Source organism: Archocentrus centrarchus, chromosome 11 (assembly GCF_007364275.1).
Source record: "Archocentrus centrarchus isolate MPI-CPG fArcCen1 chromosome 11, fArcCen1, whole genome shotgun sequence".
NCBI classification, from domain to species: Eukaryota; Metazoa; Chordata; class Actinopteri; order Cichliformes; family Cichlidae; genus Archocentrus; species Archocentrus centrarchus.
In genome coordinates this window covers 3310763-3382851 of record NC_044356.1, presented here as the reverse complement: position 1 = coordinate 3382851, position 72089 = coordinate 3310763, and the positions used below count along the sequence as shown (strand labels likewise).

At 42.8% G+C, this 72089-nt stretch overlaps 3 protein-coding genes across 6 annotated transcripts in view; 1 reads left to right on the top strand and 2 right to left on the bottom strand.

Moving 5' to 3' along the window:
• The window catches only part of LOC115788039 (phosphatidylinositol 4-kinase beta-like), a 23018-nt gene extending 12692 nt beyond the window's left edge, over positions 1-10326 (top strand). The window contains exons 8-14 of the mRNA XM_030740905.1: positions 227-331; positions 410-533; positions 621-734; positions 808-959; positions 2811-2943; positions 3766-3886; positions 4967-10326. Coding sequence (XP_030596765.1) covers positions 227-331; positions 410-533; positions 621-734; positions 808-959; positions 2811-2943; positions 3766-3886; positions 4967-5148 — 931 coding nt within the window. The 3' untranslated portion in view covers positions 5149-10326. The remainder of the gene's footprint in view (positions 1-226; positions 332-409; positions 534-620; positions 735-807; positions 960-2810; positions 2944-3765; positions 3887-4966) is intronic.
• A 3057-nt stretch (positions 10327-13383) lies between these two features.
• Positions 13384-28975, bottom strand: mindy1 (MINDY lysine 48 deubiquitinase 1). Of its 4 annotated transcripts, none has more exons than XM_030740784.1 (12): positions 28904-28975; positions 23716-24329; positions 22677-22928; positions 22262-22464; positions 21036-21093; positions 20636-20700; positions 20107-20265; positions 19093-19195; positions 18837-18979; positions 18573-18764; positions 18334-18492; positions 13384-17420 (listed from the first exon to the last, which is right to left on the bottom strand). In XM_030740784.1, the coding sequence occupies exons 2-12, from the start codon at positions 24056-24058 to the stop codon at positions 17355-17357; spliced, it is 1743 nt and encodes a 580-aa protein (XP_030596644.1). In that variant the 5' UTR covers positions 24059-24329; positions 28904-28975; the 3' UTR covers positions 13384-17354. The 4 variants fall into 4 exon arrangements, with proteins under 4 accessions (XP_030596644.1, XP_030596641.1, XP_030596643.1 ...); XM_030740781.1 differs by having other exon boundaries at positions 28781-28918; XM_030740783.1 differs by lacking the exon at positions 28904-28975 and adding an exon at positions 28281-28485.
• Positions 28976-32426: 3451 nt separating this feature from the next.
• LOC115788023 (uncharacterized) lies at positions 32427-47312 on the bottom strand. The gene is made up of 6 exons (XM_030740874.1): positions 47142-47312; positions 38477-38622; positions 37118-37182; positions 32806-32967; positions 32619-32723; positions 32427-32528 (listed from the first exon to the last, which is right to left on the bottom strand). Exons 1-6 carry the CDS (start codon positions 47259-47261, stop codon positions 32488-32490), a joined length of 639 nt encoding a protein of 212 aa, XP_030596734.1. The 5' UTR covers positions 47262-47312; the 3' UTR covers positions 32427-32487.
• Between the last annotated feature and the right edge of the window lie 24777 nt (positions 47313-72089).

Sequence of the window (72089 nt, the reverse complement as noted above, 5' to 3'; positions counted from 1 at the left end):
TGGTGGTGAGTTGTTTTTTTTCCAGGAAGTGCAGCATCGATCTGTGTGCCGCAGAATACCGAGGAGCAGCACGTTCAGCAGGCAGAGGATTATCTGTTGAAAGAACAGTTTTTGCTTCTTCTCCCTGAGAATGAAACTGTTACAGCAGACCAGTGTTCGGTTTGAAGCCTTCATCTTTATTGCTCTGTCACTGCCATGAAGCTCTGACCTCGCGTTTGTTTTTCAGACGGCGCCTGTCCGAGAACCTCGCTCACACTCCCACCTCCTTCAGGAGGGACCCTGAGGACCCATCAGCCGTCGCCCTCAAAGAGCCCTGGGAGGAGAAAGTCAGGTGGGTCCATGAAGCCGAGCAGGTGAAAGCTCCTCAGCGTCTCACTTGGGCTGCTGTGTTAACAATGTTTCTGTTCAGGCGGATCCGGGAGGCCTCTCCATACGGTCACCTGCCCAACTGGAGGTTGCTGTCGGTCATAGTGAAGTGTGGAGACGACCTGAGGCAGGAGCTGCTAGCCTATCAGGTCCTCAGACAGCTGCAGGTACAGGCACAGGAGAGGCGCAGTAACACTGCTGCCATCACAGTTAAACTGCTTTAATGCTGAACCTGAGTCTGTTTCTGTCGACAGTCCATCTGGCAGCAGGAGAGAGTTCCTCTGTGGATCAAACCCTACAAGATCCTCGTCATGTCTTCAGACAGCGGGATGATCGAGCCTGTCCTCAATGCCGTCTCTTTGCACCAGGTATGCAGGGGATTCTGGGAAAATCTGTGTGTTCTGTGCTTCAAGACTGAAACACACTTTTCATTTCCACCAGGTGAGAAAACAGAGTCAGCTGTCGTTGCTTGACTACTTCCTGCAGGAACACGGCAGCTTCACCACCGAGGCCTTCCTCACCGCTCAGAGGAACTTTGTCCAGAGCTGTGCTGGATACAGCCTCATCTGTTACCTGCTGCAGGTCAAAGACAGGTGAGATCCTTTTGTTATATTTCCTGCTCTTTGTGAGGGTTTGGCTTCTGCTCTGGTCCTGGTTTTAACCCTAGAACTGTTGGGGAGGGGGGTCATTTTAACCATGTCCTACAACAACATTGGTAAAGACGTCATTTCTTGAAGAGGTTAAGTTGTTAATTTCTATCTAATTTTTCTAATTATAAGTCTATTAGACCCTATTCTCTATGTATCCCTGTGTGCTCTGGATGGCATTACCTTGGCCTCCAGTAACACTGTGAGGAATCAAAGCGTACAAAGGGATGCGATACGCGCGCTGTGTACACAAAACATGGTGGAGGCTGAGGATTTTGGCTTACAGGGCTGTCTCCAAAAGTTGCCCAAGTGACCGGAAAAAGTTGCTAAATTTGTCACTTTTTAGAAGAAAAAAAAAATTGCTAGGGGGTGTTTGAAAAGGCTACAAAGTCACTAAATTGGCAACACTGAGCTGTGAATTTAAGTTTAATAGGAAGCTTGAATTTGTCATTTGTGCTTCCCTTTTCCATTTCTTGCCAAAGACATGCATACGTCTATGCTTCTTTCTGTAGCCGTGCAAAATCATGAAGAGGACTCTCACGAGATCATGTGTGCACATTGTGAAGCAAACCTGGCCATCTGGGTCTACTTCTAGGCTGGACTATTGTTTTTCATTATTATCAGGCTGTCCTAAAAGCTCCCTGAAAAGCCTTCAGCTGATCCAAAATGCTGCAGCTAGAGTACTGACAGGGACTAGAAAGAGAGAGCAGATTTCTCCCATATTGGCTTCTCTTCATTGGCTCCCTGTTAAATCTAGAATTTAATTTAAAATCCTTCTCCTCACATACAAGGTCTTGAATAATCAGGCCCCGTCTTATCTCAAAGACCTCATAGTACCATATCACCCCAACAGAGCACTTCTCTCTCAGACTGCTGGCTTACTTGTGGTTCCTAGGATACTTAAGAGTAGAATGGGAGGCAGAGCCTTCAGCTTTCAGGCCCCTCTTCTGTGGAACCAGCTCCCAGCTTGGATTCAGGAGACCGTTTTGAACTGAAGTAAGATTTGACAAAGTATTTAAAATGACATTTTAGGGGTGTTTTACAAATGATCCCAATTATTTCATTATAAATCCTGAAGTTAACATGTTTATTGGAATTCGCTAATAAACAGCAGAAAAGCTAATACATCCAGAAGTATAATTATTGTAGACGACGCTCATGGACATGTTAAAGATAAATTGACTAGTTCTTATATAGCGAATTTCTACTCGAGCATTCAAAGTGCTTATATAACACGTTTGCCTTCACCCATTCACACACATTCATACTCCAGCGGTTGCATCGGTAGATGACCTGCTCTACCTCCTGAGCCACAGCCACCCCAAAGATGAGTTTTGGATAATGGTGTTACTGACATTAAAATAAAGAGTATATAAACAGATTGGAAATCAATTTGACCCCCACAGCTTCAACAAAATGAACATTTTAATACATTAATCATTGTAAAAGTACAACAGTGAAAGTTTATCACACCATCCACATCTGGTTCTAGTTTTTAATGGTTGTAATTTAATTTCTTTTTTTTTTTTTTTACTGTATGAAGAAAAACCTAGTTTGGGAAAAGCCATGAAATGAGGTTGTTCTGGTTTTAATGAGGAATGTAGTCCAGCTAAGGTTTCCAGTTTGGAATGAGAGTTGTTGGAGCTACAGAAGACTGAGGAAGAGGAGGTAAACCTGCTCTTCAGAGGATTTAGTTTCCTGTAGTAAGGACTCCTGTCATTTTTATCTTGGTGTGAGTCTCAAGTGCTTTCATGAGCTTCAGGTTCAGTAACGCTGAATCTGCTTTGATCTGTGCAGACACAACGGGAACATCCTGCTGGACTCTGAAGGCCACATCATCCACATTGACTTCGGCTTCATCCTCTCCAGCTCTCCTCGCAACCTCGGCTTCGAAACGTCTGCCTTCAAACTGACCTCGGAGTTTGTGGATGTGAGTAAAAAGCAGTTTGTGCAGCATTAGGAGCTGATGGAGGGCAGAAAACTGTTCATGGAGATGATCCCGAACCTGAGCTGAGCTCAGAGCTCCGGACGTTTGTTTAGCCTGTTTCAGGAGGGGGAGAGAGGTTTCTGTAATTTAACCTTTAACTGGGCAGATTAGACGTTGTTCATATAAGACACCAACACAAAGCAGATCAGTGGCAGGAAACAAAGAGCTGAAGAGTCTTTTTATTTATTTTAGAAAAACAGGTGGATGTTCAGTAGGTAACTCCTCGTTTGGATGGGATTTTAAGCCACTGGACGTTCTGGATTCCTCTGCTGGCAAATTTTTATGTCAGACTTTTCCTGCTTTGCTCTCATACAGGATTCAGGACAGTGTGGGGAGCTACTGTCTCCACTCCAAAGACTTCTTTCTGTCTCTCCCTAAAACCTGTCCTGGAAATAAAAATCAAGCTGCTGCAGAATCTGCTAAATCTCACTGAATATACTGTAAACTTCATTTCACTTATCAAATATCACTGTATTCATCTGTTTTGGTATATTTAACTAGCTGATCTGAACAACCAATGATTTATAAAGGAAAAAGTGATGGCTTTTTAAGTAGTGGTTTAATTACTGCCACCTTAAAAGCCTGTGGTACATGGCCAGCTAATAAAGACAGATTGATCATATTTATATTAGATTGAAGCATTAATCAATGGTAGTACTTTGAGTAGTCTTTCATTTTGCTGCATCCTTTTAGAAGAAAATGTTCCTGTGGGTTCACAGGGTTAAATGGTGGTTGTCCTGATGCCTGGTGTTTGGTGTATTTCAGGTGATGGGTGGGCTGAACGGAGATATGTTCAACTACTATAAGATGCTGATGCTTCAGGGTCTGATCGCAGCCCGGAAACACATGGAGAAGGTGCTGCAGATCGTCGAGATCATGCAGCAAGGTAACACGAGTCTGTATGTGATTAAAGCTGAAAACCCCACAGAACATCAGACACATGGTTTAAGGCTTCAGCATGAAGTATTTCATGAACATGCACAACACTGAGCACACATCCATGGATTTCTTTATTAAAACTCTTCACAATTAATGTTTTCTGTTTCCCAAAGTTGTTTGTGAACCAGGTTTCAGGTTTACATATAAAATTAGCAAAACAACAGCAGCGCTGATCAATTTGAATTCTCACATATTTATAGCTCTTAATAAGGGCTGAATTTGTAGGGTTTGGATATTTTCTATTTAAAAATTTCAGTTCAGTTTTATTTATATAGCACCAAATCACAACAATCCGTCGCCTCCAGGCGCTTTATATTGTAAGGTAAAGACTACAATAATTACAGAGAAAACCCAACAGTCAGAACGACCTGGCTAAGTAGCGGCTAAGCTACCTTGGTCCCCACCGACTACAGGGGCCTGGCTAGCTACTGGATTTTCCAGGGTGTGGAGCAAAGTCTGCAGTTCACTGAGTTTGGCCTCCAGAGCTACAAACAGGCTGTATTTGCTACAAGTATCGTTACTGCTAAAGGAGGCCGAGGAGTAACTAAACATCCGACACACAGAGCAGGAAAGGGCAGGAGAAGAAGCCATGCTGCTAGTGTGTTGGCTAAGAGCTAAGCTAATAGTTAGGCTAAGCTAGCGAATCCTTAAAGACACACTAAGGGGGTCATTCACAATTATCAGCATTTTCCAAAGTGTACAAAGAGTACTCTTTTTCCCTAACCCTAACCCTAACCCCTCCCCCTGGCATACGGTTTGCATGCTTTGGAAAATGTTGATAATTGTGAATAATGTGAATGTAATTTAGAGGTGACTCAGCAGAGAGTGTGCTTTGGATAAAGCACGAGAAGATTACACTATGAAAGAGATTTATAATGAATCACCTACACACATGCACCACTGTGTGCTGTAACAGGACGTGACACAATACTGCAGTGAGCCAACAGCAAGTACATATTTGCTGTACAGCTGTTTTTAAAAAAAAAAAGTTATCCAGTTCTTATTCTTTATTTATTTAACCCTTCAGGTTCCCACCTGCCCTGTTTTCACGGCTCGAGCACCATCCGCGGCCTGAAGGAGCGTTTCCACATGTCTCTGACGGAGGAGCAGCTGCAGCTGCTGGTGGAGCAGCTGGTGGACGGGTCCATGCGCTCCATCACCACCAAACTCTACGACTCCTTTCAGTATGTCACCAATGGCATCATGTGACCCAAAATGCTGTGAGGTCACCTTCAGACATGGGGTTGGAACTGAGTGAAGATGGCAGCTGGAATCAGAAACGCTAACAGATGTTTTTTTTGTTTTTCTGCGCTGCTACGTGATTTCATTCAGACCTGACGGACCTCTACTGGACTCGACTAAGCCGGCAGTCTGAGGGATTACCACTTCTGTTTAGAAGTTGCTGCTGGAAGACGGGATGGAGACAGAAATCATTTCATCACATCATTTCTGAAAATGTGCAGATTAGATTTCCAGCTGCTCGTCACACGGAAACGACTGAAATCATCACTGCTGTTTTTAACCAGCTGATTAATCAGATCACTACTAAACCGACCAGCAGCAGAGCTCATACCAACCGTTTACAGAAACAACCACCAATATTCGTTAATTAGGAAAAGAAAATAGCTCACACAGTGGAGGATACAAAAACATTTTTCTCAACAAAAAGAGTGAATCTGAATCTTTCAGATTCCTCGTAAGCTTAAATTTAAAAAAATCTGTTTTTTTCTGAAAATTTGTCAGCAAACATCCTGTAATTACAGACTCTCCTTTTTCAGAGATGAAACTCTTGTAATCATGAAACCCGAGATTTGCTTTCTAAGGACAGGAGTGCAGAAGTCGCACACTTTCTCCAGATAATTTCTCTTCTTTTAAAATGAAGTGAGACATGAAACCATCAGAGGCTCAAATGCGAGTTTGGTTCAGGCTGACGTGGCAGCAGCTTGTTCCTCATAATGTTTAAATGAGGTCCCGAGTGGACGCGAACACCAGCAGTGACTGAAGGAGTTTGTCTGCTCTCAGAAACAGAAACACTGAGGAAAAAGCACAACATTAACTTTGTGTTCTCTGCACGCTCAGAGAAAAGGTTTTAGAAAGAAACGGGGGCGGCTGAAATATCCGTGTTCCTGTTTGAAATGCAGTCTGAGAATATTGGTTCATCTTCCAGCAGCATTCCTCCATGAGTTGAATTCCTGTTGTTTTCACCAGACATTTATCACAACCACAGCTCGTCATTAGTGCTGTTTCTCTGCAGTTTCACTAACGTTTTATCACCGAGCGCGTCAAACGTGTCTGCGTTTGTGGGCTTCCGTGAGTGAAAGTGCCGTAATTGTTGGCTGTGAAGCACAACTTTCCAGCTTTCAGAAACCATTTAAACTAATCTCAGTAATGGAAAATGTGCTTGCACAGATCTGCCGGCAGCGATAGTTCGGTGTTAAAGGCTACATTTCCCCTAGCTTCTATCCCTGCTCTTTGTTTTTAATTCTCAGACTGCACGATTCCTTCGTTGTTACTAAAACTTCCTGATTATTTTTTTCACTCAGTAAATTTCCCAGCCAGACAAATATGTGTCTTTTTAGCCAAGGCACTGTCATGTTAGCCATGCTAATGGATGCTACTTACAGCTTATAGAGTTTGGAGCAAACTCTGGAGACTGTAAATTAAAGGTTTAAGTTATAAAATATGTTTTATATCATTAGTGGAGATCTCTGTATTTTTGTTAGTTTCTGTTTTCACCAAAAGCCTAGCTATCGAGCTGAAGCTCATCAGAACAACATAATTTGGTGGAAATATGAGTTAAACTTCTTCTCACACGAATAGTTTTGTGTGATTTTTCTCAATATAAAATTAAAATATTTATTAGTGTCATTGCTGTAGTATGTGCCCTTTTACTAGCTAATAATTACCAAACTAAAGGCTAACCACCTAGCTGTTGTTGTTACAGAAGATCAGCAATAGTCTTATGAAAACAATAGAATGTAACTTTATTAAAAATATATTGCAGTTGTTTGTTAGATATTAACATGACAGTGTCCTGGTTAAAATTCTTGCTAGCTTTTTTTTTTTTTCTAAATATAAGTTTGAGTTTTTATTCTTGCATAACTGTGATTGGATGTTAGAAATCTAAATGCAACACAATAAAGAAAAAAAGCCTACTTTTTTCTGATTGGCTGACTTCCAGTAGCCTGTAGAGGGGCAGCACTTAATGCTCATGAGCTGTACTGCCTGTATGAACATTTGACCAGCTAGCATCAGCACAAAAAAAACCCCACAATAAGTTGCCTTGAGAGCTTTCATAGAAATTTTGTGACTTGTTAATTTAGGAGAAGTATAATAAACTATTAAACATTTATCAAATGTGACAAGTGTCTGGTGAAAAAAAAAAAATTGGTGATTTTAGTGTTTGTTATGCTGTCATTTTAGGTCTGATTTCAATTTCTGAAAAAAAATTATTGTAATCGTTTTTTTTATTATTGTATTTTCTTCAACTCGATGACTCTGCAGTGTTGGATTTCAAAAAAGGAACAGGAAGATTAATTGTGGCTATTTTGAGCCAAAATGGCTGCCCAGCTGCAGCAAAATGGTTCTTATGAGGAGAATTGAACCACTTATCACTTTGTTACATGAATCAATATTTACATGCTAAAAACTCAATAGTGTTCTTCTCTGATTGGCCCCAATATACATTCCTGTGGCTAATGCTGGCCAATCAGAAGAGGTGGCTCTGTGGACACCGACCTGTTTATTTTCTTTGAGACTGATGATCAGTTTCCTGAACATGTGAATGTTTTTAAATTAACAGCCACTGAAACTAACATCGTTTTTCTCAGACATGCTTTCAGTGTTGAGCTAAAACAGTTTCAGCTTTAATGATGAAGATGACGGGACTGATGCTGTAACGCTGGCTTTATTCCAGTGTCCTACACAGAGAAACATTTTTGTGTGTATTTGGAATACACTTATCTACTTAAAATACTAAATTAGGAGTTTTTACGATGTGTTCGTAGCCTAGCTAACAACACAGTTGTCATGTCTTTAAATATTAGCTTGTCCCTCTTGCACTTTGCCGTTTTATTCATTGGAGGCTGTCTGGTTGCACATTTAGCTGCAGTTCCATTTGTGATCACAATTTAAAAAAAAAAAAAAGCTTGTTACTGCTAAACACTAAGCTAATGGAGCTAGCAGAGTGCAGTTACTGATTCGTTAACGTACTGCTGGAGTTAGCTGGAGAGCAATGTTGCAGACCCCTCTATGACTTTTCAAAAAAGGTACTAGCAACAAATCTAGCAACTTTTCCCGGCGTTATGACATCATATAACAGCTTCTAGCAACTTTTAGGACAGCCAATTGCTACTTTCCCTACCGAGGAATTGGCAACATTGCTAGTTGACCATTAGCATGACAATGACTTTGTAGCCAAGTACATTTTTTTTGTGTGTGTGTGTACAGAGAAATTTGTATTTGAAATTAATATTAAAACTATTAGCGGTAAAGCCAAACTAAAGGTAAATGAATTACCTTATTATAAAACCAAACTTGGCTACTGAGTCATTGTCATGGTAATGATAACTACTTAAACTTCTTTTTGCAAATATAAAAAATATATTTTAATAAGTGGATATGATTATTTTGACTATTGCATATCCTTTAGCTAAAGCTCCTAACTATATGCTGGAGTCACTTTTAGCAAACTAATTAAAAGTTTCCTATTTTATTGTGTTACACAACAGACAGACTCTTCTAAAATTATTAAAAAGTTGTTTTATTCTCCTGCTGCAGTTGATTATAAGCCATCAGCAAGACTGCCTGAAACTCACAAAATCAATACGTTAATCCAACTTATGTTTACAGCAACCACTAATACCAGGACTACTGTAAAATAAAACTGGAACGACTGGCTAGCTGAGCCCTTATTGCAGTTTTACTCCCTGTTGTTTGCGAATTATCTTCGTGTTGTTTCTGCTGATGTTAATGCATAATTAACTGCGATAAGAGGAAAGGTCGGCCAGTGGAAAGTAGCTGCTTCTTGCTGGAACAAAGCCGGCGTTTGATGGCACGGTCACACGGCTGATTTCTGGATGTTCTGACCACTATTGAAGGAGAAAGAGGTCTGTTGTTGTGAATGCAGCATCACATTACCGTTAGTCTGAGGTTTACCAGATTAGCATTACTCTTGCATTCATTCTTGTTAATTATTTGTGAATATGTACATGAACGGAGTTTGTTTTCCCGTGAGAAAAATTGATGCCTTGAGACGTACAGAAGGTACAAATTTATCAATGCAACAGGAGGGACGAACTGTTCGGCCCTCAGAAGTGCTTTTATACCTGATGTTTGACGGCATCAGGGACAAGTTTCAGTATTGGTGTCCTCCTCGCTTACGCGCATTTATTTACAATTCATAGTCATACAATTCTTCAACTCTTTACAAATTTTGTCTAATGTAAAGTCACTGGTGACCTTTGGTATCGCTGTTAAAGGCAGAGATGCCTGTAAAGTAAAGCAGAATGAAGGCGTTAAATTGGATTTTGGAGGAAACCTGTTGGTTGAAACTCGTCCCTGCTCCTGAAAACCTTTCATTGCCTTCTTTCTTTCATCAGCTCTGAACACAGTTTCAATGTGAAAAACGTTTAAGTGCATTTATGAAATGTTTGTCATTTGTAAATGATTCTTTGTTTTCAATTTTTACTAAAACATTTAAACACTAAGTCATCACCGCAGCCATTTTAGTGTTTGTTTTTCAAAACGCATTTCTATGGCAAATGCTAACGATGCTAACGTCATGGTCAACGTTACTTTTCACTGTGTGAAGAAAAATTGTATGAAAACAGTCTTCAGTGGTTTCTGAGGTATTTCACAAACAGCTTCATCTCAGGAGACAGGAGGAAGCTTCAGAGTGAGGATGAGGAGTCTGGCCAACAATGAAGTTACCATTACCATGCCATTGGTGCATTTCTGCTAACAGAAAATACACAAAATATTAACTCAAATTTTATTTTATTTAAGTGCAAAATGATGTGGAAAAATATTTTTGTGGAAATTAGAGTAAATGAGTGACACAAACCTGAGTCATTCTGTTTAAAGATGTTATCATTTGGCAGTTATTTCTAAACTGATGGTCTGTGAAATGCTTTAATTTTCTCTACATTTAAATCTGAACCTCGACCCTCTCCTGCAGCTCCTCCTCGCCTCCGATCAAATTCAGAATGTAAATCTGCGTCTCTACAGCGAGATGTTGGAATATTTGTGTTCATTTGTTAAAATCCAGCTGACGAGTGGAGGTGTGTTCCTGTTTGTCTGCCTCAGTTTTTCATCATGTACAGAAAACCTCGTCCGTCCTTCACGTCCTGACTAACTGCATGGCGACTTATTCAATAAACCTGGAACCTGCTCCTGACGGGACCTGTGTGGTTTTTCACTCTTTCAGACATGAGCTATAAATTCCTGCGTCGATGTTAGCTTTAAATAAACTGCATAAATAATGAAGTTTAACATATGAGACGTGAGGTCCCAATATCACTGGTTACTACCAGCATCAATTCAATTCAATTCAATTTTATTTATATAGCGCCAAATCACAACAAACTGTCGCCTCAAGGCGCTTTGTATTGTGGGTAAAGACCCTACAATAATACAGAGAAAACCCAACAGTCAAAACGACCCCTATGAGCAGCACTTGGTGACAGTGGAAAGGAAAAACTCCCTTTAACAGGAAGAAACCTCCAGCTGAACCAGGCTCAGGGAGGGGGGGTCATCTGCCGCGACCGGTTGGGCTGAGGGGAGAGAAAGACATGCTGTGGAAGAGAGCCAGAGATTAATATCAATTAATGATTAAATGCAGAGTGGAGTATAAACAAAGTAAATAAGGTGAATGAGAAACAGTGCATTATGGGAACCCCCCAGCAGACTAGGCCTATAGCAGCATAACTAAGGGAGGGTTCAGGGTCACCTGATCCAGCCCTAACTATAAGCTTTATCATAAAGGAAAGTTTTAAGCCTAATCTTAAAAATAGAGAGGGTGTCTGTCTCCTGAATCCAAGCTGGAAGCTGGTTCCACAGAAGAGGGGCCTGAAAGCTGAAGGCTCTGCCTCCCATTCTGCTCTTAAGTATCCTAGGAACCACAAGTAAGCCAGCAGTCTGAGAGCGAAGTGCTCTGTTGGGGTGATATGGGACTATGAGCTCTTTGAGATAAGATGGTGCCTGATTATTCAAGACCTTGTATGTGAGGAGAAGGATTTTAAATTCTATTCTAGATTTAACAGGGAGCCAATGAAGAGAAGCCAATATGGGAGAAATCTGCTCTCTCTTTCTAGTCCCTGTCAGTACTCTAGCTGCAGCATTTTGGATCAGCTGAAGGCTTTTCAGGGAGCTTTTAGGACAGCCTGATAATAATGAATTACAATAGTCCACCCTAGAAGTAATAAATGCATGAATGAGCTTTTCAGCATCACCCTGAGAAAGGATGTTTCTAATTTTAGAAATATTGCGCAAATGCAAAAAAGCGGTCCTACATATTTGTTTAATATGTGCATTGAAGGACATATCCTGGTCAAAAATGGTAAATGGTAAATGGACTAGTTCTTATATAGCGCTTTTCTACTCAGTCAGAGCACTCAAAGCGCTTATACATGTTTTACATTCACCCATGCACTGCCATTCATACAAGCACTTCCATGTTTACTAAGCTAAGTGCTTTTAATTAGCTAACATTCACACACATTCATACTCCGACGGGACGGTCGGAGAGCAACTTGGGGTTAAGTATCTTGCCCAAGGATACATTGGCATGCAGCCCGGAGTAGCCAGGAATTGAACCACTGACCTTCCGATCAGTAGGTGACCTGCTCTACCTACTGAGCTACAGCCACCCCAAATGACTCCAAGATTTCTCAGTGTTACTGGAGGCCAAATAATGCCATCCAGAGTAAGTATCTGGTTAGACACCATGTTTCTAAGATTATCAATGCATCAGCACATGCATTGATAACATTGTCCCACCAAATGCTGCAAAATCTCTCCAAATCAGAAACCATGGATGCACGTACAGATATATATCTATATCTACATATCTATATATATCTATATATATATCTATATATATCTATATATATCTATATATATACATTCACCGAGGTCAGCCTTCATCAGTCGCCCCGCAGAAAGCAAAGTTTCATTTCAGCATACACCTGCTGACATCCATCACCAAAGTCTGTAAGCAGTGATCCAGCTCTATTAGTGCAAAGTAAGAATTTCATTGCTGAGCGTAACCATGACAAACTTCTTGAACCTTAAAAAAAAAAAAAAAAAAAAAATTCACTTCAAACTAAACAACTAATAAATAAAATTTTTTAATTTGTATTTTGTGCCATCAAGAATTTTGACATTGCAGTGGAGACAGGTGAGTGTCCACTGAGCGAATGGCGGGTTGTTGGATGCGCAGAGTAGCAGGGAACCACAGCTGAACCGAGCAGAGCGTGCAGAACCATCCGAGCAACTGCAGACATCTGGAGCAGAGCAGCCGGACGGGTTCGAGGCCTGAGGAGCAGAGCTGGATGCTGCAGGTTGGTGAGGCAGCAGACGTGGACGGTCTGATAAATTTTGACCGTTTTAATTTTACAGTAATGTATTTACTGTATTAGGCACCTTGAGGTGACTGTATGCTGTGATTTGGTGCTTTATAAATAAAATTGAATTGAATTATTTAAAAAGTGTTTTTTTAAGCCAGCTGATGATTGTTCAATCTGTTCCACACTGTTTTTATATCTATCTTCTTTATTTTAGTACAAAATTCTTTTATAAACTAATAAAAGCCCAAAAAATCTTAATATAGTAGTTTCATCAAATCTTAGTTAAAACTATAAAAATTACATAAAATGTTACAACTTACCTTCTTCAAAAAAGAAAAAAAAAAATTTGCAGTTTTTACAAGATGTGGGCCAAATGACCCCTCCTGGGCTTTGAGTTATTAGCCTTAGCACTGACAATGCTAAAATGCTAATGGTAACCAAATTCATTGTTATAATAGTTTTTTTGTTTTTTTAAACCAGCCATCAGTTTAATTTAACTTCCTAATATTATTATTTCAAATATGATCAGAGCAGTAAACTAACATGATACATTAATCAGTTACTGCAGTTATAAGTTAAAAAAAAAAGCTAGCGGTAATGTGCGCTCTTCTAATCAAGTGTGATCAGAACACTGATGTAGCATCACAAATATATGTCTATGTGTAGCATGATACCAGCTAGCGTGCCAACTAGCATCTGCACTTTCACGAATAATTTATAAATACAGCTTTCAAAATGTTTTTTCTTTGTGGTGGACAAATGTTTGTCAAGTTTTACTGCAGAGACAGAAAAACAATCCAGAAATAATAATAATGCATGTTAATGTTTGTTAACAAATACATAAAACTGAACTAAAATTCTAAGTTTTTATTGACAGGATGACAGATAAACCAAAGCCTGAACAGTGTGGCAGCAACCAACAGTCACACCAAAGAAAGAAACATAATAAATAAAATACCAAACAGCTGAAACCACAGGCGGTAAAAAACGTGGACGTAACTTCCCGTCAGAAAAAACGAAGCCACTGTGGAAGCACCTTAAACCTGCATTCTATCTGAAGGCCACCAGATGGCGACAGCTGCGGCTACAGTCTTACAGAAGTCTGCTGTATGAAAGTATAAATCTGTGTGGTGAATCTTGGTCATACATGTTGCAAAAAGGAGGATTATGTGTGGTCATTGTTTTTTGCAACAGTGATGGGAACTACGGCAACGCTCATCTCGAGCCTTCAAACAGGAGTTCACAAAGCAACAGGTGATGTCACAGTAGCTACGTCCATCTTTCTTACCGTCTACGCCTGAAACCCTCAGTCAGGCATGATGGGAACGTTTTTAGGACATTTTTGTCACACTTGAACTTAGTGTAGCTTTAAAAATGTTAATTGATATTAGAACACGTTTTTAATTCTTCGTTTCACCCCCAAAACCTCATATCCGAACAAGAAAGCCCACTGAGTTTCAACACAGAGAAACTGTTTTTCATTTAAAAATCCCTCCTGAGGTTATTTTTGTTTCCACAGCAGATTTTAAACATCCAGAGGCCTCATCACCAGGAAATTACACAAAACACCAGCTGCAAGTCACAATTACGATAATCTGTCAGCATTTTGAGTTTGCAGTTATTCATTTGAGGCACCAAAGCCACAACTCTTCAAATCTATCTGTCAGAATTATGAGACAGAAAAATCTAACTCCTGCTGTTTGAAAAAGAAAATAAAGCTCAAGTTCAACAGGTCAACATGACTTACGTTTAACATGTTTTGCATAAAGTACCAAAACTTTTGACTCAAGTCCAAATTCTGAGATTTGAAGTCATACCTGAAAACTAATTTACTGCAGATAATGACACAATTATCATAACCAAGTGCAAAAACAGCTGAAGCTTCAAGTCACAGAAATTAGATAAAAAGTGAAACATTTAACTTATTAGGCTAATCTGTGAGAAATTAAACAATTACATTACAAATTTCTCCCTTAAGACAAAATTATTAGTGACCAAGTCTAAATCTTAATGTTCAAACCACATTTTTGAAAGACTGAATTAAAAAAAAAAGTTTTAAAGTTTAAAAAGTGTCAGCATTTTGACTTATTAAATCAGAACTCCGACATCACAGGTAACATATAATTTGGTCAAATTTAATATTTCTATTCAAAAAGATTAGATCACTAATAATTCAGAATATTCAGACAAAAGTATAAAATTACAAAATAATTTAGGCGTATCAATTAGATTAAAACTTCTTTGGACAGAACTATATTTAATAAAAATATGAAATTCTGGTTTCTCAAGTCAAATTTGTGTTTGTTTTTGTATTCTTTTGTTGGCATTTGTGTTATCCTGGCACCTTCAGGGTGCCATATATTCTGCTCTTGTGGGGGATCAATAAAGACGATCAGCTCTGGAGCAGTGATGGGGCCAGTTTTACCCTTTATTTGAAGTTTGTGAAGAAACATTTTTGATATTTTGGCAGGTTTTTATGGCTGAAATGTTTCTAAGAATGGCACAGATAAACTCAGCTGCAGCTGTCTGTAAGTCCAGGCTGACCTTCATGGGATTTTATACTAATCAAATGAAGCTCTGACTTCAGGGTGTTTCCTCTAAAATGTTTGAGATAAAGACTCTGCTCCCATTACTTTCTGCACCATTTTTATTTGTTCTGCAGAAAGCGATGAGCAAATTTTAATCTGCTGGGAAACAAAAATCTGAAATCCAAAGGGTGTCATGAACAGATCGAGGAGCTTCCATAACTCTGAGACAGTCGGTCTCCTGGTTTTAGCTTCCAGCTGTGTTAAAAAGCAGTGGTTTCAAATGGCTCCATTTCACCAGGGGGCGCTGTGACAAAATTACAGGATCTGACCTTTCATTTTCCTCCACAGGTTCAAGTCAGACTGAACATTTAGGAAGTTCTGCTGAAACTGGTCACAGAAAAAGTTCAGAAAGAAGCAGATTAAAGACTTTCCAAAGAACCTTCAACCTTCAGGCTTCAAGGTGCCAACTTCTGCTCAATCACGGTTTATGAAGCCTTCACAGGACAGCTTATTAAAAGGTTAATAAATCATTTAAGAGCGTCTGACCAGCCAGACCACCGTCTGTTCAGTCAACAGATAAAATGTAAACCGTCATTTTCTGCATTTCTGATGGCAAAAACCAAACTTCAGCCTCAGCAGCGGGTTTATGTTTTACAGCTCAACAGTGTTCAGATATATTTTAAACAGTTATGAAGATAATTTGGAAAAAAAAAATTTTTTTCACGATGCATTTACATGTTCTTATAAATGCATCCACCAGGCAACTGACAGTTTTTTCCTGCTTTTAGAGGATATGGCATCACAGAGAGAGGAAATCCTTATATGGTCACTTCAGACACAGACCTCAAATACCAGCTGAGGGTTTGGGAGGCTGATGAAGATGCCTTCCTGTCTCTGTCCCCTCACTGTCTGCTGCGATTTGGTGCTATATAAATAAAACTGAACTAAATTCATTTTCAAAGTTAAATGTGTTTTTGATGCTTTATAGAGGAACTCTGACAAAAAGCGCTCAACATGAAGCTGGACTTTCAGCTTCATCCACTCTCGTGTTCGGAATCAGATTTATTTCCAAAAGAAAAGCAGAAATGATGTTTAATGGGATATTTTTACTGTTTTGGAACCTGGGCACCAGCCACAGGAGGAGGCGGCACCAACAAGCACTGGGTTTCTGCCGTATTTCAGAGTAGATGAACTGAGGGGCTGCACTGAGGCCCACGATCAGATACCTGAGCAGAACATCACCTTCACAAACCTTCATACAACATAGGGAACAAATCAAATTGGTATCTTCTTCACCAGAGCTGGTTGAAGCTTTGCGGCGTTAAAGAGTCGCTCTGTGGATCACTGTTTTCACTCCTCTCACTTCTTCTGGTCCGAGAGCAGCCATTAAGAGCATCCCCGCACAGAAAACGCCACTAAATCCTCCGATCCTCAATCTTCACTACGAATAACTTCACCTTAACACTCGTTGGTTTCATTAGCTCAGCTGTTTCCAAGAAAGAGCCGAGCTACAGCAAAAGCCTTGGCTGTTCCACAAAAACTTTAACGCTGGCCAGAACTCGAGAACGATGTGACCTCGGATGCAAACTTCACACCCCTGTTCACCATCACGAGGCCTACATGCTGACCAGGGGTCATAAATCTGTCGTGCACTTTGACAAAATTGTCCCACCCCGTTCCCGTTATGCATCCACAGCCGAACGTTGGCACTCGCTCAGCGGTGCGCCTGTTTTGAATCTTGTACTCTATCAGAGGAGCTTTGCATGACACACAGTTCATAATAATTTTTCTTTATCTGACGTTGGGCCTCGGTGCAGCCCCTCAGTTCATCCTCTGTCTGAAACAAGCTGTTTCAGCCCCTCCCCCTTTAAGACAACTTTCTTCTGATTGGACAATTTCAGGAAGCCTACAGAGGAGCAGTACCTAAGAGCAACCCTCTCTGAATATGAGCTTTAAACCTGCTAAAGAACATAACTGCTGAATCACTGGCAGATTATTTCAGTCACAGCTCTATACAAAGACTCTTGACTCCTATCTGCTAAAATCAGGGGGGAGAAACATCTGACTGCAGCGGTAAACTGGCTTCTGGTCAGTTCTTATTAATGATAAATAACCGGTTTAATAAAGACATTGGTGACAGCTGAAGCGCACATCTTAAAGGCAGATTTATTGGCCTGCAGTACCTTTGACCTGTGAAACAAAGGAAAAGCTCTGAGGTTTGGCATTGAGCGTGACCCCTCCCTCACTCGCCGCAGACACACCAGGAAGTCTGATGGCATTACAGACAACAATGATGATGATGGCGGTGATGAAGAAGAGTCTATAGGAGGGCACAGTCTGAGTCCTTGTCTCTTCTCCTGGTTTGCTGTGAGCCCTGACCTCTGACCTGGAACAACATAACAAGGTGTAATTACCCCACATGACCAACACAGCGAGCTGATCTGCTTTCTGGTTTTCCTACTCAAGGCTGATGTTTACAGAATTAAAGTGTGCTTATGATTAATAAGCTCAGTAAAAGAATTGAGATGGTAACAGTTTATAAAACTGGACGTTTTTTAAACACTGATTTGGACACATGTCTAAATGTGTGTATGTGGCACTGGGACACCCTAGGCTGCAGGTCAATAATCGATTTTGTAGTTGTATCATCAGATCTGGTCGTATGTTCTGGACACTTGGGTGAAGAGAGGAGCTGTCACCTGATCACCACCTGGTGGTGAGTTGGATCAGGTGACGGGGAGGATGCTGGACAGACCTGATGCACCTAAACATATAGTGAGGGTGCAGTGGGAGCACCTGGAAGAGGCCCCAGTCTTTAAGATCTTCAACCTCCACAGCTGGTAGCATCCTTAACGAGGCTGAGGACACTGAGTCCAAATGGACCATGTTCCACACCTCCACTGTTGGGGCTGCTGCAGAGAGCTGCAGCTGCAAGGTGGATGGTCAGACCAGATGGTGGCCTCCTTCACCTCCGGTGTCCATCAAATGTGGGAGGATTTCGGTGAAGCCACGGAAAAAAGACTTCTGGACAGCCTTAAAGCGATTTTGGCAAACCATCAGGTGACTCAGGAGAGGAAAGGAGGCACTAACGCTCCCGCTGATTCAAGTGTTTCGAAGGTTCAGGTTTCACATTGATGATGACAGACGAACTTAAGAGTTTAGAACTTTTTGAGACCTCATTCTGGATTCAGGTGTGATAACAGTGGTCTTTAACCACTGCCTACAGCTTGACATCCAGTCTCCAGGTGACTTTACCTGTTGTGGTCTCTGGAGCTTGAGAAACTACGCAGACAGCTTACCTGCTGTGCTGATCCCTGTTGCTGGAGTTGCTGCTGTTGCTGCAGTTGTTGCTGTTGCTGGTATTCCTCCTGCTGGAGCTGCCGGGCCAACTCCAGGTCACTGAGGGGCCCTGGGGCTCCGCCCTGCTGCTGCTGCAGGGACACCGCCACCAGGTAGTCCTGATACCGACAACACCAATCAGAGACGCACTAACGGCTCAATGTGCTCAGTGGCAAAAGGTATCATCCGGTGACCTCACCTGGTCGATCTGCCGCTGCTGCTCCTGAGCACTGGGTGGGTTGGAGGTGGATGGAGCTCTTTGAGGAGGATGACACAGCCGGAAATCGGAGTCACAGAAGTTTCCGTCACCCTCGAGATTATGAAGAGACTCCCAGACCACAGATTCCTCCTGCAGGAAGCCTTGATCCGTCACCAGCAGATACAGGTGCCCCTGAGAGGACAAAACTTTATTAACAGCCCCACCTTGTGTTTGATCATGGTACTGCACTGTGTATAGCCCCACCTTGTGTTTGATCATGGTACTGAAGTGGTTGTTCCTGAAGAACACAGAGATCTCGCCCTCTCTGGCTGTCGTGTTGAGCTCACAGAGGCCATGATACGACAGCTGAGTGGCTGTGGACTCCAAAAACTGCTCCGCTACCAGACCTGGTCACCACACACACACACACACACACACACACACATACATTGTGTACAGGTTCAGTATTGTGTACAAACACGTTTCTCCAGCCCATGTCCAGTGGTTGAACGTGTGTTACCTTCACTGACTCGGCTGCTGTCTGCAGAGTGTTTGTAGTCGATGATTTTCTCCACCAGTTGGTTGTAGCTCAGTTTTCCCACAGCAGCAACCATCTCTGGACTCTAAACACACAACCAGGAATTTAGTGCCATTCTGCCACTTGTCCTGTGGGTAGCACCAGAACCCCACAGAGGGTCAGACTGACCACTGCCCCATGAAAACAAACAAGCGTGGGTGTCACAGACACTGAAAAACTTTTTAAACCGTGGTACTGCAGTGTGTGTATAGCCCCACCTTGTGTTTGATCATGGTACTGCAGTGTGTGTATAGCCCCACCTTGTGTTTGATCATGGTACTGCAGTGTGTGTATAGCCCCACCTTGTGTTTGATCGTGGTACTGCAGTGTGTGTATAGCCCCACCTTGTGTTTGATCGTGGTACTGCAGTGTGTGTATAGCCCCACCTTGTGTTTGATCGTGGTACTGATCTAAGTAACATTCATCCCTTTTGATCATGATCATTAAAGACATTTTGTATACTTACTATTTTGACAACTGTTTTCTTAGCATTTGTTCATCATCTCTGGACATTTTTTAAATGATCTATTTGTATTTGTCAGTTTATTCATACTTTGTTTCATTCTATAAATATTAGGTCCTTTGACAGATTTTTGATATCTTACTCCTTTTTACATTTAGCATTTTTAATGTTATTTTGCTGCTCAGCATGTTTTCAGGTTGGAGCTGCAGGGTGCAGCCTGACATTACCCATGAAAATGGTAAAGGGACCGGTGCTTGTAAAGTGCTTTTTTTTTTTTTTTAACTCTAACCGAGCTTTGTACTGCAAACCTCATTCAGCCACACACTCACTCTGAAGGACGCATCGAGAGATACTTTGCCCAAGGGTACCACAACACGCAGACCGGAGGAGCCGGGGATCGAACCACCGACCTGTTGTGAAAACCTTTCTATGACGATGTCAGGAGCATCTTCACAGTCCTGCATTAATCCTGACACACTTCACGCAGGTGTTACCTGAGGGTCGACCAGCCAGCCGTGGTACAGCGGGATGTCCAGCAGGTCGAACACGATGCACTCGGGCGTGTATTCAAAGTCCGTGACTCCAGTGAAACGAACGTTAACATCTAGCCCTGTGGACAGCTTCGGGAGGACTGCCATGGCATCGCTCATGTTCTGCAAACACACAATCAGCTGCAGCTCAGCCCAGTTTATGTTCAGTATCTTCATCTCACACAGTGATGAAGAGCGTTTGACTAGCAAGGCCACCTGCGCACACAAAACCCGCTCATCCAACACAGACCTGCTGATACAGGCCTAAACAACACAGCTTGCAGACAATCATTTCCCCTCACTGGGAGTATCAAATAAATATTACCTATGTGAAAATACTCCTCTTGAAATAAATGATATAAATGTTATAATCCAAGTGTCTCAATAAAATGCTTTTATTGATTGGTTGGAAATGTGAGCTTGTTGTGAGATTCAGGTTAGAATGAGTCTGAAACAGCAAAAATGTGGATGTTTGTGTGTTTTTTTTGGGTACCTGCTGGAAGTTGAGCTCCATGCCGTCAGTCTTCTCTCTGGGAGTGACGGTCAGCACACACTCTCCTGAACAACACACCAACCAAGACAGCGTCAGCGAGGAGCATCAGAGCACCCAGCGGTCCGTCCTGACCTGGGTCTACTTCACATTTCAGACCCTACAGAGCTCCAACTTTAATCTCTGGGTTTCAATCATCGGACCAAACTTGAGGCTATGGTCATGTGGTCCCATTTTAACTTCCTGACATCAATCCATGTGACCAAAAACACATTCATGCCTCACATTTATTCTTTAAACCAACCTTTAAAAAAAAAAAAAGTATCCCAGATGAGTTTTACTGAAATGTCAGCATGGCTGCTTGTTTGTGGGGTTTTCCCACATTCATTCGATCTGCTCTTACCCAGGTGAGCCATCAGGTCCTCGGTGGTGACCACTTCAGTCTGAGCAGGGAGCTTGGCCTGAATGAACGAACACACACACACACACACACACACACACACACACACACACACACACACACACACACACACGAAAAATGTAACTGAGGCCCCAGTTTGCGTTTCGGCTTCCCGTTGACACGAGAACAGAGTGAAAGCGATACTTTTTGGATGGAGTCCCATCATTTTTGTCCACGTCAGTTTCATTAGTTTGTTTTTAAAAATAATTCTGTTGAACCACAATCCAAAAACTGTCTGATTTTCATGAGTTAATTTTCAGTAAAATTTTATTATTCATTTTGTCAGTTTCAGGTTATTTCAGTGACTATTGTGGGTTTTTCTTTCCTTAATGGAAGGATACCAACTGTTTATCCACGTGTACATGTGAGTTATAATAATTTCATGAGCTGAAGGTGAAATTCACCTTCTCAGGTCTTTATGCTGACCTGACCAAAGACCTCATCAACCTGGTTAAATGTGTGGGCGGAGTTCGTGTAGGTGTCGGTGCTGCATTTCTCATGTGCAGCTGAAACTGTGACGAGGCTGCTTCAGCAGACGTTTACGGGTTGGGCTTTTGGAACTAAAAAGGTGGAACCAGGTGACATATCTGACTGTGTTTGAGCGCTTTAGGTTATTCAGATTTACACTGTGAAGCTCTCTGGGTACCAAAAAATGTACTAAGGCTCGATTCCCGTTCAATTTTCAGCTGCCAAAAATCTGCTTAGAGATGCTTCTAGATCTTCATGTGTTTATGTTTATTTTAATTTGAGTTCGACGTAAATTTGAGCTTCTGTGTGAAGATGCAGGATGAAGAAATCCGATCATAAAAATGAACACACCTCCCTCAGACAGGAATCTGAGAGCTCATCAACGGCCTGTTTTTGTACTGCTGCTCTCTCTGAGCTGAGCTTCAGCCTGTTTGGTCAACATGGGGCCATTCGAAGCAGCTGAAACCCTTACCAGCATGACATCACAAACAGGAAGCACCAGATCACTGCCAGCCGGAAGAACTAATAAAAAGTTCCCAGGCAGACTCTGCAGTACCTGTATTTGTGCTTTTGGCCCAGCGTGTACATGCTGAATGTTGGGAAGTCTTTGCAGCTAAATAAAAAAAAAAAAAAAAAAAAACACCTGTCCTTAGATGTTTGTGCTGCAGAGGGGTGGGGCCAAACATCCACCACATTTTTACCTTCCAGCGAAGGAAGAGTGTGTTCATGATGGCCAGCAGAGGGCAGGGTCCGTTCTCACTCTGGGTGATGATGGGCGTCTTCTTCTCCTTCCAGGTAATCCACTTCACCAGGTAATACGCTGGCATGGACGGTCCAGGCTCTGGTGCAGCTGCAGCTGCAGGAGTAGCAGCTGCAACAGCGGCAACAGCAGCAACAGCGCCCCCTGTGGAGAGGACTGCACTTACATGGCTGAACATAAATCAGAGTTAAAGCTATCTCCATTATGATCAGGTGCAAAATCACTGAGTACAAACTACATCATCCCAAATTACATCAACAGAAGAAGACCTGCGGTCAGGTGACAGGTTGTGGAAAGCAAACACTTTTTTTTTACTGGAAAGTGAGGACAGTTTCAGGAACATGTGGACACCCCACCAGCAGCTTCCAGCGCCGCCTCGTCCTTCAGACTGGGGACCTCGGTGGACGGAGAGCGACCCTCGACACCCAGAGCCGAGTAGGATGAGGACAGGCCGTCCTCCACGTCCAGGGAGTTTCCTGTGCCTGTGACCCCATCTGACAGCTCCAGACTGGGGATGGAGAATGACGCTGAGTCTGTGGACTCCCGCTGGTCATCTGAGCCACCAGCCGTCGCCACTGAGGAGCTCTCCTCCAGGTCCAAATCCAGACCTGCACACATAATAAAGCATCATTAGAGTGCCGTGGATTGTCTTTAGATGGGACCTAATTAACAGCTCGACTGTGGGAATCATTTTTTGAAAGTGGGGAAATTGGGGACAGTATTTGCAAAATGGAGACTGGAAAGTGGTACTTTTCAGGAAATTGGGGATATTTCTGAAAGGCTGAGGATGATTTTGGAAATGTGGCAAAATAGAAACCTCTTTTTTTTAAAAAGAAAACTTTGGAAAGGAAGTACCAAGAAGTGATCTAAAAGAAGCTCAGAGTTTGAAGAAAAGGTCCAGAGGTGCACGAGGAGACGACCTCGAGGGGAGATCAACCAAATGAGGTATAATCTGGCGGTTTTCACAGGTCGATCCCTATAACTCGGTGCTGGGCTCTACACTGAACATAATTTCACCTATGGTATGGACTTTTCTTATAGCACCTTACTGGTGAACAGACAGAACAAATTGTTTAAATGTTCTAAATTGTTTGCCACTGGGGGCGCTGTAGAGTGTGTCGAGGGGGCACCTGTAGTGACTGAGTCATCAGCGTCACTGCTTAAATCAAACATTCATAATGTGGATTTTTAACTTCAGTTACTGAAACCCGTCATGGGTCTTCAGGGTCAATACGCCACTTTAATCACCTCAGATCAGTTGATTCGTTTCTGGACTGGTAGGTGACTCAAGTGCACCAACAGGTACCAGTTAAGAACGCAAACCAATAATCAAAAGCTGTCACTGTTTAACGAGCCATTCGTGACTGAAACGCTGTACTTGGTCTGTCCCCTCACCTGGATCTGGATCCAGTCCTCCCTCAGGGGCTCTGAGCAGAGCTGACAGCTCTACTTCTTCTGTGGTGGTGGCGATGGTTAGAGTCACGTTCTCAGATGATGGACTTGGCGATGACTCTGGCGGTGTGGGTGTGGCCTCCTCCTCCTCCATCTGGATGTTGGCGAGCGTAGGGCTGTCAGTGGCACCGTTGCTGCTCAGTACTCTGAGGTGAGATGGCTCCGGCGTTATGGTTAGCGCGAGTTCATTGGAGAAATTCTCTAAGCTGAGAGTCGACTCCTCCGAGCTGCGTTTGATCAGCTGGTCTGCAGCAGCGGCCGCCGGCTCCGAGCTGGACTCCGCCATGATCAGCTGACGGCTTCACAAACACGACTCCGTATGACAACACGTGAAGAGAAACGAATCAACAAACTGAAGCCGTCATGAGAGAAATGCGTCCTTGGCATCAGGTGGGGTTTAACACAGCAGGCGGCGCTCCAACATGGCTGCGGGGACACCGTCAATAGGGAGCGGTTTATCTGCCCACCACCTGCCGAGGGTGTCAGAAAACAAACACACCCTTCTATCTGAGAGCGAACATGACGCCCAGCTTCAGGTCGATGAATGAACAGAAAATCTGAGGATAGAAGAAGAGAAGCAGTGAGGGGTGTCACTTTAATCTCTTAGTGTCAAAAAGCTGCTGTTGGGGTTTTAGTTTATGACTGAAAGATTCTGGGAAAATTAAGAGTTCAATTCAATTTTATTTATATAGCCCGATATCACAACAGTTGTCTCAATGTGCTTCATATTGTAAGGTAAGGACTCTACAATAATACAGAGAAATCCCAACAGACAAAATGACCCCCTATGAGCAGCACTTGGCAACAGTGGGAGGGAAAAACTCCCTTTTAGCAGGAAGAAACCTCCATCAGAACCAGGCTCAGGGAGGGGGGGTCATCTGCTGAGAGGGGGCTGAGGGGAGAGAGACAGAGATTAATAATAACTAATGATTAAATGCAGAGTGGGGTATATCTTTGAGATAAGATGGGGCCTGACTATTCAAGACCTTGTATGTGAGGAGAAGGATTTTAAATTCTATTCTAGATTTAACAGGGAGCCAATGAAGAGAAGCCAATATGGGAGAAATCTGCTCTCTCTTTCTAGTCCCTGTCAGTACTCTAGCTGCAGCATTTTGGATCAGCTGAAGGCTTTTCAGGGAGCTTTTAGGACAGCCTGATAATAATGAATTACAATAGTCCAGCCTAGAAGTAATAAATGCATGAATTAGTTTTTCAGCATTACTCTGAGAAAGGATGTTTCTAATTTTAGAAATATTGCGCAAATGCAAAAAAGCGGTCCTACATATTTGTTTAATATGTGCATTGAAGGACATATCCTGGTCAAAAATGACTCCAAGATTTCTCAGTGTTACTGGAGGCCAAAGTAATGCCATCCAGAGTAAGTATCTGGTTAGACACCATGTTTCTAAGATATTTACAAGATATTTCAGTTTTATCTAAATTTAGAAGCAGGAAGTGAGGTCATCCAACCCTTTTAAAACTTTCCCAAACAGTTCCCAGTTGCTGGGCGTCCCAGTTGTTGTTCTTTGGATTTTGGCTGCTTTCATATTCACTGTCAGTCTAGTCCTTGTACCTGAAGAACAATGTTGTTTTGGGGGTGGCTGTAGCTCAGGACGTGGAGCGGGTCACCCACTGATCAGAAGGTCAGCGGTTTGATTCCTGGCTAGGCCAGGCTGCATGCCAATTTATCCTTGGGCAAGATACTTAACCCCAAGTTGCTCTCTGTTGGAGTGTGAATGTTAGATAATGAAAAGCACTTTGAATAGTTAATCCTGGAAGTGTTTGTATGAATGAGGTAAATGTGTTGTATGAGTGCTCAGAGTAGAAAAGTGCTATGTAAGAACTATGATGTTATGCCACTTAACAATGAACTATGAATCATTCAAAAGAGGCCGCTAACAACGGGTTTTATGGAGTGATTAATCTAAATTGGACATTTTTGTTCAAGCAGAGCAGCTTGTTCGGTGTGCACAACCTCTACTGTATTTACTGAGAGCAAACATGTATGTCAGTGTTTTACAGAAAGGTTCAACATTGTGGTTCTGTTAGAATTAGAAATCCCCTGAGCAAATTTAAAATGTATGAATATAAAGTGTGGCAGGCTGAAAATGAATGCACTCCCATTATCACTGCTCCCCGAGTCTGCAGTGAGAGCACTACCAGGAGGTTATCCTGACGTTTGAGTAATGATGCTTTCACAAAAATGCACGCAAGGGAGGGTGAGGTTGTTTGGGTGATTAACAGTGCACAGCCCATGAGGGAGCGAGCGATGTCCCCACAAAAACGATCTGGTGTAAGTTCAGGTTTTATGAGACAGCTCAGATCCCTGAGAGGAGGCTGAAGGAGGACCAACATGTTTCTGATATCAGGAGGACTCTGCAGATGGAAGCTGCTGGGACTGTGAGGTCCTGAGGATGGAGACTCAGGTGGAGCTCAGGGTTTATCCAGAGGAGCGCTGCACCATCACAAACTGAGCTCTGTGTGGAGCAGCTGACCTGCACCATGAGCGTGACTGGCTGTCAGAGCCCGAGCCGTCCCTGAGTTCAGTAAAATCCTGGTATTATTACTGAGGAGCAGAGAGGGACTCGGTCACAGTTACACTCTGGTAACATGTGCCCTCTCAGTCCAAATAAATGAACACACCCACAACCACAACATGCCTTTTTTCAGCCTTAAATTTAAGCTACATGCTGCAAACCTCAGTAAATCACCTTTCTATAATTATTCCTACAAATACATGCAGAACAAAGCCAGCTACCAAAATACCTGCTGTGTCCACACCTTTCATTTTGGGACTCAGATTTACTAACGCTCTGTGGTGTAGAGTGATGGCACATTTCAGTCCCAAACTGACCCTGCAGCAGCTTTTTAACAGCAGAGAGGGCTCAGCTGTGGTGCATAGCTGGGGAATCTGTGCCATGCTCAGTTATTTTATCGGGTCTATTTATTTTCAGCGTGCAGAGGAGCCACCATACAACACGCATGCAGGATATTTTTAAAGTGAGCTGATGGATTTCAATGCTTCTGATTTTTAGTCAAACAGTGAACGCAAGTGCAGCCACACAGCTCTGTAACACCACAGGTCACATTCATGTGCTCTCAGATCTGATCTACAACACTGAGACATCCGTCAAACTAACAGGACTCAGAAAGATCAGTGGTCTTAGACTCATGCCTGAATCTAACAGTGTAATACTGGCACAGAAAAACATAGTGGTGATGTGTGACGGGTCACAGAGGCTCCGTTTGTAATAAGGCAGCTCTCCTGCTGATCGAGCGTGCCTCCACCTGAGCTGTCAGATCTGAGCTTCTGGCTTTGACTGTGAAAAAACACAGAATTCACAATTCAGCAGAGAATCATTGAGGGAGACAGACGGCATCAGAGCAAGAGCAGCAACCGCCCCGCGGGAAAGCCTGAAGGAAGCCACATCAGGGAGGAGAGAGCGGCACACAAGAACCGACGAAGACGGCCAGACAGACGACTTTAAGCTCTTCCGTTCAGGCTGATGACTCACAGTTTAATAACGTGCACTCGTGGTGAAACAGCCGCAGAAACATAACTGAAACGCTGCTGTCCTCGGCTCAGAGAGCGCCCTGCAGCCATGGTTAAAGCCAGGAAGCTGCCACGTTTCCAAAATGTACCGTTTTAACAAAAAAGAATAATTCAGAAGCTTTCACAGCTTTTCATCAAACAGCAGTCTGATGGTCTGACCCAGGAGTCGGGTCAGAGTCGGCTCTGAACCGCTGGAGGTCGACCCCTGCAGGCCACCTGCCACTGTCTGTACTTCATATTGTAAACAGCAGCTCTTTATTGAACATGTTTGATAAGATAAACAATGATCCTGACTACATTAATAAGAATAAATTACAGTGATTAGGAGGCAGTGAGATTTTAATGTAAGCACAGAAGCCTTTACCTCAGGGTTACAGAAAGTTAATAAAGTCAAACTGCTTCCTCCTCTGAGGGCAGGGCTGTATTTTAGTGTATACGTTTCATCACCGTCTGACCAAAAACACACAGGTTAAAGGTCACTGATGTGCTTGCTGTAGTATTAGCATTACCCAAACCCGGAGCTCTGCTGCGGACCCTGCACCGCGCACCTGCGCTCTGAGGCTCTCAGGTGACCACACCTGTGCTCAGAGCCGGCTGGCTCACGTCCAGCGATAGTAAGCTCTTCAGTGCGCAGGCGCGGTGGGCGTTCATCAGGCAGTTAAACAAGTGTTCGTTCAAGTTTCCCATGATGCTCCTCATTCAGGTGCGCGCAGCTCGGCGGACAGAGGTGTGGCCTGAGCGCGTGCACCCCCGGCTGGCAGCAGCGCTGCACAGCGATCATCAGCTCAGCGGAAAGCCGGCTGAAAGCTGCCGAACCCGCGGCGCTCCGCAGCTTTCTGCCGCTGATGGTAGCTCCCCCGGCTAACGGAGCTCAGTTAGGCCGGGGTGCCTCACGCACGGCCCCGGCCTCCGCGCTCACACCGAGGACAGTCCTCCCGAAAGAGTCGCAGCTTACCAGAACGGGTCTGCGGAGAGCGCCGACGCTGGCAGGTGAACGGGCGTGCTACCTGTTTACATTCGTCTCCGTCAGCTCTCAGACCCCGCCCACCGCTGCGTCATATCCGCTCAACCTCAGTCGTTTACGTTAGCCACCTGGCTAGCTTTAAACTTTTTCATGTTGGAAAACTGCGTTAATGTTTGAGTCCAGCAGCTTGTGAAGCTCCGGCACGACACGCAGATAACACACAACTAAACGGAACCCTAGCGGAGCTGGCAGGCCGCTTCAACACGGACAGTAAAAATGTTACACACAGTGTTAGCTTAGCATGAGCTAGCTAGCACTCTGACAACCAAATGCGATCAGAAAAAGATGAAATTTAACGTTTGTTGGTTTCTGAGCGGCGCTACGCGCACAGCCGACAGCCACACTCCGCCCCTCCCAGTCGGGCCAACACGCTGATTAATTCGGCCTGTCAGAAACATGCAAGAAACACTCGATTAAAATAAAATACGCACTTTTCCTGCTCCAAGGCGGGTCGTACCTCCCTGCCGGAGAAGGAACACCGCAGGGCCGAATCAATGCGAGGAGGCCGCACACCAACCGCGCCCCGCCGCAGTTCAACAACTTTATTTATTCACCTTGATCCGCACGGCTCCCGTCTTCGCACTTCTTTTTAAAAACGTCACATCCGGTCTCACCTTTTCGCTCCCTCACCTTCTATACGGCAGGGTGCGTTGGATCTGTGGACCGCGGTAACACGAGTGGGCGGTGCGCTCACGCTTATTAAAGTGCGTCTCTGTGAGCAGCATTAAGGCCGCGGGGATGAAGCGTCATATTAAAACACTCGACGTTTTGTTTAATTTTTTAAAATGACCTGTGAAACAGGAAGAAAGTGAAAAAAGAGGAAAGGGAGGAGGAAGTCAAACAGGAGGAAAGTGGCCTTAAAGTATTTTCTAGCATCTCTCCATACATAAAGCTATTTTCTGCCAGCTGTGCTGCTCAGCTTCAGAGAAACATCAGGTGTGCAACACGTTCAGGTAACTGGCAGAAACAGGCCTGGACTCAACCACAGGAAAGGCTTCACACACAGGCTGCGGTCAGAGATGGACCACATGAAAACCCAGACCCCGAACATCTGCAGAAGGAGGTCAGCCCTGACCGCCGGTCCCATGGGGTCAAAGCGTCTGTGTGATCATGGGGTCAGTGACCGATCGGGGAGCTCGCACTCACACGATCAGCTCAGAGGCAGAAACACAAAGATGCCAAAAGTCCACAAAAAGACGACACAGATGATTTCCAATAAAACACAAAGTGCAAAAGTATCGACAATCTGAAATGTCCAGAAGTAAGACTGCAGTCACGTGATAGGTGGTAATAATAATATTAATAATAATAATAATAATAATAATAACTTTCTTTGAATGGCACTTTTAAAAATACAGTTACAAAGTTCTTCATACAGATTAACCCTTTGAAGTCTGAGATACAGTTATCTACCTTTGCTTTTACCTTTATATTTCACCTTAAAAACGGTTCACCTCACCTTGTTTGGTATCATTGTTTCAGAAAAACCTCATGTGTGACTGTACAGTCATTTTTTTCATCTTGACATACTGTACTAACACACTGGACCTAAAATCACACAAAAACATAAAATCTGAGTAGATGTTCTTTTACTGTGAAAACCACAAACAAGTTTAATGGACAATGTTTATAACTTAAAACACAAATATAAGTTGTAATTTTCAAAAATGTATGTACAAATTTAGCAACAACAAAGTTATATCCTGTCCCCCACAGACATCACAGGCCTGACATTTCCAGGTGTGTCCCTCCTCCTGTTGTACACCTGGAGACAGCATTTACATCTGAGCCTGCCTTTGGTGGCTTTTTGGCCAAACACTGCCATATTACTTTTTTATTGGGAAAAAGTACAGCATAAATGTCTGATCATAACTTTGGTTTTACTTGTACACAACTGCTCCAACCAGCTGAGTTTGGACAGCTCCAGCAGCTTCAGCTCCAATAGTTTTGGTTTTACAGGTGGAGGACACTCACATTTTTCCCTCCTCATCTTTTCTGACTGTTTTTCATTAGTTCTGCATTTGGCTAGGGTCAGTGTCACTGCTGGTAGCATGAGGTCATACCTGGTCCCTACAGAGGTTGCACAGGTAGTTCAACTCCTCCAGGAGCTACAAAATGACCTCCAGCAGCCCCTGGCATGAATGTCTCTGACCAAACAATCAGAAACAGACTTCATGAGGGTGGTCTGGGGGCCTGACGTCCTCACTGCCTGGCACCGTGGAGCCCGACTCGCATTTGCCATAAAATACCAGGACTGGCACCCTGTGCTTTTCACAGATGACAGCAGGTTTACCCTAAGCACATGTGACAGACCTGAAAGGGTCTGGAGAAACCGTGGAGAACATTATGCTGCCTGTAACATCAGTCAGTATGACCAGTTTGGTGGTGGGTCAGTGATGGTCTGGGGAGGCATATCCATGGAAGGATACACAGACCTCTAAAGGCTGGGCAATGACCCCCTGACTGCCGTCAGGTATCAGGATGAAATCCTTGGGCCCACTGTCAGACCCTACGCTGGTGCAGTGGGTCCTGGGTTCCTCCTGGTGTGGTGTCCAATAGAACCCCTCTGGGATATTTCGATACATCCGACACTGCCAGGTTGTACCTCAAACTGTCCAGGAGCTCAGCGATGCCCTCGTCTAGATCGGGGAGGAGATCCCGCAGGACGCCATCGGTGTGGCATCCTTTCATTCCTAACACATTACCCAGTCCATATCAGTGTAAATATCATCATGATTTTTTCCCCATGGAGCTCTGATGTGTTTTTAAAGTGTTCCTTTAATTTTTGTTTGACCAGCATAGATCCACCCATTTTCTTAGCTGTTTATCCAAACACTGAATGGCATGTTAAATACATGACCATGCCTATAAATGCATCAAACAATGTTAAAGATTGGTAAATGCATTTATTAAGTAATGAATGAGAAAAAAAATTGCTTCTGTATGTATTTGTATTCAGCACGGTGATGTGGTGGTTAGCACTACACCTCACAGCTAGAAGGCCTGGGTTCAATTCCACCTTGGCCCGGGTCTCTCTGTGTGGAGTTTGCATGTTCTCCCGTCTGCGTGGGTTTCCTCCCACAGTCCAAACACATGCACTTAATGGGGTTAGGCTAACTGGTGATTCTAAATTGCCCATAGGTGTGAATGTGAGTGTGAATGGTTGTCTGTCTCTCTGTGTTGGCCCTGTTACAGGCTGGTGACCTGTATAGGTGTACCCTGCCTTTCGCCCTATGACACAGCTGGGATAGGCTTTCGTGCATTCAAAGGCACATGCATATGTTTTTTGGAGCCATTTATTGTATGTGACATACATCACCTACAAGGTCTTGAATAATCTGGCCCCATCTTATCTCAAAGACCTCATAGTACCATATCACCCCAACAGAGCACTTCGCTCTCAGACTGCTGGCTTACTTGTGGTTCCTCGGATACTTAAGAGTAGAATGGGAGGCAGAGCCTTCAGCTTTCAGGCCCCTCTTCTGTGGAACCAGCTCCCAGCTTGGATTCAGGAGACAGACACCCTCTCTATTTTTAAGATTAGGATTAAAACTTTCCTTTATGATCAAGCTTATAGTTAGGGCTGGATCAGGTGACCCTGAACCCTCCCTTAGATATGCTGCTATAGGCCTAGGCTGCTTCCCATAAAGAATGTTTCTTTTCATTCACCTTTTTTTACTCTGTTTACTCTGCATTTAATCATTAGTTATTATTAATCCCTGTCTCTCTCCCCCTCTCAGCAGATGACCCCCCCTCCCTGAGCCTGGTTCTGATGGAGGTTTCTTCCTGTTAAAGGGAGTTTTTCCTTCCCACTGTCACCAAGTGCTGCTCATAGGGGGTCGTTTTGACTGTATTACTGTAGGGTCTTTACCTTACAATATAAAGGTGTATAAATAAAATTGAATTGAATATTAGAATTCCTTTGAATGAAAGACCAAAGAGTTGAGTTCTGAGACCTAACACAAACCCAAATTCATCTTTAAATTAAAATTTTATTGTGGTGATTTCCTGCAGTCTGCAGAATATGGTGTTGAACTATTTTATCACATTAAAACACCCAGAATAAAAGACACAGGCAAATATTTAATCTTTTTATTTCCTCAGGTGATGTTTTGGTTTCTGATGGCAGGTGAGTTCCCTACATGGAGATCTTGATGCCTTCACCTTTAGCACAGAAACCTGCAGAGAGAGACAGACACATCAGTTCAGTGTGAATGCACAGCTCAGATGATTTCTCTGATTGAGCTGCAAGCAGTTAAAGTGAAGCACTTTTCTCAGGGTTGTAGATGAAATCCGGATCTCCTGAGAAGCCCAAACAGCTCGCCTGCTGCTTGAAATGTTCCAGCTCCGACTCCTTCAGGGCCGACTCTTTGGCTGCAAACAGAAACAGTTAAATGGACAAATGTTTTGGATGTCAAAAGAGATATTTCATGTCTGTGGCAGATTTTTGTCCTACACAGAAGATAAACAGAACGAGAATCGATCACATCGCCGACATCCAGGTTGAGCCTCATTAACTTCAGCAGATGTTTGATGTTTCTGGTTGTGCTGTTGATCATGAAAACCAGACAGCCATCACAGCTGGGCAGCAAGTGGAATGAAGACACGGCGTTGGTCACTGGGAACAGAAACAAAGCCAGAAATTCAGTTTAATAACAGTGATCTACATCTGATCAGGAAGCGTACCTTCAACTCTGGGATAAAATTATAAAAGAGACAAATACAAGAGACAACTAAAGAAACAACCAAAAATGCTCAAAACAACTTTAAGAAGATGGAACGTGACTGAAATCAAAAAAGTTATGAATCAATGAGGGAATGAATGTGAGACATCAAACGCCTAAAACATCACCGCTGACAGTGATGTCATTAACGCGCTACTTAGTAACACGTTACTCTAATCTGACTACTTTTTCTCAGTAACGAGTAATCTAACGCGTTACTATTTGCAGTCCAGTAATCAGATTACAGTAACTTATCCAAGTCACTGTGCGTTACTATCTTTGTCACTTTCCTCAATACAAAGATATATTTTTGCTTTCTTCTTGCGTCTCGGGGAGTGACGTCCGGCAGACGCGACAGTTAAGTCCCGTTTTCATCATGAGGACAATAACAGCACAGACACACAATGTAAACAATGGAGAGAGGAGAGAGATGTGTGTTTTCTAGCTGAAATACAGGAACTATTGTGAGTCTGTGTCAGCTAAAGATGAGAGTATCAAGGTTAGTTGTGCACTCTGTGCTGTGACAAAGTGGTGTCTAGCTTCAAAAACACTACATCAAATATGAGGAAACATCTGGAGTCACGGCGCAGTCACACTTACAGAGCGAGTCGCAACAGGTGGAGCGAAGCAGGGCTGCGGCTAATGCAGGAGCCCCCCAGCACCCAAACAACAAACTTCAGTACAAACCAGTAAGTGGGGGGGAGCTGAAGAAGTTGAAAAGCCCTCTGCTACTGTATGTAGTAGAGGCTGGTGTTGTGCCAAAAAGTGATCGTCTGCCAAACAATAATTTTCTTTATTTGCCAAAAAAAAAAAAAAATTCCCTATTTAAACGGCTGTAAATGACTTGTTGACCTATAATCTGTGAAGCATATATCAAACATATCTCTCATGAATGATATCAGGTCATTTTGACTGAGAGACAGCATTTCTATCACAAGGTAGAAGCTGCACTCAGTTTTTGGCAAAGTGACTTTTATATATTTGTTTTTTGTTTTTTTTTTAAGGTAAAAACTGACATTAAAAATGTCTTTTTGAAACAGAAATCTGTCTCAGAAAGCTGCAGAAATCACAACAAATAGAACATCACAGATCTATAAAGATATTTGAAGGGACCAAAAAGCTCTGGATTGATTATAATGTAGGTACAATAACACAGACTCCTAAAGATGGTTGCAAAACAGGTTATTTCTGCATTTTATATATAAGCCCTTCATAAATCATGCTGACTGCACTCTGTTTACCAATATAAGCAAAGACATTACACATAAAAACACACTCAAACATCTGAATCACTTTATGACAGATGATCACTTTTTGGCACAGCTGTTGAAAGTAACTAATAAAGTAACTTGTAATCTAACTTAGTTACTTCTAAAATTCAGTAATCAGTAAAGTAAGTAAGTTACTTTTTTAAAGGAGTAATCAGTAATCAGTAGTCGGACTACTTTTTCAAGGTAACTACACCATCACTGACCGCTAATTAAAGAGAAGTAATGAAAGGAGAATAAAATTTAAACTAAGTGACTGATTATGATTAAAGAGAAACTTAAAACTTTAAGGCACGTGTCACACTCAAGGCCCGCGGGCCGCATGTGGCCCAGGCAAGATGATTTCATATGGCTATTATTAATGGCTGTTGGGTAAATAGCGCTCCCACCACTTGTACTACAAATCCCACAATGCACTGCAACAGTAGCGACGCAGGCCAAGACCAACCTGTTTTCCCAGTTGTTGTAAAAACATCGGTCAGCACTTTTTACAGTGACGTTTCAGCTGCCTGACCGCCAGAAATGGCCAAATGAAAAGTGGAAAAAAGATTTTCCAAACAGGTGGGAGGCAGAGGACCTGATCGCTGACATCAGAGGTAAAGCGTCTGTCTCTTTTCCCGCCTGCGAAGTTCGGGGAAAAGAGCGGATTGGTGGGACTGATGCGGGAGATGCAGAGGGAGACCTGCACAGGTGAGCTGACGGTGCATCACTGCGTCACACAGCAGGAAACATAAACACCGTAACACAGACAATGACCTTTCTAAGAGGCAAAGGTTTAAATCTCAGCAGTTTCAGAGGAAATAGCTTCTGAATTTGCCTTAAACACAGGTGCGATGGGCTGCCTGAGGAAATCTGTCAGTTCATGAACAGTAAAGGAAAAGACTCAGCGGGGCTCCGGGATGATGGTGGCTGTGAGAGTCGGCTTTTCTCTGCGACATAACGAAGCATCTGAGACCTGCAGCTCCAGGGACAGGACCGCGTGATTCCACGCGTGATTCAGAGCAGGTCTCCGGCGCTGTGTTTGCAGCTGCGCTTTGTGCTGAAAAGCTGGACACACTGCGCGTTTTTCCGACTGTGAAGTGCAGAAATTCACATCACAGTTTTTACCTGGAAAATTTTGCTAATTTTCATCAGCTTAAAATATTCTCAATTTTCCTTTCCTGTTATTTTTCAAGAAAAATATAATTTTATATTTTATTTAATGTGTTGAGGAAAAAGTTGCTGTTTTCTGGCCATTTAAATTCATATGACTAACTAAAATTATTACTTTTAATCCTGTTCGGCCCTCGACTCAGACTGTGTCTTCAGTTTTGGCCCGTCCTTTGATTGAGTTTGACAGCCCTGCTAAAAGAAGAAGAAAGAACTACACACCTGAGATTAAGGGAGCCTTAATCCCCGGCAAATATATTTATGGGCATTTTGATGTCCTGTCTTAGTTTCCTGTCTTAGTTTGTGCAAATTTAATTATTGACCCACAGACCTGCAGGTATTTTGTTTAACTGACAGGGAGAAATTGGAACTTTCTTCACTGGACTTTTTCCACAGGTACCTGAGATCATACCTGAGACATTATGGGCCTTTAACAGGAAACTAACCAGGATGACAGCCAGATGTGAACAGCTGTGTCTAAAGAGGTGCAGGGATGCATCTGAGGGACGAGTGCTGATTACTGTGGTCTGAACATCCGTGGCTTTGGTGAATATGAACAGCTGTGCTGAAGGCTGAAAGAAGGCTGCATATATAACTATGACCTGTGCACTGATCAGTGATCATTTCTTTATGTTTGCAGTAAGATTTTCATCATGGAACTGAATTTGATCCTGAAGGGATGCAATCCACAATTTTTAATGAATTTGAGGAAAATTATTAGATAGTGACTGTTTCATGTTACTGTTTGTCATGTGGGCCAATTTATATGCAGAATTTACTTTGGACTGATTAAATCTAAATGCTAATCCACTTCACTGAACAACATTGACACATGAAACACTAATGCTTGTTTTCTTTTTGTTTTTCAGGCCATAAGAAAGTATAGAAAGCAGGTACATCCATTACAAATATGACACTATTAAACTCTGTCTAATTTTTTGCTAAATTCACAATAGTATAAGATTAGTTTTCCAGGAATTCTCTTCTGGGTTTTAACATCAATACAGTCCTGGCTGACCACCCGAGGTCAGGCTGGTGAAGTTGACCTTAGAAATGTCTAAGGTCAAAAGGGGGATTGTTGGGATATTCATAGTATATGCCACATACATTTACTTACGTACGTTTACTTCCCTGAGAAATCTGTCTGGAAAATAACTTAACTGATTAAAAATACAGAAGCTTATAATGTTCTGTGTCATCATGAACTTTGTGTTCTGACTGTACACTGAGCCACACTGATGGAGACTACACAATGATAGAAATGGAGACTTCGAGGTCACCCTGTTGTTGAAATTCTCTGTTTTCCACATTCTGTTTTGTAAATGATGTAATCAAGACTGATATGCTCTGACTATATGAAACTAACTTGAATTAGAAAGTGCCAGTACTTCATGCCATCTCACACGAGTATGGTATGCAGTTCTGACCCGGATTAATCTGTAAACTGTTTGAAAATGGCTTTATTAAATTTAATATTTGGACTCCTTATTCTGTTTGTTTTGTTTGTCATTCCTGTTCGAGAAACGAACACGCAGAAACCTAAAGGCTTAAACAGCAACAGCACGCACACACACTCTTCATATTATTTAAAATTCCTTCACGTGTCACGTGAGATTAGGAAACTGACCTTCGACCCTGGCAGTGTTTCCTTCGATGGTCATGTTTGCCTCTGAAGCAAGGCAGGTTCCATTCCTGAGAAAACCAGCAGAGGAGAACAGGTGAGCTCACATCAGGGTTCATGCTGGCCTATAGCTGTATTCGCATAGACGTGTATACATAGACACCACTGAATCATGCGCCATATTGGATGTGGCAAGAGGTGCATCACTGTGGTGCTGCGTGGAGCTGTTTGAACCCTTTTACAGTAGAAACTAGATCACCTGGGCTTACCTTTCACAGGTAAGAGTGAACAGTTATTTTTAATCATATTTGGCCATTATGACATTTTCAAAACAGAATGTGCAGAGGTTGCAGTGATACTCTGTAGCCCCACGGTGAAACCAGCCTCCAAACACTGAAGTCAGTCCTACGTAACTACATGACCCTGAACTAACGACTCTGATACAAACAAAGCCTCAGTGATCTTCAGACCTTCTGTTTGCTGCTGTCTGCTCCTCACTCTGTTGCTGCATTTGGGCTTCATGTTCTTCTTGTTTTTGTGTAATAATAACACATTTAATTTTAAAAGAACTTTACAAAAGTTGGAAATAGCTCACTTTTTTTTTTGTTTTACCATTTTAACCATAAAAATTTATTGTATGCAATAAAACATGGATCTATAATTTTAGTTTGTCTGCTAACAGAAAATGAAGTAGATCAGAGTCTATTGCAGTTTCTTATTTTAATTTGTTAACTTTGTTAATTTTTTTTTGCCTTAAAGATTGTCATTAATAATATTTAAAATTGATGAAAATTACTGAATATAAAAATGCTTTATTAAACCCATAAACTTGCAGATGTTATTTCTACATGTCAGGATCTGGTTATGAATGAGATGCATTAACTATAAGAAAGGAGTTTTATCAGACCCGTCGCTATGGGCGGGCCCTAGGGGGCCGTGCCCGCCCACTGATACGCTTGGGCCCGCCCTGGCCCGCCCACCCACCCAAGCCAAATCACTAATCAAGCTAATAATAGTGGTGCCCCCCTGTTGGATTTCATAAGCCCCCCTCAAGACTAAGATCTGGCGACGGGACTGAGTTTTATGAAGTTCAGTCCATTCACTTGTATTAGTTTACAGATCTGCCACATCCAATACGGCGGATGCACTGACGAATCACAGCAACGGCCGCCCTGCTCAATGCAGCGTCTACGTATGTATGTCTGTGTGTATCCGGTCCTCAGAGACTGCTCCATGCTGCCCTCTGCTGAAGCTTACCAGTACTAGCATATTGCTGCAGTCATGTGATCGACTCATTTACGCACACCTGCATCTGGAGGTCACATTCAAATGATAACAGATGCTGACGGCATGCGATGAACTCACATCCTGTTCTCCTGCGACATGACGATTTCACCAGAGCCAGACGGCGAGGTGGTAGTGTTCACCCAGGAGCTGTCGGTTAGCTTCAGCATCTCCTTGTAAACCTCATGACCTGTGTAGCCCACCAGGAAGTTCAACCTGCCGTACATCTGCTCAAAGACAGGAAGTCGCTCAGTCAGCTAAAACTCTGTTTGCCTGTCACATCTTTGTTTCAGTACAATAAGGGAACATGATTACATTTTTACAATAAAGAACCACAATTTAAAAAATGAATATGGTTCATATCTTCTTCTTCCAAACTTAAACAGGAAGCAGTCACACCTGGAGAATATGGGTCCTTGTTTTGTACCATCCTGACCTGTGAGCCCAGAAAGCATTTCTAAAGGAGGAAAATACAGTGCTCAAAAAACTCTGAAAAGGAACACATCACGCCTCATGCTGGATATCTATACTGGTATTCAATTATATTTACACCTCAATGCGCTTTATATTGTAAGGTAATGACCCTAAAATAATTAGAGAGAAAACCCAACAATCAAAACGACCCCCTATGAGCAGCACTCGGTGACAGTGGGAAGGAAAAACACCCTTTGAGCAGGAAGAAACCTCCAGCAGAACCAGGCTCAGGGAGGGGGGGGTCATCTGCTGCAACCAGCAGACCAGATGTTTCTAATTTTAGAAATATTGCGCAAATGCAAAAAAGCAGTCATACATATTTCGTTAATGTGCATTGAAGGACATATGCTGGTCAAAAATGACTTCCTCACAGTGTTACCGGAGGCCAAAGTAATGCCATCCAAACCTTTTGGTTTGAGAACTGAAGAAATCTTTCGGATGAGATGTGAAAGGTCTTCTAGAAACTTAAAGAAGTCCAGTTACCTTTTTTTTCAAGCTCCAGAGACATCCAGAGTAAGTATCTGGTTAGACACCATGTTTCTAAGATTTGTAGCATTGAGTACAATATCTTAAAAAAAAAGTTTTTTCTGTGCACAGTTCAGAGTTTTCTGGGTTTTCCGTCAGCAGAGGATTTCACAACGTCTGTGTTTGAGTATCGATTTGTATCTGGTTTGTTTAAGCAGTCATCAAGGACACTCAGATTGGTACACTGGATACAGCTAAACACCGCCTGACCTCTGACATCACTGTTGCAATCATCAGTCACAGTGACCACACTAGGGAGTGTGATGATAGTAATTATAATGCATCACATTTCCAGCATTTGTTGGCAATTTGATTCAGAGTGCAAAGCTGGCTCCAACAAAAAGTCCATAAACTCCAGCATTTCATTAGGTGTGTTGTGGAGATGAGGACCCAGATACAGACACACAGAAGCAGGCAGAATTAAGCAAGAGTAATATGTGCATTGAAGGACATATCCTGGTCAAAAATGACTCCAAGATTTCTCACAGTGTTACTGGAGGCCAAAGTAATGCAATCCAGAGTAAGTATCTGGTTTGACACCATGTTTGTAAGATTTGTGGAGCCACTAGCGGAACAAATCAGAGCCGGGCCGGGGGCGGGGCAAATGACCGGGCCCTTTATACCCAAATAATAAACATCATTTTACAACATACACATGCCCAGAACAGCGGGAATGTGTATGTTATGAAATGCCACTCATCTTAGCTTGGTCCGTAAAAACGCTCCACTTAAGGCCTTTAAGGCCGTTTCACACCGGGTGCGTTGCGTAAAAACGACATGAAATTCCGAATCTTTCGGATGTGAACTTGTCGTGTAACCTACATACACACCGGACGCGCTGTTTTTGCGAATAAATCGCCCTCATTAAACGCACTGGGAAAGAAAGGAAGTCGACATCAAGCAATGATGTAATGAGGCCCTGATGTTTCTAAACAAGAGAAGGAAGAAAGAGAGTTTATGTGTTCATCCAGCTCATAAGAAAGCAGCAGCAGGGAGAGTTTCATGGCTTGATCCAGGAGTTGAAGCTGCGTCACGGATGCTTTCGCGCATATTTCTGGATGTCAGTGGGACAGTTTGAGCTCTTGTTGGCAGAGTTGGGATCACATGTGAGGAGGCAGAGGATAATGTCAGAGAGCCGACTGACCCGGAGCAGCGTGTAGCTGTGTGTCTGAGGGAAAATATTATGATTTTATTGTCCCACATCACTGTATATTCAGTACATTGGTGCGCGTTTTGAGCTATGACCTCACATGCTGCTAAATGCAGCGCTCTGATTGGTCAGACCTGTTTGTTCAGAAAAATCGAACTTGAACCGAAAAATAAATGCTGCAAATTCGTCCTGTGAAATGACGAGGTTGGTGTGAACGGCTGCATTAAGAACAGGCGAGTCCGAAAAATGTTTTTAACGCACGAAACATTCGCACAGAATTTATGCGTCCGGTCCTTTACGCACCGGACGCACAAACAGATCTGACCAATCAGAGCGCTGCATTTAGCAACATGCGAGTTCATAGCTCAAAACGCGCACCGATGTACTGAATATACAGCTGGGAACAGTAAACTCATACTATTTGACCTCAGACACACAGCTACACGCTGTTCTAATCCAGTCGGCTCTCTGAAATTATTCTCTGCCTCCTCACATATGATCCCAACTCTGCCAATAACAACTGCCCACTGACATCCTGAAGTATGCGCCAAAGCGGCCGCGATGCAGCTTCAACTCCTGGATCAAACCATGAAACTCTCCCTGCTGCTGCTGCTTTCTTATGAGCTGGATGAACCCAGAATCTGTTTCTTCCTTCTCTTGTTTAGAAACATCACAACGTCATTACATCATCGTTTGATGTCGACTTCCTTTCTTTCACAGTGCGTTTTATGAGGGCGATTCATTCGCAAAAACGCAGCGCGTCCGGTGTGAAACGGCCTTTAGAGTGAAAATAAAGCCAGTCATGCAGCCCAACATCTTATTCAATATTTTACACCTACTACATCACTAAAGTCAGTCGGTCTTGTAAAGTTTTGAGCAACCATGACTCAGTCCTGACTGTGGCAACCTTTAAAACCCTCGTGTAAAACATGAATGATGGGTGATGTATAGTGGGTTGTATACTGTGCACACTGAGCCATGCATATTGCGATATAATCAAGACAGGGCCCTCCTTCTCCACCTCACCTCGGACGTGACAGAGGCCTGGCTACCTGAAATCTTATTGTCCTCTCCTCTCTCCCATCCGGGCCCCCTCTAGCCCCGGGCCGGGGGCGTGCCGCCCTCCCAGCCCCTCCAGAAGCTCCGCCCCTGTGTGGAGCCGAGTACAAGAACTTCAGTTTGATCTGAATTTAGAAGCAGGAAATTAGAGGTCATCCAGGCCTGGAGTCCTCTTCCTGCCTGCCACAGCCAGGGTTATTATAGTTAACGAAAATGAACGAAATAACGAAAACTGAAATTGAAAAAACATTGTCGTTAACTAAAATAATGTAACCCTGATTTCTGGTTGAGGTAGCGTTCTCTGGTCTCTCTCCTTCTCTGGCAGTGGGTGTATGGCGGGTTACAATTGATCTTAAAAATGATCTTCTATAATAATCACCAACTCGGCAGGACAGTGTGAACTCAACTTTTACTCTGTTGTCACTCCAACGCACACCACACAGAAAAAAAACAATGTTGCACCAAAAACAGTCCCACCGTAAACAGTACAAGGTAGGAACTAAAATTACTTGTCACAAGGTTCAATAATAACTAACTTAAATGTTACACATTAAATTATAAGATGAGGCAAATGATAATTAATTATATAATAAACTCAATTAGGTAAAATCATGAATATTTCAAAACTTAATATGCAACACAAATTTATATTCTAAACCACACAATTTAAATGTGACCAAAAATAAATACGTGCCATAACTAAGGTTACAATAAATAAAAACTGTAATTAAAAGGAATTGTGAGTTTACAAAACTAACTAAAACTAACTGAAATTCATTTACTTATTTGTTTGTTTGTTTTTTAAGCCTTGTGGATTGATATGAAATCATTTTTTCCGCTCTCCGAGTTTAAGCTGGAAGCGCCATAGGACAACTGTGTGAATGCGTGTGCATGTGTGTGCGCTCACCGCGCTGGTCCGCAAAGTAATGGCTGCGGTCTGCTGAGAAAGCGGCAGAGTCCCGTATGGAGGCTCTTTGAGTACAAGAGCACAGATAGAATCGAAAGTCTTGTTGTGGATGATGAAAAATGTGCGGAACATTTCTCAGTCAGGAAAAACCAGCAACATCAAAGTCCAGCTGAGAAGCGCAGCGGCTACAGAAACCGCTCTGATCCTACCAGGTAACCTGGCCTGCGGATCTGGAGATACGGGACTACTGGTCGGGTCCACGCAGCCCAAAGCGTTGTGATTAACCTGTTTAGTCCTTGTCCATTTCCGGCTACTTTATCAGTGAGAGAATAGCAATCAGGAATAATAATCAAAGCATCAGTATATAAGGACTCACAACTGTCAGCAAATTCCTGGTAGGAGACTGTTGAAACTATCAGGATGGACGTGAAGGAATGAAGAAAGTGAAAAAAAACAGGGACAAATATGTTTGCAGCCAAAAAACTGAGCACAAAGAGCGAGGACCAAAAAAGAAGTCCCAGCCTGCACCGCATATAAAACACCTGCACACCACCACAAGGAAATTAACACACACAATCCAGCTACACAAGCATAAATGCAGACATGAGGTCGGACACTTCCGTAGGTTGTACAGAGGCCGCAAAGACCCTGTGAGTCTAATTAGCGAGCATCTAACCAAGCTAGCTCCAAAACAGAAGCACAAATGCAACACTTTTTTCACATTTGACAGCACAATAAAACACAACAAAAACTCTGAATATATAGTTAATTTGGATTTTTATTTGATTTTTATTTTTTTTTAAATATTTTTTTTATATATTTTTTTATATATTTATATTTGTTAATATTATATGCTTTAAGAAGCATGGCAACATGGTCATTTAGCCCTAACAGCAGCAGCTGAAGGGCTGCCTGAAAGCTTTTCCCACTGCTGAGAAAAACACTGCAATTCTGGAGTTCTTTGGAGGACTATAAGCAACCAGAACGATTTCCAGCTGTTTCACGAGAGTGTCGACGAAAGATGAATTTTCTGTAAGCGCAGCGTTTAAAAGCTCATGTGGAGATCCAAACTTGTTGAAGAGCCTGTTACTGATGGCCTTGTTAATACTGTCCATGTATTTATCAAGGACTCTCAAGGATTCTGCGCTTGTCACTTTACGCATCATCAAGTCTATTAGAGAATCCATGGCTCCCAAGATTTTCTTCCCATTCTGAGCCCTTATTATGAATTTTTGGGACTTCTCAAAGGCCCTCAGGAACAGGAGGAAAATGAAATCTGTGAGGATTTCCTCAGCAACATAAGGTGTAATTTCTGATGATTCCTGTGAGGTTTCAGAGCTCGATGACCAACTCTTATATCTTTGTTCATACAGGTCCTTATTTTCTGTGCTTTTACAGCAGAAGAGCTTCATAAAAGCTTTTTTCACTGCTGAAAAACAGCTTCCAACTTTGGTTTTCTTTGGTGGAAGGTAGATATCGATAACAAGTTTTAAATGTTTGAGAAGGCTTTTCCCAAACGAGGAATCCTGTTTAAGCGCAGCCGTCAATAGTTTTCTTGGAGAGCCGTACTTTTTAAAAAGCCTGTAAATCAAGGCCTTGTTAATGTCATCTATGTTATTTTGTAGGACTCTCAACGATTCTGGACTCGTAAATTTGTACAGCACCAAGTCTGTTAGTGAGTACACCGTGTCCAGGATTCTGTCACCATTCTGAACCTTTTTAAAGCTTTTCTTCAGTCTTTCGAAAGCTCTGATGAAAAGGAGGAACATGAAATGTCTGACAGTTCTCCTACCAGCAGAAGGTGTCATTTCTGAGGGTTCCCTCTCTCGGTTTGTGGAGCTGGATGGACATCTTTGACCCTCTGTAGGACTTCTGTGACCAATTGGTGCAGTCTCAGACCTTTCTACAGACGAGGATAAAGAGTCTTTCACCTTTTCGTTGAGTAACCCCACGTCAAAATCATCTTTCTTCTCAGATTGAATGCGTTTCCTCACATCCAGTTTATCAGTGATCGCAATGACAGCCTCAGTTGCAATCGTTTCAGCTAAGGTGCAGGGACACTGGACAGCTTCATCTTTTGTGCTGGCGATGCTGGCTGAGAGAGCGTCTCCCAGTGACAGGTTCATTTTTCCCAAAGCTGTGCCTGGATCTGTTTGGGACTCCTGGCTTTTCATCTGGCGCTGAACAGCTGGGACTGCCGTTTTAACAATGTGTGCAGAAACCGTCTGAATGATTTCTGCACTCATGTCAGCGCACACGGCCTGGAGATCAGAGTCCCAGACTCCTGTTTTAAGCATAGCCCATTGAATATCAGTGAGCTTTTTATAAAATTTCTTGATGTCCGGAGAAATGTCTTCTGCAGTTACGAAGTGATCTTCCGTTCCGCGGTTCATCATTATTGCTCAGTTTTATCTTCGTGGATGAGAAACATTGTGAGCCGCGCGGTCCTACAGCTTCTGTTTTGAGCCAAGCGTGACGTCAGTTTGACATTAAAAAAAAATTCAATGGAATTCCCGTCGGCGCTCTCTGACACGTCATCAAAACCACTAGCGCGCGCATGCGCACATCTGTGAAGCGGCGATCAAAGGTGAAATCCGAAAAAAAACAAACAACCAAAAAAAAAACAAAACACGAACGAGTGAAGCTGTAAGAGCTGCAATCAGATTTCGGAAAAGTGACTTTTACATAACTTTTATTTATCCAAGTGAAAACTGACACTGATATTAAAAATGCCTTTTTGTAGAGAAATCTGGGGAGAGGAACGGAGGAATTCCAGCACGTTTTCCACAGATCCGCGGGGAGCGAAAAGAAAGAACAGCCGGAAGTGTGCCGAAAGAGGGATCGGCTGTCAGAAAATGACAAACCAAACGCGGGAGCGTTTGTAGCTGACGTAGGTAGCGATGCGCGCGCATTTTGGAAATGGAAGTACGGCGGAGATCAATAGCGTTTCAATCTACGAGAAGGGATCATCAGAACAGAAGCAGCTGCAGGTCGTGAGAACATCAGGATGCAGCTGGATTTGAGGTTTGACTCCTTCAAAGAGTTTGTTTTTGTCAAACACCACATGTAGCTGTTGTGAATCTGCTGCACTGATGCTGAAGTTTTTTATTGTTGAAGTTATTGAGTTTGGAAGTTCATGGTTTTCTTTGTTTCTCCCTGTTGATGTTCATGTGTGTCCTTAATATTACACACATTTAGCACATCTTGTGAACAGCTGGTTGTTGAATATATTTTTTTAAATGGTATCTTTTGTCAAGTTTTCATTACACAATAGTCACTTTTGCGCCTTGAATCTTGCACCTGATTAGGTATGAAAATACTAAAACTAATACTGAAACTAACTGAAACTAAGCATGAAACCAAAAATAAAAACTAATAAAAACGAGAAAATCCACTCTGAAAATGAATTAAAACTAACTGAATTAAAGAAAAAAGTAAAAACTAACTAAAACTAAACTATAATGTGAAATCCAAAACTATTATAACCCTGGCCACAGCCGTTCCATGACACATTTTTAAGATTCGGTTTAAAACCTTACTTTTTGATCAAGCTTATTGTCTCACCCCCAACCGGTCGCAGCAGATGACCCCCCCTCCCTGAGCCTGGTTCTGCTGGAGGTTTCTTCCTGTTAAAACTGAGTTTTTCCTTCCTACAGTCACCAAGTGCTGCTCATAGGGGTTCATCTGATTGTTGGGTTTTCTCTGTATTGTTGTAGGCTCTTTACCTTACAATAATAATAATTTTAAAAGTTTAATTTTTTAAAAAATTTGGTGCTATATAAGTAAATCTGAATTTAATTGAATTATTACTACTACTAACAAAAAAACAAAAAAAAACAGGAGACTGGTGCTGTCTTTTTTTTTTATACTCAAAGATGAAATAAGAAATATTAATTTAAACAGAAAATATCTTCCTGTTTTCACTTGTAAGCAGTCTGAGGGGTCTTTATCAACCATGGCATGAATGTGCTGCTTTCTATTCTTAAATTATTGTCATATTTATTTGTATTTATATCATTTTTTTTTTTACTTTATGCTATCTTATTTATCTGTTTCATTGTAAAATTGTTGTTATTGTGGGTTTTTTAATTCCTGTATAAGTTGTGCCTCAGCTTTGAAAACAAACCATTTCCTGTTTCAAGTTTTACTACCACTTGGCGAGTGGTTAGTGAGTGTCTGCAGACAAAACTGAATAACTGCAGGCAACCAAACCATTCAGTAAGAGGAGTAGCAACTGTTTTGCAACTGATTTTACCCAGTGAGAGCCAGCAACCTCCAGGAACCACAGCAACCCACTGGGAATACATGTTTCCATAGCAAACATAGATTATATAACATCCAGTGTGGCAGACAAGTTTCAAACCATATGCGCATGATTTTTTTTTTAAACATCAGCTTATATATATTTTTTTTTTCCAGGTCTCTGGCTGCTTTTAAGTGCAGATAAATGTGTGTATCCTACATTTTTAGTCAGTTTAACTGCCAAAGTAATTTATCCATCCTGTGGTGGGAACAAAGGTGCAGTTTGTTTCATGTTGTAAGTCGATGTGAACCTCCACAGTAAACAGTGACTTCAGTACCATTTTTACCTGTTAATGCTACAACCCAGGTAGCAATCAGAGGAGGCTTACCACAGAAGGGTCATCCAGAGACCGTGGCGTCACTAGCGGTTTGCATTCCTCAGGTGTTGGAGCCGAGCTGCCAAGAACCAGCCCCACAAACAGGAGGTAACAGCTGAGCCACAGATTCATGATGCTGAAGGTCTTTGGAGGAGTTGCCACAAGCCTCTGCAATGAACATGGCTTTTATACAAGCTGCAGGAGAGACAAACCTTAGGGTTTTCCACAGTGCGCACACAAAGGTTTTTCTGTGCACAGTTCAGAGTTTTCTGGGTTTTCCGTCAGCAGAGGATTTCACAACGTCTGTGTTTGAGTATCGATTTGTATCTGGTTTGTTTAAGCAGTCATCAAGGACACTCAGATTGGTACACTGGATACAGCTAAACACTGCCTGACCTCTGACATCACTGCTGCAATCATCAGTCACAGTGACCACACTAGGGAGTGTGACAATAGTAATTATAATGCATCACATTTCCAGCATTCAGTAAAACCGCCCCTTATAATTTATGTTCTGGATTTTAAGCAGTTTGACTCTTAGTTAATGGTGCGCTGAATAGTTTTAGATCTTAACATCACGGGCAGGTGTTCCCCTTTGGTAGGCCCTGAGCTCCATGGGTTTACAGTCAGTCAATTAATTAACCAGTCAATCAAACAGTAAATGAATGATTAAAGTGCACATTTCTATTTGAGGGTGTTTGTTGGCAATTTGATTCAGAGTGCAAAGCTGGCTCCAACAAAAAGTCCATAAACTCCAGCATTTCATTAGGTGTGTTGTGGAGATGAGGACCCAGATACAGACACACAGAAGCAGGCAGAATTAAGCAAGAGTCATATGTGCATTGAAGGACATATCCTGGTCAAAAATGACTCCAAGATTTCTCACAGTGTTACTGGAGGCCAAAGTAATGCCATCCAGAGTAAGTATATGAATACGAATGCAAATACGAATACAAATACCTTTATTAGTCACACAATGGGGAAATTAGAGTTAACAGAACACCCATCCAAGAAATACAAACATAGAGACAAACACAAACAGGTGTCTGAGGTCATGCAGCCGTTTTTTTTTTTTTTTTATAGCCTGTCATGTCTGGCAGTTTTCGCACTCAGAATATGATCCGATTACGCTGGTGTACCAAACATATTTGCTTTTCCAAGAATAGCTCTTTAAGTTTTACAATAGGCTACTCTTGTTAGCATGTATTTAGTTTATATTTTAATTTTATTTTATTTATTTATACCAGGCGTGACAGGCAGAAAGGAAAGGGTATGAAAAGGAGTGAGAAAGAAAAACAAAAACAAAACAAAGGTGAGAAAAGAATAATCAAAGAATGATATCCACATATCTACACATGCACATACATACGCATACACCCATACACACACACAATCCTGCTGTTGCTTGCAAGTAATGTGTGTACAGTATGTGCCTCTGTCATGGAACGTACTCACCAATGGAGGCAAGAAACTGCAATCATGCCCCCCGTGATCCAGAGGCGAACGGGAAAGGACCCAGGGGACGCGGCCTATCCACGGCCCACCAGGACATCAGAAGACCAGAGGCCACACATGCAGCCGTTTTACCGGCGCGACCTTTAGCAGGAAAACAGAAAGAGATACACTGGGATAGGTAGGTTCAAAAAAATCATCTGGTACTGTGTTCATTATGAACACCTTACGAGGTTCCAAAAAAACACCTCAGCAAAGCAGCAGCACATTTAAAGCCTGGAGAGCACTAGGGTGGGTAGGGGAGGGCCTGCCAGCGGAGACGAGCAGGATACTGTGATGGACACACAGCTTCCAGACCAGCAGTTCATGATAAGATGGTACAGTCAGCCTTGGTTGCCAGGATACCAATTCATACAGGTCACAACATGAGGCGGGGGTGAAGAGCATCTGTTTACAAACATCTCCAAGAGGTGATTTAGACAGACAGCATCCAAGGCCGTCTGGGAGCCAAACTCCAAATACTGCAGTTGTTTTGGTTCAGGCCGTCATAACTATTTGCTGACAGACTTACAGTTTTCTGGTGACCTCTCAGAAATCCAATCATCCGAATTTGGTTCTACTCCGCCACGCAGAACAGAGACTCCAACACTCCTCCAGATGTAATCCACTTCGATTCAGCTCTACTGAGTCTGATTGAGTTCGTACTGTTTCTGCATCCCTCATAGGCAGCCTTACTAGGGCCCGAACAGCTGCCCAGATACCAGGTATCCCCAGGTCCAATTTGGGAAATGTACTGGAATCAATATAAATGCCACGTCCACACAGTGCAGCCAGGAACGTTATCTTCCATCCCCACGGGAAGTATCTGGTTTGACACCATGTTTCTAAGATTTGTGGGGCCAATACAGTAACTTCAGTTTGATCTGAATTTAGAAGCAGGAAATTAGAGGTCATCCAGGCCTTAATGTCTTTAAGACATTCCTGCAGTTTAACTAATTGATATGCATCATCTGGCTTCACAGATAAAGCTGGGTATCATCATAACATAACAATGAAAATTGATGCAATACTAATAATACTGCCTAAGGGAAGCATGTATAATGTAAATAAAATTGGTCCTAGCACAGAACCCTGTGGAACTCCATAATTAACCTTAGTGTGTGAAGAAGACTCCCCATTTACATGAACAAATTGGAGTCTATGAGATAAATATGATTCAAACCACTGCAGTGCAGTACCTTTAATACCTATAGCAAGCTCTAATCTCTGTAATAAAATGTTACGGTCAACAGTATCAAAGCTGCACTGAGGTCCAACAGGACAAGAACAGAGATGAGTCCACTGTCAGAGGCTGTAAGAAGATCATTTGTAACCTTCACTAATGCTGTTTCTGTACTGTGATGAATTCTGAAACCTGACTGAAACTCTTCAAATAAACCGTTCCTCTGCAGATGATCAGTTAGCTGTTTTACAACTACTCTTTCAAGAATCTTTGAGAGAAAAGGAAGGTTGGAGATTGGCCTATAATTAGCTAAGACAGCTGGGTCAGTGATGGCTTTTTAAGTAGAGGTTTAATTACAGCCACCTTGAAGGCCTGTGGTACACAGCCAACTAATAAAGACTGATTGATCATTTTTAAGATTGAAGCATCAATAATTGGAAAGACTTCTTTGAACAGTCTAGTAGGAATGGGATCTAATAAACATGTTGCTGGTTTGGAGGAAGTAACTATTGAAGTTAACTCTGAAAGATCAACTGGAGCAAAAGAGTCTAAACAAATACCAGCAGTGCTGAAAGCAGCCGAACATGAAGAATAATCTTTGAGATGGTTATGAATAATTTTTTCTCTAATGTCTAAAATTTTATTTGTAAAGAAATCCATGAAGTCACTACTAGTTAACGTGAAAGGAATACTCGGCTCTACAGAGCTCTGACTCTTTGTCAGCCTGGCTACAGTGCTAAAACAAACCTGGGGTTGTTCTTATTTTCTTCAATTAATGATGAATAGTAAGATGTCCTAGCTTTACGGAGGGCTTTTTTATAGAGCAACAAACTCTTTTTCCAGGCTAAATGAGCATCTTCTAATTTAGTGAGACGCCATTCCCTCTCCAGCTTTCGGGTTATCTGCTTTAAGCTGTGCGTTTGTGAATTATACCACGGAGTCAGGCACTTCTGATTTGAAGCTTTCCTTTTCAGAGGAGCCACAGTATCCAAAGTTATATGAAGTGAGGATGTAAAACTATTGACGAGATAATCGACCTCACTGGGAGCAGAGTTTAGGTAGCTGCTCTGCACTGTGTTGGCACTGAAGAGCATAACAATGAAGGAATTAGATCCTTAAACTTAGTTACAGCACTTTCAGAAAGACTTCTACTGTAATAAAACTTATTCCCCACTGCTGTGTAATCCATTAAAGTAAATGTAAATGTTACTAAGAAATGATCAGACAGGAGGGGGCTTTCAGGGAATACTGTTAAGTCTTCAGTTTCTATGCCATATGTTAGGACAAGATCCAGAGTATGATTAAAGTGGTGGGTGGGCTCCTTTACATTTTGAGAGAAGCCAATTGAATCTAACAATAGATTAAATGCAGTGTTGAGGCTGTCATTCTCAGCATCTACATGGATGTTAAAATCACCCACTATAATAATTTTATCTGAACTGAGCACTAAATCAGATAAAAAGTCTGAGAAATCAGACAGAAACTCTGAGTAAGGACCAGGTGGACGATAGATAATAACAAATAAAACAGGTTTTTGATTTTCCCAATTAGGATGGACAAGACAGAGAGTCAGGCTTTCAAAAGAATGAAAACTTTGTCTGGGTCTTTGATTAATTAATAAGCTGGAATTGAAGATTGCAGCTAATCCTCCTCCTCGACCTGTGCTTCGAGCATTCTGACAGTTACTGTGACTCGGGGGTGTTGATTCATTTAAACTAACATATTCATCCTGCTGTAACCAGGTTTCTGTAAGGCAGAATAAATCAATACGTTGATCAATTATTAAATCATTTACTAATAGGGACTTGGAAGAGAGAGACCTAATGTTTAACAATCCACATTTAATTGTTTTATTTTTTGGTGCAGTTGATGAAGCTGTATTATTTTTTGTTTTTGAATTTTTATGCTTAAATAGATTTTTGCTGATTTTAGCTTTGGTTTTTGGTGGTCTGGGAGCAGCACCGACTCTATGGGGATGGGGTTTTGGGGGGATGGCAGGAGGAGAGAAGCTGCAGAGAGGCGTGTAAGACTGCAACTCTGCTTCCTGGTCTCAACCCTGGGTAGTCAGTTTTTAGGAGGGTTAATAAATTTGGCCAGATTTCTAGAAATGAGAGCTGCTCCATCCAAAGTGGGATGGATGCCGTCTCTCCTAACAAGACCAGGTTTTCCCCCGAAACGTTGCCAAAAAAAAGCATATGATGGAGTATGTATATGAGCTGCATTCCTCTTGGCCTGCCGGTTCCCATCAGCTGTCTCTGGAGTCCCACAGGCTAACCAAGCTCAATAGGACTCGTTCAGCTTGATGGCTCCCTTCACCTCCAGTGTCAGTCATCTGTTTCAGGGATTGCCACCACAACAGGCACCTTCCACCTTGCACGAACCACCTCAAGTCTGTGCAGCATTCTCAGCAATGGAGGACTGCAGTCAATACTTTTGGCAATAGAGTGTATGCATCAATATACAGATGGGGGTGGTGCTCTTCTGACATCAGATTAAGTATTTAAAGTTTTTGCTGCTCTTTTTTCTTCTTCTTGAGAACAGAAGCATTTTGTCTGCTACAAGGTGCGCTGGAGCAATTTGTAAAAACTAGTAAGTATTTTTTTTTAAATTAAATACATAACAGGACACCAAATCAGAGATTCAGTGATGAAACTGCCAGCCTGTAGAGCTGCAAATTTCCACCTGTGCAAATGGGAATTTTGTTCCCTGCCTGCTTGAGTTGGTAGGTTGTTCGTGTCTCTTGTGGTTTGTATTTGATCTTATTTCCATATGTTCCTCTGAGTGTCTGTGTCCCTGTTTTCATGCCTACTTCCTGTTTTACTTTGGCAGTCCTTTGCATCATGTGATTGGTATTCAGCTTTGCTTCCTCTTGTCTTGTTAGTGTGTTTCAGTTCACCCGTTCTCCAGACTGTTTCCACTCTGCTCTTGTTACTTCTTGTGTACATACTGCCTGTATCTTCCTCAGGTCTTTGTTGTGTGGTGTTCTGTTCCTGCTCCAAGTCTGACTCCCAGTTCCCGTCTGTCTGTAGACTCTTCTGCACTGAAGTTGTACTTTAAGTTCACGTTTTGACGCCCGAGTCCTGCAGTTTGGGTTCAAACCAGCCTGTTTTCACTGCAGTTTATGACAGATTGTGAATTTAAGTGAATTAAATTTCACACACAGCAAAATGCAAATATATACAAATATAGATTAAAGGAGATTTTTAAGTACAGAAACACTGCAGCTCTCACTGGGAGGAAAACAGGTGGTTCTTTGTGATGGCTTCAGGCCTCAGTGAGGAGGAAAAATACTGAACTTTCAGCTTTCATTCAGCCTGAGGAGCTCAAAAATGCAGATGAAAGTACAATGAAGACACAGTGTGACCCTGGAGGCTAAATAAAACTGCAAAGAAAAATAGGCATGCTTATCTGTGCTACATTGTTGCTTCATTTTCATGAAGTTATGAGTTGCAGCAAAGATAAAATCAGAGTTGTGAGCAGCAACATGCTCAGAAAACAGAAATAACACTGAAGTGTCAGTGATGAAAATCATATTTAAGCTCTGTTAGAAAGAGTCACAATCTGAAGACAGATTCAGAAGATTTTAGATTTCTCATGTTTATTTATAAGAGTGATTTCACATTAATTAATTAACATGAACAGACTGGTCTCTCAGTGACATTTAGCCACACGGGCTATTATTCATGTGCAGACCCTGCAGTCTGAAGGCATCTATAGACCAATGTAAACAGAAGCATAACCACATAACATATTAATAACATCATGAAAAACAATTATAAAGCACCAATTTCCCACTTAGCCCCCAACACCTGTAACTGAAAATAATTAGTATGAAGGTAAAACTCTGCATGGCTTCATTAAAGAGGGGTCATGGAATTACTGTATGCAGACCTGCAAGTATTTCTGCATGAGTTGCATCCAAATCAATCAATCAATCAATCAATCAATCAATCAATCAATCAATCAATCAATCAAAATCTTTATTTTGAACATGTAAGTATCAAAAGTTAATACACATAAAAATCAAGTTAATGCGCAATCAGTGACTTTTTTTGTTCAATAAAGGAGTAGGAGGAAGCCAATGCTTATTAATTCCCACCCCTAACTTGCTCATCCTTTATATCTGTTCTGATTATACAGTCAGAAATATACATATGTACATAATACATATGTATTATGGTGAGTGGGCTGCCAACAGATTATATTTTGTCCTGAAAAGAACAGGAAAATCATGAGACGGACGACATCAGTGTGTTTCCTTCTCCCGCTTCTGCTGAGTCTGAAGACGGAAGCGGAAGCCACACTAAGCCATCTCACTGGGGTGAAGGTGCCCCCTTGTGGCGTGACTCGGGATAGCACTCCATTTATCTTGTAACAGAAATCAGAAAACTAAGATCCTAATTTAATAAAAATTACAAACAAAATTCACACAATACCACAAAGTCACATAATGTGACCACACATTACGGTGTGTCACATACACATTCCCTTGTTATATTATCTTTAATAATTAATTTATAATTAACTATACCTATCCAGAAGTATTGATTTTGATAGCATGTCATAATAATCAGTTATATATATATTTTATATACAGTACGTCCATATACAGTAAGCCCTCGCTACTTCGCGGTTCGCTTTTTCACTCGTTCTTCACATGCGTAGTACATGTTGTACAGTAATGTATATATTTGGTGTATAAGTGTGTGGGGAGGGTTTCTAAAAACTTAAAATAGTGTATAACTACTAAAATAATTTATAAGTATTAAAATAAATATAGGGTCCCTACTTCGTGGATTTTCACTTATCGCGGGTGGTCCAGGAACGTAACACCCGTGATAAGTGAGGGATTACAAATATTTAACACTACCTCATTTATGCAGCACTTTATAAGTGTTATTTTATATAATTTTTAAACTGATTTATATTACTACATGTTTTCAATTTCTCTTCTAAATTTTTCCACAAATTCACTCCACAGACCGCTAACAAACGCATAATTATACTTTCTAACATTTTACTCCATAAAACAAGCAGCTGTAGGTGTGCTTGTTGTCTTCATTGTCTCAGCCTGCAGGCTCCCACAGACCACCAAAGCTGGCTGTAACAGCTGCTGACGAGCACAAGAGGGAGCCAGAGCTCCAGCACCTGAACTGAAGTGAAACGTCATTGGCAAGCTCAGAGCTGCTTCCTCTGATGTCACATTAAAACTCAAACCTCAGAACCTCATGTGTCATTAAAGGTTCTCCTCCTCCTCCTCATCACATAACACCATGTGTACTAACACCAATGAGTATAAGTGTGTATATACACACACAGTACAGTCATATAGAAAGAGAGACAGAGAGAGAGTGTAGTGGTAACATTACCGTCTTTGGAACAATAGGTCAGGGGCTTTAATCCCAGTAAGGGTGCCCCAGGCTAGACCCCCCCCATGCTACCTAAGCCTACCTTGGAATATAAGCAAGACTGAAGCCACACCGGCTCAGACATTGCCTGGATGGATTTTTATCTATCCATCAAGGATAGATAAAGCTGGATATCATCAACACAACAATGAAAATGTATGTAGTGTTTTCTAATAATACTGCCTAAGGCACGGGTGTCAAACACTCGGCCTGTGGGCCACTACCGGCATGCAGGCCGGATATTGGTCTGTCCATCTATGACTCACTCTTGATGCCTCACAACGCTTGTCTCAGTCACGTTATACGTTACCGCTAAAATTAAATTCACAAGCTTCACTGCTTCCCGTGCCTGTTCAGGCCTTTACACACTGGACATGTAAATTACGTGCAAATGTTAAAAATATTTTTTGGACTCACCTGTTCTTAATGCAGCCGCGCCATTTCACTGGATGAATGTGCGGTATGAAGGTACGATTCTTCTGACTTTCACAAGGGAACAAACAGATTTGACCAATCAGAGCACTGCATTTAGCAACATGTGCGCTTATAGCACAAAACGCACAAGATACACTGAATATACAGTAATGTGGAAACAGTAAAATAATACAATTTTCCCTCAGACCCACTGCTTCATGCTGCTCCGGGTCAGTCGGCTCTCCTAGTCGGATATCCTGAAATATGCATGAAAGTGGCCGTAATGCAGCTTCAACTCCGGGATCAAACCGTGAAACTCTCCCTGCTGCTGCTTTCTCATGAGTTGGATGAACCCAGAACCTGTTTCTTCCTTCTCTTGTTTAGAAACATCAGGACCATTACATCATCGCTTGATGTCGACTGCATTTTTTTCACAGTGTGTTGCAAAAATGCAACAGGTTTGGTGTGTATGTAGGTTACGCGACAAATTTGCATCTGAAAGATTCGCAATTTTGTGTCGTTTTTACGCAACGTGTCCGTGTGTAACGGCCTTAACGAACTAGGTTGGTTGACCTATGTAACGCTCGTATAGCGTTTTGAGTGCTCAACTAGAGCAGAAAAGAGCTGTAAATGCTCACATGCAATGCCATCTTCACAAATATATATGCATTTGATAACAGGACGCCTGTGTGTAACATCATGTTGTTGTCCAAGAAGGGAATTTAAATGGGCCAAAGAAGCTCAACTTTCAACAGGTGTGGAATCAGCAAGGCTTTACAGCTTTTACAAATGTATGAATCTTTCAGAGATTATAAAGTTTTGTACATTTCATATAAATTCACCCAATCAGCCTCCAGTCCATGTTCTTTAAATCTCACCGCTTACCTGTTATTCTGTCATTTGTGCAACCCACCTACTCCCCATACCAAGTCACTCGGAGCTCCTTCCAAGCCTCCATCTTTATCTTCACCACTGTTAGAGTCTGGACTCCAGGGGGTCCTGCCCTAATCCCTATCACTGCTGGGATTCCATTCTGTCATGATGGGCCATCGGAGTCTAAATAGCTTAATTGGATTCTGTATATCAATAACTTATGTTCAATTCCTCCTAATGATCTTTCCTTATTGAAATATATTCACGCTCCCTTATACCCACTAATTAATTACTGTAAGCTATCTAATGCAGCACTGATCTGCCCTGTCTGGAAGAAATTATGCCGGCTCAGCATCATCATTTCTTCCTTTACTCAGAGAGCGGTCTCGGTCACTGGAAACTCATTTGTGATTGGTTTTATTTCCTTCCTTTGCAACCAAACTTGATTTCTATCACAGGGTTGGTGCTGGAGTGACATTCTAGCAGTTAAACAAAATAAATAAGAGCACCACCTAGTGTGGCAAAATACGCCTGTCGCACAGGACGTGACCTTGACTTTTGACCTTGACCTCCAGTAGTTGATCTCTGCATATGTCTCAGTCTCAGCCTCGCATCTGGGTGGCTGACTGTGAGGAGAAAGAACACTTTGGTGAGCACACTGATATTTCTTTGGCAGATGTAAAATTGTATAATTGCAGTTTTCTTCTATTAGGCATGATGCTAGAGTCAGGCCACTACAGGATATTAAGACATAAACTCACCATGCTTTAACCCAATTGTGCTTTTGATGGTAAGAACAAAAACAGAGTCTGAAAAACCTACCTCAGCTAATAATAAGGTTAACCCCTTAACTGGCAGCAAAAAAATCACCTGACAAAAACTACATAACACCCTCTGGTTATTATTGGCTCTGAACAACCCATTTCATAGCCTATTAACTGGCTGCGTCTGGTCCGCCGGCCGAATGAAGTGCATTTATATGGCAGGCTAGACCCGCCCATTTTGACTGACACCTCATTCGGCCAATCATGTTAAGAAATGGGTTTCCCAGAGCCAATAATACTCAGAGGGCGTCACGTAGCTTTGTCAGGTGATTTGGTGCAGCCAGTTACATGATTGGCCGAATGACGTGTCAATAAAAATGGGAGGGTCTAGCCTGCCATATAAAAGGGACTACAAACGGCCCGTCACCGGGCCCTTGCCAGTTAAGGGGTTAAGCTAGCATTAGCTAAGTTGTGCTCAAAGTGAAGGAGCCTGAAGTCCTCAGAGGCCCTGAACACGTCTTCTTTGACAGTGTTAGACTGTTCTTTTTATTAGTCAAGACATTTAAATGCCTTTTGTTTAAATCATTTAATATATTCTTACTTCAAGATGGCGCCAGTGAGGTCAGCAGCCGTCGTACCTGCTCCTACGCTTTGTTTGTTTATATTAGGTTTAGCTCTAATTCTGGACTTTATAATTCCGCCTGCTCTGTGTCATATCACGTATGACAGACAGACTCTTTTTAATATCAGAATACAGCACTCTGGCTGTATTCTGACACCTTTTTCTCCCGACCCGACTTGGCCCCAGGAGATACTGCGTTTCCAGTGGGCCAGCTCAAACAAAGGACGGACCAGGTCACGGACAAGGCCCCGAGGGAAAAGAGCCGGCGTAAGAGAGAGGCTGAGGCGCAGAGCGCACCAAACGCCACTGCCGAGCATCCTGTTGGCTAATGTCCAGTCACTGGATAACAAGCTGGACGAACTCAGGGCCAGGATACAGTTTCAGAGGGACATAAGGGACTGCAACATCATCTGTCTCACGGAGACATGGCTGACCCCCCTCATACCGGACCACGCCGTACAGCCGTCGGAGTTCTTCAGTGTTCATCGCACGGACAGAACGAGTGAGTCTGGAAAATCAAGAGGAGGAGGTGTGTGCCTAATGATTAATAACAACTGGTGTGACAGTAGAAATGTTGTCCTTCTGAAACAATCATGTTCACCTAACCTGGAGCTCCTAACCCTGAAATGCCGCCCCCACTACCTGCCCCGCGAGTTTACTTCGGTCATCTTCAGCGCCGTCTATATTCCACCTCAGGCGGACACAAACACTGCACTATCCGAGCTACATGAAACACTGCACTATCCGAGCTACATGAGGCGATTTCCACCTATCAGGCTAACCAGCGTGATGCGGCTCTCATCGTAGCCGGGGACTTTAACAGTGCAAACTTGAAAAAGCTGATACCGGAATTGATTCAACACATCGACTGCCCCACCAGAGGAGAGAGGACCCTAGACCACTGCTACTCTGCATTCAAAGATGGCTACAAAGCAAAGCCTCTTCCGCCTTTTGGGAAGTCTGACCACATCTCTGTCCTTCTCATGCCGAAATACAAACAACGGCTCAGGCAGGAACCCCCTGCTGTGAGAGAAGTGACACGGTGGTCTGATCAAACAGAGGCCGCTCTGCAGGGTGCGTTGGATTCAACTGACTGGGACATGTTTCGCAGCAGCGCGGGCGGAGACATCGAGGAGTTTACGGAAACTGTTGTGGGATTTATTGGGAAAGTTGTTGATGACACTTCACTTAGGAGGACCATCAGGACTTTTCCCAACCAGAAGCCGTGGGTGGATAAATCTGTCCGCGACGCCCTGAGGTCCCGCACCGTTGCCTACAACTCCGGCCTCGCCTCTGGGAACATGGAGGACTACAAGGTTGCATCATACAACGTCCGCAGAGCGGTGAAAGAGGCTAAACATCGCTACGGCCGCAGACTGGAACAGCAACTACAACAGTCTGACCCCAGGGGACTGTGGCAGGGACTACGCACCATCACGGACTACAAAGCACCACACACACACCCGGTGAGTGCCGACGCTTCTCTGGCTGATGAACTCAACATCTTCTTTGCGCGCTTTGAGTCGGGAAGCCGACAGCCCGCTGCGCTCCCGGCCGGAGGGGCGGAGACACTCACTGTGACGGAGCGCGACGTGAGGAGGGCGTTTAGACGTGTAAACACCAGGAAAGCGGCTGGACCAGACGGTATTAGTGGACGTGTCCTTAAGACCTGCGCTGACCAGCTGGCACCTGTGTTTACACTGATATTCAACCTCTCACTGAAACTGTGTGTGATTCCCACCTGCTTTAAAAAGTCCATCATAGTCCCTGTCCCAAAGAAACCACAGCCCAGCAGCCCCAATGACTTCAGGCCCATAGCGCTCACCTCTGTGGTGATGAAGTGTTTTGAGAGACTCATCAAGACATTCATCACCTCCTCACTGCCCACCACCCTCGACCCACTACGGCCAGACAGATCCACAGATGACGCCATATCCTTCCTCCTCCACAAGACCCTTTCACACATAGACACTGGTAAGGGGAACTATGTGAGAGTGCTGTTTGTAGATTACAGCTCAGCATTCAACACCATAGTTCCCTCCAGGCTGGTCTCTAAGCTGCTGGACCTGGGCCTGGGCCCATCCCTGTGCAGGTGGGTTCACAGCTTCCTGACCAGCAGACCACAGGTGGTACGAGTGGGTCACCTCACCTCATCCTCCCTCACCCTCAACACTGGATCCCCCCAAGGCTGTGTGCTCAGCCCTCTGCTGTACTCACTGTACACCCATGACTGCGAGGCCACGTCAGAGTCCAACGTCATCATCAAGTTTGCTGACGACACTGCTGTTGTGGGACTAATCTCTCACAATGAGGAGACAGCCTACAGGAGAGAGGTCTCCCGCCTGGAGAACTGGTGCCAGGAGAACCACCTCCTGCTCAACGTCAGCAAAACAAAGGAACTGATCGTGGACTTCAGCAGGAAGCAGCAGAGGGACTACCATCCACTTGTCATCAGTGGTGCTGAGGTGGAAAGAGTGGACACTTTCAAATACCTGGGAGTGACCATCTCACAGGACCTGTCCTGGACTCATCACATAAACATCACTGTGAAGAAGGCCAGACAGCGTCTCTACCTCCTCAGGTGGCTGAGAGACTTCAAGCTCCCACTCAAGGTGCTCAGGAACTTTTACACCTGCACCATCGAGAGCATCATGCGTGGGAGCATCACCACCTGGATGGGAAACTGCACCAAGCAGGACTTCATGGCCCTAAAAAGGGTGGTTCGTTCAGCTGAACGGACCATCAGAACCACCCTCCCCAACCTGCAGGACATTTACGCCAAGCGGTGCAGGCTGAGGGCCATGAAGATCCTAAAACAGCCCAGCCACCCCGGACACTCTCTCTTCTCCCTGCTCCCATCAGGCCGGCGTTACCGCTGCCTGAGGACTAAGACTGAAAGGTTGAAGAAGAGTTTTTACCCACAAGCCATCTGTCTGCTCAACTCTGAGCCCTAACTGGACCATTATTGCACTATGTAAATATTATAATTTATAAAAGTGTGTATAGTGTATAGTATATAGAGTATAGTGTATAGTGTGAATTACTTTTTTTTATTTTTATTTTTCTTATTTATATGTGTGTGTATTAATGGTTGCTGGTACAAAATACATTTCACTGTGCATTGTACTGTGTATAACTGTGCATGTGACAAATAAACACTATCTTAATCTTAATCTTAAAAGAATCAGAAGATATCACATGTATACAGGCACTCTTGGTTCAGGAAATCACAGGCCATCCAAGCAGCTGAGTGTGACTCCCCTCCCGAAAGGGTGCAGATCCTAGGCTAAACATAACACTTTATACTACCACTATCTACAAGCACTATCAGTACAAAAACAGATGGAGAGAGCTGTGGTTTAGACTTGGCCTTCTCAGACTGGTTAATCCAGTGGCTGGTTCCAGCCTCATCCCACAACTTCCTCCAATCAGCAATAAGAGCTCTGTAAAAGAAACACGGGCCTTCCTGCCCTCTGATGTCCCTACTCCCTATAAGTGCTTTGAGTGCTCAGTCAGAGTAGAAAAGCACTATATAAGAACTAGTCCATTTACCATAATCATGACATGGCAGTTTTATTCTACTTAGCAATAGGGCGCAGTGACCTACACACACAGATGTACATGTTTTGGGAAAACCTTCAAGGATAAGATAAACATGTTTTCCTCCAAGACCGGGAAGGCCATAAATAAGATAAATAAATACATTAGATAGAGAGCAGACAGATGGTGAGCCAATGGTCTCCAGACTAACTTCGCGGCCTTTGGGAGATATGTTTAATTATCTGTTATTTGCTTCAGCCACTACTTATTAATTAATGTCCTGTAGTTTACTTTTAAGCATTTGTCATTTTATTCATTGAGTAAAAAATAAAACCCAACAACAACTGTGTTAAACTTGTGCAGCTGATTCTCGGTCTTCTGAACTTTGGGCTCCGCTGTCAACAGGCACAATTAAAAACTAACTGAAAACATCGCGCCCTCGTACCCCTGCCCTTCCCTACATCCAGCCTACACTGTACCAATGCACTGAATTTGATGCACACACTGTCCTCCATTTAAAAAATTTAAGTGACATGTGAAGTACGTTAGTCTGTAATACTGATGTTGAGGCAACAGAGCACGCTGTCAGGGTTAGGTACATTTGCACAATCTCATCATGATTGTTTGATTTACAATCCACTGTGGTACTGTACAGAGGCAAATTTATAAAAACATTAGTCCCTGTCCAAAAAGGATGTATGCTTAAATGTTTTGATTGAACAGATTTAAGGTCTGTAACTCATACCTATCTTAAGGGCCGCTTACAGCAGCCCCTTACAGGAGCGCAGGTTCACTGTGTTTGGCACAAAGGCTCAGTCATTATGGGAAACGGTCGGAGTCAGGTGAGATCTGAGAAAATGACCTCTGAAGAAAGTCATGTAGATCCAAACCTGTTTCTGATTGGTCGGTATCAGAAGAAACACTCGTGTCTCTGCTCCAGGCGTCAGTTCCTCTGGAGCCCGACACAAAGGCTCATCAGCAGGGTGACTGCTGTGAAGGGGTATGTTTTAACCCAAACCAGCACCTCTTCCAAACCACACCGAGCAGTTTTTGGTGTCTGTCTGACTGGGACCAAACTGTCCATCAGCACCTCCGAGGCTTCAGATTCAGCTTTAAACACAGGCTGAGGAGTCACATATGACCAGCTGGGAGCGACACGTTCAGGATGCTGGAGTTCTATTATTATTAATTCTGACTGACAGACCCTCAGCCAGGCCCAGACTGCAGCTACAGGAGAATAAACCATAGCACCCCCCACCCCACCATTTAATTTTCTTATTCAGCATGAATTAATCCTAATTAAAGCAATCCTCTGTGAGTTAAAGCTTTAAATCCTCGTGCGATAACACAGCAGCAGAAACATGAGCAATTTGCTTCCAGCAAATATTCAATGGGAACATAAACAGTGTGACAGGAAGGAGGAATTCATCATTATTTTTATTATTATTATCAGCGAGGAGGAAAGATGGCAGGCTTAGTGAAAACATCACTGGTTGTGTAACTGTGGCTTCCTGCTGTGCTGATGAGAAATTAAAGTGCATTTAATGGAGTAATTAAAGACTAATTATACCCTCAAAATCTGCTGTGCCACCCCCTTACTGAGGACCCAGAGGGTGACGGTTATTTCACAGAAAAACATGTCTTCAGCCTCATTTTTAGCTTTTAACAAACTCCAGTAAACACCAAAGTTTAAAGAAAATACCGTAAAATGCAGAGGCTGGTTCATGATGTCATCTTCCTCCCTCAGAGCTGTTCACGGTCTACAACCCCTCCAGTTACCCTGTCCTCTTCCTCATCTTGACAGACAGTTAGGACTGTGGCCTCACTGTAGGAATGGCAAACCTCCTGGATATTATTGAAAATGTTGGTTAAGTTTAAGCATTAAGAATACTTTCTTATGGGGCGTCCACAGAGGAAGTTGCCTGTAGCTGATGGTCGGTCACTAGTGGACCTTGCAGGTATCCACATTGGAGTAAAACTCTGATGTATATACCACCCTGTCACATCAGCAGTATCCTTGGCTCTCATTGGTAGTCACTTCTGTTGCTTCAGTTTCAGGTTATTTTCCAGCTGTCCATCTGCACATCGTTTCCTGTGTGGACACTCCTTTGCTTTTAGAAAAAGGTCACGGTCTGGGTGCAGCAGTAATTCATGTCCATGAGCAATAAAAATCAGATTGTTTTGTGGTGACTGTTTGCTGTCAGTGTCCACATGTGTTCCTCACAGCCTTCAGCCACCGATGGCTCCAGACGTTGGACCAGCCGACCTCGAGATGTTAGTGAAGTCTGCTGACGTTTTCAGGAAACTGTGAGACGTTCACTCATGCGTTCGCTGAGCTTCAGTATCTCAGCCTTCTCTTATTTACAGATTTCTTTCCACCTCGTTATTTTTCTTGCTTTGTCTGAGGTTTACAGGTTTTCACATTTATGGTTTTTCTTGTCTGTTTTAGTAAATTTTCAGACCATTTCAGACGGTCTTGTTTCTAACCTTTATGTGATGCCATTGTATAAAAATAAAGGTGAGCTGACTGTAAGGGCCTGAGGCGCCTGGTGGAGGTCGATCTAAACTCAGAGCACACTGAAAACCCCCCAAACAAGATTTAAAAATAGAAAAGTAACTCAGGAACAGTTTGTGAGTTTAACAGGTATGTGATGAACTAAAAACACAAGACGTTGGCTGGAAGTAGAACCGTGTGTGACAAAAGGATTTCAAAATAAAACAGGAAATGACTAAATAGAAACCCTAAATCAAGGCAGTTAAAGTCATGAGACAAAGACAATGAATGAGGCATCCATGTGCTCTTGCATTCCAGAGGTTTCATTTCAAGCCCAGGGTCTCCTCTCACGTGGACACAGTATGGAGGAAAGAGGAACAAAAAGACGCAAAGAACAAAACCGAGTAAAGAACGAACATGTCACGTTTAAACTTGGCTTATGTGAATCAGGTTATGTTATGATCCAGGATCATGTGTTGTGTTTTCTGTTTAGGCCACTGGAGCATGAGTGGGTGTGTCTGGTTTTTCTCCCTTTTGTGTGTGTTTGTTGCTGCAACAGGTGGATCCTGCGGACTGGCCAGACTGAGGAGGTGCCTGCTGATTGGATAATTGGATGGAAAGCTGCCTCAAATGCTCCAGCTGACAGCCACCTCTCCCCTCTCCTTTGTCTCCTCCGGGCCCAACAGCAGCCAGCATTTTGCCTGTGACTGGAGTGTGCTTATTTGCTTGTGTGCTTGCCTTGACTGCAAGTGTTCAGTAAGAGTTGTACATCCATCCATCCATTCCCTTCCGCACATCCTGTTAAGGGTCGCGGGGGGGCTGGAGCCTATCCCAGCTGTCATAGGACGAGAGGCAGGGTACACCCTGAACAGGTCGCCAGCCTGTTGCAGGGCCAACACAGAGGGACAGACGACCTTTCACACTCACATTCATGCTCTCATTCACACCTATGGGCAATTTAGATTAGCCAATTAACCTAACCCCAGTAAGTGCATGTCTTTGGAATGTGGGAGGAAACCGGAGTACCCGGAGGAAACCCACGCAAGCACGGGGAGAACATGCAAACTCCACACAGAGAGAGGGAGAGGCCTGGGCCAAGGTGGAATCGAACCCAGGCCTTCCAGATGGTATTCTAACTGTGAGGCAGCAGTGCTAACCACTGCGCCACCGTGCTGCTAAGAGTTGTACATATATTTGTAAATAGTGACCTGTGATAGCACTGTAAATATTGAGCACTGCAGTGGTATGTAGGAGGGAGCAGCCATTTTTTTGTTTGTACATCAGTTTTAGCAGCTCAGGTCAGATACTTGTCTTTTGTTTTGTAGGTCAGATCAGGGACACTCAGCACCGTTTTGTTTGTCGTTTTGGCGCTGCTCGTCTCCGAGGCTAATAAACCACTGCATAAAACAAACCACAATAGTGTTGCTGACTTTTCTGGGGCGCGGTTGGAGTGGGGGAGTAGCGCTCCATGTTGTGCCCTTAGACCCTGGGACGTAACAGGTTATCAAAGCTTTCATACCCACCACAGGATGAATGTTGATAATGGAAAACCATCTGAAACCTGAACGTTTCTGCGATACCTGAGAGCTTCATTGATCGAATGTGTTTGATCAATTAATCAGCAGCTGCAGAGACCATCACAGATACATATCAATGTATCATTTGTAGCTACAGTACGCCAGCTATTTATCAGCTGCCTCATCAATAAATAAATCCAGCTGCACACACTGAAGCTTGATGCTGATCTCACTTCGCTTCTGCTGTCATGACGAAGAGCTGCTGAAGAGTAATAACTGAAAGGTTTTTATTTTATAAAACAGAGTGATTTTTAAAAAGTTACTAAACAGAGATTTTGTGTTTCAATCAATATGAAGTCAGAACAGAAGATTTCTAATAATGGGTTAATTAATCTGGAAAATGCAATCAATGAAATAAACTAAAATAAGCATTTTTTTACATGAAAGCTTGGATAACTGTAATGCGTTCATGTACTTCATAGAAGTATTCATCAGTTTCTTAGAAAAGTGAAAAGTATAATGGACCAGACAACAGATCTTGGTTAAATGGAAATTTACATTTACTTATGAAACAAAGGGACCATGCTCTCAAGGATAAATCACATGACAAGTGTTTGTTTATTGCATTGAGAAATAAGGTTGTAAATGAGCTCAGAAAGGCCAAGGAAGCATTTTTATTATTTATTTTTTAGCAAAGCAAAGAGAAATGCTAAAAAAATCTGGAAAATTTAAAAGGAATTAACAGGAAAATACAAAGTAATGAATGAAACCACAGAACTAAATATTCATGATCCAAGTAGCATGGCAACGATATTTGATAATAATTTTATTGATTCTATTAAAATTTACTTCACATGACTTCAATTTTATTTATATAGCGCCTGAAAGCTGAAGGCTCTGCCTCCCATTCTACTCTTAAGTACCCTAGGAACCACAAGTAAGCCAGCAGTCTGAGAGCGAAGTGCTCTATCTATCTATCTATCTATCTATCTATCTATCTATCTATCTATCTATCTATCTATCTATCTACAGGGGTTGGACAATGAAACTGAAACACCTGGTTTTAGACCACAATAATTAGTATGGTGTAGGGCCTCCTTTTGCGGCCAATACAGCGTCAATTCGTTTTGGGAATGACATATACAAGTCCTGCACAGAGGTCAGAGGGATTTTAAGCCATTCTTCTTGCAGGATAGTGGGCAGGTCACGACGTGATGCTGGTGGAGGAAAACGTTTCCTGACTCGCTCCTCCAAAACACCCCAAAGTGGCTCAATAATATTTAGATCTGGTGACTGTGCAGGCCATGGGAGATGTTCAACTTCACTTTCATGTTCATCAAACCAATCTTTCACCATCTTGCTGTGTGTATTGGTGCATTGTGCCTTCAGGATACAATGTTTGAACCATTGGATGCACATGGTCCTTCAGAATGGTTCGGTAGTCCTTGGCAGTGACGCGCCCATCTAGCACAAGTATTGGGCCAAGGGAACGCCATGATATGGCAGCCCAAACCATCACTGATCCACCCCCATGCTTCACTCTGGGCATGCAACAGTCTGGGTGGTACGCTTCTTTGGGGCTTCTCCACACCGTAACTCTCCCGGATGTGGGGAAAACAGTAAAGGTGGACTCATCAGAGAACAATACATGTTTCACATTGTCCACAGCCCAAGATTTGCGCTCCTTGCACCATTGAAACCGACGTTTGGCATTGGCACGAGTGCCCAAAGGTTTGGCTATAGCAGCCCGGTCGTGTATATTGACCCTGTGGAGCTCCCGACGGACAGTTTTGGTGGAAACAGGAGAGTTGAGGCGCACATTTAATTCTGCCGTGATTTGGGCAGCCGTGGTTTTATGTTTTTTGGATACAATCCGGGTTAGCACCCAAACATCCCTTTCAGACAGCTTCCTCTTGCGTCCACAGTTAATCCTGTTGGATGTGGTTCGTCCTTCTTGGTGGTATGCTGACATTACTCTGGATACCATGGCTCTTGATACATCACAAAGACTTGCTGTCTTGGTCACAGATGCGCCAGCAAGACGTGCACCAACAATTTGTCCGCTTTTGAACTCTGGTATGTCACCCATAATGTTGTGTGCATTGCAATATTTTGAGCAAAACTGTGCTCTTACCCTGCTAATTGAACCTTCACACTCTGCTCTTACTGGTGCAATTAATGAAGATTGGCCACCAGGCTGGTCCACTTTAGCCATGAAACCTCCCACACTAAAATGACAGGTGTTTCAGTTTCACTGTCCAACCCCTGTACATCTATGTATATCTATATCTATCTATCTATCTGTCTAACTATATATATATATATATATATATATATATATATATATATATATATATATATATATATATATATATATATATATATATAAAATCATTTGATTTTCAGAATCAATGCTAGCCTGCCTACTAACAAAGATGCATAACAAGTGGCCTGGATGCAGTCAGCTGATCTCAGCTCTCAGCTAACTTTATGAATATCACCATGATGGACATCACCATCCTCAGGGCAGGAAATAAAACACAACAGTCAGCTCTTTCAGTGGTGCATTGTGGGAATTATGAGCATCTTTGGAGCTTGTCATGGACAGTTGATGTTTTATAAATGAACTCTGTGACCTGCTCACTCTGTCCTGATCAGAATCCTGCTCAGCTCTACTCCTTCATTAAAATGCTTCACCCTCAGGCGGCCGCGTCGCTTCACAGACATTCTGCATTTACACAGGTGTGAGATAAGGTAAGACTCTCTCTCTCTCTTGCTCACAGACACACACACACACACACACACACACACACACACTAATCAAAGTAAAGCATTGTGAACCAGCACAGAGCCTCAGTAGGTTTTATTTTACTGCAGCCTGAAGGCTTCATTCGAACAGTAAATGTACACTGTCCTCCTGCTCTCATGTGTGCAGACTCTAGCTGTCAGTTTGCACCAGTTTAAGTAGATTTCAGTCATTCATACCTGACACTCTTTTCCAAACAGATGTACAGCAGATTCATGGCTGGATTACTCACAGTGGCTGTGGTCTGAAGTGGGTTTTCATATTTCTGTTATTTTTTGGGGGTTTATATTTATGAACTGCAGCTTTAATTAGTAAAAAACAAAACTGGAGACATTATCCTGTAAATGACAGCTGGTGAGAGACCAACGTAACACAGAGATGGTAACTGATCTCAGAGTAGTGAAAGCAGAGCCAGTATCAGCTTGCCTAACTGGCCGGTCTCCCATCAGCTTCTTGTTAAACTTTATCCACAGCCTGCAAACAACCAGGAGAAGCTGCCACCTTCCCAGCTCACCCAGTTCACCCAGCTTCAGCCTTTGTTAACTGAACGCAGACACCCATGAAGTCAAGACATGCTACCCAGTCTGAGTGGACTCAGAGGCAAGCAGAGTTATTCCTGCTTCCAGAGACAATACACAACTGTGGCCACAGGATGGCAATAATTTAATGAATGGGTGCAAACAGGCGAGAAGCTCTATGACACATGGAATGAGAGAGATCTCTTAACATTGTGAGGAGTCATTTTTGACCAGAATGTGTCCTTCAATGTGCATATTAAACAAATACGTAGAACTGCTTTCATTCATTTGTGCAATATTTCTAAAATTAGAAACATCCTGTGTCAGAGTGATGCTCAAAAATTGTTCATGCATTTATTAAGTCAAGCCTGGATTATTGTAATTCACTAGTATCAGGTTGTCCTAAAAGCACCCTGAAAAGAAATAGTCAGGGCTGAATAAACAAAGTGAAAAGAGGTGAGTGAAGAAGAAACACTCAGCGTCACCTGATCCAGCCCTAACTATAAGCTTGATCAAAAAGGAAAGTTTTAAGCCTAATCTTAAAAATAGAGAGGGTGTCTGTCTCCTGAATCCAAGCTGGGAGCTGGTTCCACAGAAGAGGGGCCTGAAAGCTGAAGGCTCTGCCTCCCATTCTACTCTTAAGTATCCTAGGAACCACAAGTAAGCCAGCAGCCTGAGAGCGAAGTGCTCTGTTGGGGTGATATGGTACTATGAGGTCTTCGAGATAGAATGGGGCCTGATTGTCTCTTTCTTTACTTTTTGTGGCTTTTTTGGTGCATCTGTGGTGATTTTAAACAGGAATTTGAGGTGATATTCTTGGAGCTCCAATGTCAGTTTAGTTCTGACATTGTTGATCTGGATCAAAGCCTTGTGCTGCTGGATGGAGTGACACATATTAGTCATGAAATAAGAAGAGGAGGAAGAAGAGTGGTACCTCAGGCAGAAGCAGATGAGATTTGGATTTAAACACATTCACACAGTTTCATAAAACTGTGGATGAAACTGTGAGAACAGAACATGACTGCACATCGAAAGGCACAACTGCTGTTTCTATATTTGTTACACACACACACACACACACACACACACACACACACACACACACACAAACACACACACACACACACACACACACACCTCATTTCATCATTCACTGTGTGTGATTTTTGCTGGTCGGAGACCGCTGGCATCCTCTCTACTATTTTCAGGACTGGTTGCCATGGGAACAGTTGGCTCGGTATGAAAGCCACCAGGTTGTGTGGTGATTTTGTGCGTGTGTTTGATGTCAGTGTGGACAGTCAACACACACGCATGTTGCTAGTGTCACCATGATTTCAGTGGACACCTGAAACTACACCTGGTTCTAAGCTGAACTTTGTAAACATGAACCTCTGAACACCCGCCTGAACGTCTGCGCCAACGCAAACACTGCAGCAAGTTTTAAAGGGATGTGAGTCTGTACACACACACACACACACACACACACACACACACACACACACACACACACACACACACACACACACACACACACACACAAGCGTGTGCACTGTGATTTTTAGGATCCATCCATCCATCTATTGCTTACCAGGGGCCAGGTCACAAGGGCAGCAGCCTAAACAGAGAAACCCAGACCTCTCTCTCTCTCCAGCCACCTCCTCCAGCTTATCTGGGGAACGCTGAGGATTTCCCAGGTCAGCTGAAATACATAATCTCTCCAGCGTGTCTTGGGTCTGTCCTGGGGCCTCCTCCTGGTAGGACATGCCTCAACTGCCTCCTTTTGATGTGGAACAGTAGTGGCTCTACTCTGAGCCCCTCTCGAATGACTGGACTCGTCCCCCTATCTTTAATGGAGAGGCCAGCCACCCTTCAGAGGAAGCACTTCGCTCTCAGACTGCTGGCTTACTTGTGGTTCCTAGGATACTTAAGAGTAGAATGGGAGGCAGAGCCTTCAGCTTTCAGGCCCCTCTTCTGTGGAACCAGCTCCCAGCTTGGATTCAGGAGACAGACACCCTCTCTATTTTTAAGATTAGGCTTAAAACATTCCTTCATGATCAAGCTTATAGTTAGGGCTGGATCAGGTGAACCTGGCTCAGGTGACCCTGAACAGGGGTGGGTTCACAGGAACCACAAGTTTCTGCTGCGTGGAGGCTCTCTGATGAAAGAGCAACAAGAGACACTGCAAGGAGAAATCCCACAGCTGATGCTGTACTGGAGCTGAGGTCCTTTCTTGAGGAGCCCCTCATCCAAAGAGCTGAAGACACATTGAACTGGTGAGAGGCGAAGGTTTTAGTCAACCCATGCCTGGTTAAGGTAATTGCAGGAAGACGCTGCATCATCGCAACATTGGTCCCCTCAGAAAGATGACAAACAATCACAGAAACCTCATCAACCCATCCAAGCTGAGGCATCTAATAATTCTGACTGCCAACCTGCACTAAAGACTTTAATCTAAAGTGTCATAATGTTAAGACTTTGGCCTTTATTTATTTTATTTGGTTCTGTGTTTAGTTGTTCATTTAAAGTTTAGATCAAAATAATAAACAATATTAACGGTTTATTTTTATGTAATAAAAAACATAAAAATAGTTTTTTATGAAAAATGATGTATAAAAATTGCTTACCAACACACAAGCCATTCATAAATGCTAAATTAGGCTAAGGCTCTGAGTTATAGTAAATGAAGAGTCATTTGGGAGTCAAGCCAAAAGAGCCGAATCTTTGACAGAGTCGGACCTCCCATCACTACTGTGAATCTGGGTTTTGGGCCCCTGTAGGTATGGGGACCCCTCATCATTATTATTAATAGTGGGTGTTGTTCATCTGGCAGGATGGTTGGGCACACAGTGTGCTGTATTCTGTCATCCACCCGTCGACCATCTGTCAGCCTCCATGCGTGATGACTCACACACACGCAGATTATGGAAATACAGGCTAATATTAGCTCTCCATATGACCGTCCATAGAGTGATTATGCGAAGCAGCTTAACGTCCAAACGCTGTTTAAATATCCAAAGGATTCTCCAGCAGCTTCTTTCTCCTGTTGCACTGTTTGTTCTGAAGGTTTTAAACTAAGACACACGCCAGATGAAATCAGAGATCAGGGCTCAAACCGTCAGTCAGGAGGGGATTGCAACAATGAAACAAAACCAAAGCTACAAAAATATTTAAACTACATGTTCATATTCAGAACACACACAAGGTGTGTACTGTATTTCCTCCTGTGGAAACTACCAGTTAAGTAAATACTGTGAGTGAAACCTGAACAGGAGCTCATGTTTAGCTATCCACCAGCTGCTAACAGCTACATTCTAATGTGCCGCTAATGAT

Coding starts and splice junctions, on each gene's coding strand:
- mindy1 (XM_030740784.1), bottom strand. CDS start 24,058: ATGGCGGAGTCCAGCTCGGAGCCGGCGGCCGCTGCTGCAGACCAGCTG. Junction 18,765..18,836: donor GTACCATGATCAAACACAAG/GTGGGGCTATAC, acceptor TTGTCCTCTCAG/GGGCACCTGTATCTGCTGGT. Junction 18,493..18,572: donor AGCAGCGGCAGATCGACCAG/GTGAGGTCACCG, acceptor TGTCGGTATCAG/GACTACCTGGTGGCGGTGTC.
- LOC115788023 (XM_030740874.1), bottom strand. CDS start 47,261: ATGAATCTGTGGCTCAGCTGTTACCTCCTGTTTGTGGGGCTGGTTCTT. Junction 38,623..47,141: donor CTCTGGATGACCCTTCTGTG/GTAAGCCTCCTC, acceptor GTCTTTGAGCAG/ATGTACGGCAGGTTGAACTT. Junction 37,183..38,476: donor ATGTCGCAGGAGAACAGGAT/GTGAGTTCATCG, acceptor TGGTTTTCTCAG/GAATGGAACCTGCCTTGCTT.